Here is a 72,089-nt window from a genome sequence, read left to right as displayed (position 1 = left end):
AGAGTGAAGCGTTTTTTGCAGAAATCCTCTGCTGGCATGAAACCGCTTCACTCTCATTGAAATGCATTGGCGGAACGCGGATTCCACTCTCAGGGTGCCCTCATACCAAAATACCTATGAGAGTGGAATCCGCGTTCTGCCAATACATTTCAATGAGAGTGGAGCGGTTTTTGCAGAAATCCTCTACTGGCATGAAACCGCTCCATTCTCATTGAAATGCATTGGCGGAACGCGGATTCCACTCTCATAGGTATTTTGGTGTGAGGGCACCATCATAGGTATTTTGGTCTGAGGGCACCCTAACAGAGTAGGCTATTTCTATGTTGCAGTATTGATACTTTTACTCAAGTAAAAGATAAGAATACTTTTTCCACCACTGAGGTTTTGATAGCATAAAATTTATGCCCACCGTATGTTGCCAGAGGCTGGGCAAACGATTATGGGTTTTTAACTGTCTCTTTGAGGCAATGACATTTTACTGCTCTCCCTTGCAACATTATTGACTGACCGGTCCAAAATCAAATGTTTTTTCAAGGCCCTTATCTATCCTACACTGTGCTGAAGCCATATGCTCATCAAAGGTTAAATGGTCTGGCCTGTCTGCAAAATAACAGTCCTATATAAGATGTGTCCAATAAAGTTATATGGAGACTCTCAGCATTAATTGTACATCATGAATTGTATTTCACACCGGAATAAACTTGTCTCCTACACAGTCAAATCGTCAGTGTTAGCCTAATATACCCGTTAACCAAATGGACCCTTGTTGCGACCGTAGGTCCAAGTTTACTATGAAAACCGGCACATCTTGTCCGCATATATGTCTGTCTGTCTGTCTGTCTGTCTGTCTGTCTGTCTGTCTGTCTGTCTGAAGGTCACGCCTGACACTGTGGTTCCCCTGACACATCACTGTGACATCACAGGTGACATCACCTATGTAAAGGTCCATTTATGGGTATTACCTAGAACCCCTTTTATGCCCATATATGAAGATCCCTGCATGTCATCGATATACATCACTAGCCAGATGGCCAAGACATGGCCCATATCTGTGTGCTGGTTCAGATAGGGATCTCCATGTATGTGCATAAAAGGGATGTACTATATCCAGTGGATCTCCATATATATACCAGGGGTTTCCATATGGGTACTGGTCCGATATACATCACTGGCCAGATGGCCAAGAATTGCATGTCATGTCTTACTAGTTATGGGTCCACTGGTTCAATTTGTACATGTATCACTTATTGTAAAGGTGAATGAAACAGCTCTCATCTCAGCTCTGTGATGTATCAGCACACCCTCACTGTTAGCCTATTTTAATTATGTAGGCTATTTAGCAATAGCAACTTACACATGGTGGAAGAGAGACAATAATACACAGATACATAATATCATAGCCAAATAGAGCAAGAGAGACAAAAAAATCAGACACTCAAACATGCACAAATGCACATGAGTATGCGGGGGGGGGGGCACGCACACACACACACACACACACACACACACACACACACACACACACACACACACACAAGATGTGGTGCAGAAGCGGCCTCCGAGACCAAGCCTTTGTTCTGAATGAACAATTAAAATCCTCCCTATAGCCGCCGTAATGAGCTGGCCGGCTTCTGTCCACAGAGCCCCAGGGGAATAAAACCACACACGCACACGCACACTTTGAATGGTTAATGACCAGCCAAACCCTTCCTGCCATCACAGAGCAGTGTAAAATGTGTATGAAAGATATGGACTTTTCTTTGGTATTTTTGTAGTTTGCTTTTTATTATTTGCTAATGTTTTGTATTTCTGAGATCAGCACCGGAGGGCAAAACATTTGTAATCGCCAAGGAAGGATATATAAAGGCACAACTTATGATGAATCATTCCCAATATGGCCTCTCTCCAAAAGGCATGGAGCAATAAACTCTGGCTATCGCTCTTCACTGTGCATGACTTCCACCGTCTCAAACTAGAACAATAACACACAGCGTACAAAACGATCATGAGTTATATATCTTTTCTCAGTATCAAAGGCATGCAGTCAACAGTGCTGTAACTCGAAGGGTGTACAAATGGAACCAAAATGGAGACTAGTGCAAATAGCAGATTTACAAGCACACAACGCCTCGCGTTGCTAGGCATTTTGTGCTTGTAGATCGGCTATTTTCAAAATTTTAAATCATCTATCTATAAATGCGACAAATCTCTGTCTGTCTGCGTGTCTGTCTGTTTGTAATCCGCGTATCTCGAGAACCGTTCGTCCCACCGGCTTCAGATTCGGCACGCGCGTTCCCCGCCGCCGCGCGGAGTGCAGTGCCGGGCCTCGACCCGACCCGACTCGCGGTTTTCCGAAACCGGCGCAAAACGTTTGGAATCTCCTTATGCGGAGCTGATTGTTGACATCAGGCTGTGCCGGAGGAAATCGGCGCAAGCGCTGACTCATTGTGATATCACTTCATAAAAGGCTCTGAGATCACGTACACCACATGAGTCAACAAAAAATGCCATGGTTACGTATTCTGATGTTCCTATATGGGCATAAAATGACACAGGCAAACATATGGTCAAAACGGCTCTTATGACAACAGGTATAATGGGGTTTGCATTAAAGAGTGGGGCATTCATTCCCTATTTCAAATTAGGCACGCGCGTTCCCCGCCAAGGGCATAAAATGGATGCAAACAGACAGATACGGATATCTCCATATATGAGCATAAATGGACACAGGCAAACAGATGGTCAAAGATCTCCATATATGGGCATAAAATGGACGCAAAAAGACAGATACAGATATCTCCATATATGGGCATAAATGGACACAGGCAAACAGATGGTCAAAACGGGTCCTATGACAACAGGTATAATGGGGTTTGCATTAAAGGGGGAACCAGCACTGTGTCTGCAACACAGTCGGAGACACAGACAGATACAGAGATCTCCATAATGGGCATAAAGGGACACAGACAAACAGATACAGAGATCTCCATATATGGGCATGAAATGGATGCAGACAGACAGATACAGATATCTCCATATATGAGCATAAATGGACACAGGCAAACAGATGGTCAATACAGGTCCTACAGAGATCTCCATATATGGGCATAAAATGGACGCAGACAGACAGATAACTCCATGTATGGGCATAAATGGACACAGGCAAACAGATGGTCAAAACGGGTCCTACAGAGATCTCCATATATGGACATAAAATGGACGTGGACAGATAGATATCCCCATATATGGGCATAAATGGACACACGCAAACAGATGGTCAAAACAGATCCTATGACAACAGGTATAATGGGGTTTGCATTAAAGGGCGGGGCATTCATCCCCTATATACATTGTTCCCGAGTTGGCCAGGGCGCCGACTAGACGCTCGGGCGGCCGAGCTTCTAGTTTTTTAAAATGATAAGTAAGCCTACAAAACCAACGGTTTGGGCCCTTCAAGGTTTCCACCCGAGAACTGTATCATGCACCTTGTGTACTGTATGTATTTCTCACTGCTCATGATATCTGACCTGTTTTTCTGTTTCTTTCTCTATCTTTTCCACCTTGCTTTAAAGTTTAAACTAATGATGGATCTCTTGTACGACAAAGAATTTCAACCACATCTTTTTACCTGTGGATGTGACAATAAAGTTGGGTTGAGTTAAGATGGTAGGAATAGATTATCTTGCATCTTGAAAAGGAGCATTTTGCCAAACACGGTTGATTTATTCCGTACATAATCTTACACATATCCTCAGAACTCAAATGTATCAGACACTTAACACTTTGGGTGATAGGACTCCTAGGAGGGGGTGTTCTTAATTCTAATGAGCTGTAACGTATGTAATCCAACATGTGTTGCAGGGTAGCCCTGCATGAAGACAAGAAGCCTAATATCTCCCTTGGCTAAGAGGGGATTCTTCCTTGGAATGAGCGGTGGATGTCTGGGATCCCACGGGAGAGACCTAGGTTCAAATCCAGGCGGTTACACTGGGGATTTGGTTTCCCAGTGGGGTGAGGCCATAGGGAGGCAAATGTACTGTAGCAGTGCATCCCCAAATCCTAATATTTCCTAGGTTGGGATTCACTTTTGGGAAGCAATTGTGTTCGAATCCTGGTTACATTAGGAGTTCATACGGATTCAGTTTCCCAGTGTGAGAGGGATTAAATGGACGTGATGGATGTTGCAGTGTATCCCAGAAGCTTAATGTCTCCCAGGTTGGGATTACCCTTTGGGTGAGCAGTAGATGTTTTGGGTTTGAATCCTGGTTATCACAGGGCTTAGATATGCTTTCCCGTTTGAGGGGGGTCAAATGGGCGTGAATGTACCTGTGTAAACCAGAAATCTAATACAGTATCTCCCAGGTCCAGATTGGGTAGTAGATATTTTGGGTTTGAATCCAGATAGATGGCTGCACATGGTTAAAGTATCCTCCCTGTGCCATCATCATCACTACTGAGGCAAGTTCATCCTATATTCCTTTCTTTATGTACCATGTTGCACTCTTACAACATGTGAGTATTGATCAGTGCTATGAGCAACAAGGTAGTTGGTGCTCACTATAATTCTGTGGATAGAGCATGAGGTTCTAATGAGCTAACGTCTAATGAAAAATCTGTATATTGACTACAGTTAGTTGTCTGGAAGAATCAATTACACTGAAGGCCGGGACAAAAAAAGTTGCACTGACATGTTATAAGGGTGAAAAGTCCCTTTAAAGAAACAAGGAAAACGTTTTTGTGTGCAACAAACAACAGTTCATTATGCCTCTGCTCATAATGCAATCTCGCTAATTGCGACCTTGCCATTATGCCTCACACGCCACGGTTTCTGCCGTTCCTGATATGCTTCTTTAGTGATCGGATGTAATGTTGTATAAAGGTAACGCTCCCTGTGTTCTTTTGTTTACGTAGTGACCTACAAAAGAACAACCTCTCTCACAGTGCGAGGTGTGGTCAGTGATCGGTTAGGGCTTGTGTGAGTGACTCACAGAGTGGCATTGTTATTGTCAGCTGGGGCTCTCTGTTGTGCGACACCACCCTGGGTAAACCCTGTGGGTTTGCTGTGGTTACTGTGGTTTGTTTGGCGGCGGGGCAAACAGCCACCTTGAGTTTAGCCAAGCACTCTGGAAGACTTTGATCACGAGTCACAACAAAAAGTGCAAGAAGGATTCTGAATTGGATTATTTGTAATATTTTTTTGAGCGGTGCTCCTGGAAGGAGCTAAGCTCCAACATCTGGTTTTGTCTGTTTGTTGTACAGCCTAAAATATGTCCAGGCCCTAAAGTGTGGCCTACATCTGGCCTACGTCTTGGCACAAAGTGCTATTTTTTTTTGTAATCCCTGTGTTTAGAGGCAGCTACACACCCACAGTTGCACATGGTACCCCGGCCCTCACACACCTACCCCAATATTCATAAATAGGCTACAAAGTACACTGACACATGTCACCACATTGCATACTGTATTAACACTGTACAATACACACATAAAGGAGCTAAGTATACATTATATAGCGTATAGCCTATGTACATACTACAGTATGTACAGTATGCACATTCCGCACAGTGTGCACAAATACATGGATAATGCATTTGTGATGATGCAAAAATGATAATTTCAGTGTGTGTGAGTGTGTGCATGCGTGCGTGTGCATGCGTGCGTGTGCATGCGTGTGCGTGAATTTGTGTGTGTGTGTGTGTGCTTGTGCTTGTGTGTGTGTCGCTTGTTCAGTTTTTAGGACGTTAGATCACATTCAATTAGACAGGTGATTTTTCCTGCCTCCGGAGTAGTAGATAAGACTTTTGAATGAATATAAGATTATTTTCCTCTCTTTTTGTGTGTGTCCCTTTCTCTCTCTAGAGTTGCAGATTGGATGGTGTCTCCCCCCCCCCCTCTCTCTCTCTCTCTCTAGTGTTGCAGATTGGATGGTGTGCCGGGCTGGGCTCTCAGTGGCTGTGTGCAGGGGCGTCACTATGGGGGGGGAAGTGGGACTGAGTTACTAGGGCCCAAGGTGGAGGGGCCTGTCTTCTATTGAAAAATAGCAAGAGTGCCGCGCTGCGAGCTTGTAGATCTGCTATTTCTTTTAAAGTCGTGAAAATGTGTGCAAATCTTTGAATATATGTACTTTTTAAGCGTACATTTGTAACTCTAATTTTGCTTCTGGGGGGTCCCTGGAACTAAATATTTTGAGATGGGGGTCCGTGGCCAAATACATATCATTTTGTGGGTCCGTCATATGAAAATATTTGAGCACCACTGACATAGAAACGTAGGTTTTTCAAAAAACCTCAGAAGGATTTGAAACATTCAAATTTTCATGTTTTTTCAAAAATAGCAGATCTACAAGCTCGCAGCGCGGCACCGAGCTTGTATATCTGCTATTTTTTCAATAGTTAAAGCACAACATAATGTGTAATGATGCGTTCCCAGTCTAAGGGGGCCCGCAGTGAATCCTTGTACCCAGGGCCCAGAATTTGGTGCGACACCCCTGGCTGTGTGACTGCTACAGGGTGATTAATGCGTTCATTTCCCATTATTAAAGACTAGAGCAGCGCTGCAGGCTACAGATAGAGGGCCCTGTCATAAATCTTAGCCAAATGAACAGTCAAATAATCGCTCATCGGAAATGAAATCTGGGCTCATTAATACTGACACCCAGACTGGGAGAAAGCATACACACACATGCACATACACGCACACACACAAATACGGGAGTGTCTGGGGTGTCTCCTCCACAAACGTGTGTGTGTGTGTGTGTGTGTGTGTGCGTGTGTGTGTGTGTGTGTTTGCGTGAGTGCGTGCGTGGGTGCGTGCGTGCGTGCGTGCGTGCGTGCGTGCGTGCGTGCGTGCGTCCAATTGTGTGCACTAATATCCATGCCCATGTATGAGTCTTGAGGATCTCATCTACATGCAGAACACACAAATGTGTGTGTGTACACGCACACACTTGACAGCACACGCCCATCTATACACATACATGCATGAGTCTGGGGGTGTGTCAGCCACACACAGATAGATGCACTCACGCATGCAGAGAGCACAAGGCACGCGTGCACGCTCACACGCATGCACGCACGCACATGCACCAGAGGACGCGAAGAGACCCTGCCCTGCCAACCTCGGTGGACCATTCAGAACAATGACAGGCTAATCATTAGCGAGGAACACGCAGTGTCTCATTGTATCTTCCCTCACGCAGAGCTGAATGCAGCCAGCCAGCCGCACGCTAAAATCCTCAGTGTTCGTTTAAACCTGAGAGTTTACGGGTCCAGTTACAGATCTGTAAGGGTCCATTTGGTTCCATACACTCTCAGGATTTTACCGTGCAGAGTGCAGACACACAAGACAAAGCAGTCATCAGCGTCCGCCACCATGAAACTCAGTTTGTTTTTGCATGATACACATGGTGGAATTGTGTGGATTACACTTTCTGGGGGTGGAATTGTAGATAATCTGACATTTTCAAGGGTTCTAGATCTCTGGATTTATAGAGGGCCCCACATTGAGGAATTCAATGATGCTTTGACCATTCATCGATTTGCTCTCAAATTTCTAAATTGGAGCATGTTTTGATGCTTTAATTATCTTGGATGCTTTATGTGCATGTGCATAGGAGGCATTATTTCAATATCTAGAATTGGTAGTTCACCCCCAAAATGACTTTCTCACCCCATGGAGATTTTTGTAGGCCCATTGATTCCGCATTTGGGTCTCCATCCGGAATCAATGGGGTACATTTATTATAATCAAATTATTGGCTTATAGGAATGTGACAAAAACAAAATAATATTGAACTCAAGTCTCCATGGGGTGAGTAATTGATAGTAAAAAAAGTCATTTTGGGGGTGAACTACTCCTTTAATAACAACACTATCTGATTGATTGAAGATTGATTGATTGAAGACTTTATTAGAAGCATAGAAAAAGGTACAGTTTCATGACGGTACAGTTCACTGGTACAAGGTCTACTAAAAGGAGATCCTAGAAAAGACTACGCTTATTTCCACAGGAAACCATTAAAGTATCTCATATAACATTGAATGACAGACGAATAGAACACAGTACTATGCAGTAGATATAGTCAGTAAAGAAATGAAAGAACAAAAAAAACAGCAAGTTTATACAAACAGAAAGTATATGCAAAGCAGGGGCAGGGGGGTAGGTCTGGGCTGGGCTAGGTTTTTTTTTTTGTTGCGAACGGCTGCTGCCTGTAAGTGGTTTTTCAGGGCGATTTTAAAGGATGCTAGTGATCCACACGCACTGGGATCTAATGTGTGCTTTTGTGAAGGTCGGATAACACACACACACGCACGCACACACACACACACACACACACACACACACACACACACACACACACACACACACACACACACACACACACACACACACATGCACACGTACATAGCACTTCTGTTGCAATTGTATTACATTACATATTACACCATAGTCATTTCCTTGCATGTACATCTGAGACAAAGGCAATATGTAACTTATTCATCACATGGTCCAGTCAGGCTTTTGGTCCAGCAGGAGAAGTAGCAGCAGGGGTCCAGTGTCCTGATCAAGGACAGGGGATGGACGTACACTGGTCATGGTGGGATCAAAGTTGTGAGCCTTTGATGAGAAGAGAGAGTCTTTGTTAGCATGCAGCGTGGGTTCAGCATGGCTTTCTTTGTGTGTGTGTGTGTGTGTGTGTGTGTGTGTGTGTGTGTGTGTGTGTGTGTGTGTGTGTGTGTGTGTGTGTGTGTGTGTGTGTGTGTGTGTGTGTGTGTGCGCGCGCGCGTGCACGTGTAGAAGAGGCGGGGGTGCAGACAGAGTATGCAGCTCTGCTTAATGACTAAAAGCACGCATGGGATTGATTGCGAGGCTGATTAATGGCATGTATGAGTTGCATTAGCCGTGCGATTTATAATAGGTAAGCTTTGATTTATTGAAACCGTGAGAGCTACCTTCCCTTAGACCTCAGTGCTCGCTAATGCTTCAGACGTGAGAGGGACATTATAAGTGATGGCTTGTCTCCGCTGACTGATGCAAGAACAAAAGTATGGTTACATAAAAATCCATGTTTCTTTTCTTTATTTTGCTGGGGGCTTTTTTAGATTTTAATCCACTATATGGGTGCTTTTCTGTCCTCATAAGCCTCTGTTTGGGCATTCTGTCGTTTCCTGATGACAGCTGGATTCGTTGTGTTTTCATAGCGACCTGATTGATGATGATCATTAGGATTTGTCATCAGCAGCAGCACCACTAGACGGACAGGTGACCTCAGGGGTCAGGCTGAGTGCTCAGTTGCCAAAAAAGGTCACAGGTTTGACCTCTGTCTGCCAGAGAGTGTCTGCCATCCTCCTGGCTGCCGAACATGTTCTTGAGCGAGACACTTAAGTGTACCTGCTCTGCCATTGTTTGGGAGTCACTCCCTGGGTAAGAGTGTGAGATAAATGAAGGATCTAATTATTAATCTATGCCTCCAATGTCACAGTTATGCTCTCCCCTACTAGCTAGGTGCTTCTATCTTTCTATTTGAGAGTGAACTGACTCTTTCCTTTATCCAACTGAGCTCACATGAAGGTATCCAATCTAAAAGCTGCACAACACGTCACAATGCTATCTTTGATAATATTCATCTATAATGACTTGCCTAAAGTAGGGATGCAATTTACAAGCAGACACACTTATCCAGAGCGACTACTTACAATTACCATATCAGAATAAGCAGAGTAAGTTTGAACTCTAGTCAATAAACAAGATAAATAATCACCTATATAGAGTGCAGGAGTGCATCTCTCCACTCCGACATATCTCCTTTCCGACATGTCTCCATTCCGACACTAACCCTATCTCTAACCCTAACCCTAAACCGAACCCCCATGGGAGTGTCGCCACTCCGACAATAAGAAGTCAATTTCGGAGTGGCGACATGTCGGAATGGAGAGAGCCTCCCAGAGTGCAGAGAGAACAGTGCAGTGCCTCAAGGAATGCCAAGTTGAAAAGCAAAATGTAAAACTGATTCAATTTGGCTAATTCTGATTGTTACATACTGTATCTCTGCACTGTGGTCTCGTCTGTTGTCCTGCACAGTTCCTGAGCGTTAAACTCAAGGCCCTCTCCACTTTCGAAGTGCAAACATGTGCACTTGTTTCTGCGCCAGTGGCGAATTCCTGCACCATGTTTACAGAAATATCCTGTGTTAATTTAACTCCAGGAATGTACAAATGGAACCAAATGGAAATGGACCTATAACACAAGATGTTAGTTACTGTGTGGTGAATAAAATGGGTTTCAAATGTCCTGTCCTCTCCTCTCCTCTCCTCCTCTCCTCTCCTCTCCTCTCCTCTCCACTCCTCTCCTCTCCTCTCCTCACCTCTCCTCTCCTCTCCTCTCCTCTCCTCTCCTCTCCTCTCCTCTCCTCTCCTCTCCTCTCCTCTCCACTGTTCTGCTCAGTGCTGAGACCTGCCACATGCACATTGTTTACCATTCATCAAACACAGTCACCAGCTCTTGCACTCTTCCACCAGCATGCTGCTATTCCACTCATCCCCTCCACATCAAACACACACACACAAAGACATGCATAAATGCATACATAGATGCACGCACGTTTGTCTACTTGTAAGATGAAACAATATAAAAATAGAATCATGTGCATCTTGGCATCCACGCGTGAACTTCATGACTCCAATGTGGATCTTAGACGGGCCAGCCTGTGACATTGGCCATCAATGATATAAAGTATGACATTTGAAAATTGTTTCAGCTCCCCTTTGACTTCCATTATAAAATTAAAGTTAAATATTTCAAAAAGATATAAAAGATCGGCTTCGGACACATGTGCGCGCGCGCACACACACACACACACACACACACACACACACACACACACACACACACACCATGCAGGTCTTCGCTGGCCTCCTTCCCTGGCCAGTCCTGACAGCACTAATGATTGTCACTGGGTCATTGGATGATGGGTGACAGTGCGACCAGAGCAGGCCAGCACCGAGGATGACTGGGGGAGGGGTGCACAAGTTGTGTGTGTGCGTGGGTGGGTGGTGGATGGGAGCACGCGTGTGTGCATGTGTGCGCACATACAAAAGTGTTTCTTTCTGTGTAAGAATGTACAAGTGTGCATGTTTGTGTCTGTGTGTATACGAGAGCGTGATCATGTATAATGTATAATGTATGTGTGTGTGTGTGTGTGTGTGTGGGGGGGGGGCTTTGGAGGGTGGCGTTGTTGGTGGAGGCTTCAGACGGTCAAGGATGCCCCCCCCCTCCCCCCTCCCCTCCCCTCTCTCTCTCTGGTGATGCGTTGGAGGACAAGGAACGATGATGATGCTGATGCCTATACCGGCCGTGGCTGCATGTATATGGTAATTTATTACATTTAAGACCAAGCTGACACCCTGAATCAGTCCACATTCAGATCATTGGTTGGCCGAGGTGGTGGGAGGCAGGGGGGGTGGTGGGGGGAGGTGGGGGCGAGGAGGGAAGTAAACACAAAGGAGGAGAAGCGACTAGCAGAGTGAACCCGGAGAGGAGAGTCCACGGAAATAATATGCGATGGTTTGAAATTTCGCCTCAGGGCATGGTGCATGTTTTGGGCTGTTTCCATATAGTTAGTGTATTCATAATTCAAATATATGCCTTTAATAATTGACGAGTAGTACATATCAAAGGAAAGTGTGTAGCTTTTTATTTATTTATTTTTATCTGCATGGGAAAAAACATTCTATTTTCTAGTTTCTTCTTGAGAAAACGTTCCATGTTTTAATTTTTATTTGACATAGAATGCTGTGTCGATGAGAAAGAAAGTTGATGAATTTTACAGAGCACTGAAATGGAACTACTGGTTGAACAGCACAGGCTATGGTGTATAAGCCAACAAAATTGGCTTTTTCTGAACTTTCTTCTTTTTTAGGGGTACGAGAGTGTTGTGTATTTAACTTAAAGGAGTTCACCCCCAAAATGACTTTTTTTTCCCTATTGATTACTCACACCATGAAACATGAGTTCAATAATATTGTTTTGTTATTTATCACTCTAAGACAAACAAAAAATAAAATAAAAAAGAGGTGGTTGAGCTTGTGGATAACTACAAATTCCTCGGAGTACACCTGAATAGTTCACTGGACTGGTCGGACAATGCGCAGGCGATTCACAGCAAGGGAAAAAGCAGGCTGTTCCTCCTGAGAAGACTGAGATCGTTTGGTGTGTGCAAGAGGATGTTACAGATGTTTTACCAGTCTGTCATGGCAAGTGTCCTCTTTTTTGGTATAACATGCTGGGGAGGCAACAACAGAGCAGGTGACACGTTTAACCTGAACAGACTGGTGAGGAAAGCAGGCTCTGTTGTTGGGTCCTCTCTGCAGGGGGTGGAGGAAGTAACCAGAGTGCGTACAGCGAGGAAGCTAGATTCCATTTTGGAGAACTCCTCTCACCCCCTCCATCTGGAGATCACCAGTTACTGGAGTAAGAGAGGAAACGACCGCTTTGCCTACCCAGGACGGAGATGTGAGAGACTAGGAAAATCTTTTGTACCGGCCGCCCTTAAGCTGTACAACGAGACACATAACGGACAAGTGAAAAGGACTTCCTTCCTAACCTAGACTGACGGAACTATTGCTGTATTGACTTTGACCCCTAAGGACCTTCCAGGGAGAGTGCTCATGTGCGTCTTGCGGTGACACGCTCCCTAGTTTTTTTTCTTCTCTTTTTTTTGTTAGTTTTTTCGTACTGATTTTTGACTTTGCACTATTAGGTTGTGTTGGTAGTTTCTGAGTATTCTGCTTTGTTTAACAATGTCAGTGAGATACTTGTTGCACTAACTAGCATTGACTGTTGTTACGGTCTCTTTTTGTAAGTCTCTTTATACTTATATATTATTCGCCCCCTCTATTGATGCACCTTTTCTTTTTTGGTACTGTACTGCTCTTTTTTTTTTTTTTACTCTTATCTATCTTTTGTCTTACTTCTCTGTAACTTTGTAAATACTGTATACTGCTATGCTACAACTAGACAACTGAATTTCCCCCTTGGGATAATAAAGGTATCTATCTATCTAAAATGATTATAGTAACCCTTTACCCTGACAGTTTCCCCATCCAGTGCCTTGCATTTGGGTCCCCATCCAGGGCCATGCATTTGGGTCCCCATCCGGAATCAATGGGTGTAAATTTACTATAATCAAATTTTTTTCCTTAGGAATGTGACAAATCCAAAAGAAATATGATTTAACTCAAGTCTCCATGGCGTGAGTAATCAATAGGGGGAAAAAAGTCATTTTGGCGGTGAACTACTCCTTTAAGCCCTGTTTTATGCTCACGGTGCATCTATATGCATTGTGAGCTTGTAGAACTACTTTTCTATTTCTATTTTTGATCATTTGACATATACCTCAAATAGGCCTATTGCCATGACCAAAATAGAGACGTCAGGGTTTTTTATAAATTCAAACCTGCGAACCAAGAAGGCCTAAATATTCAGAACTCTTTGACGCTCTTGGAATGGGCTTGTAATTGTGGAAGCCACTAGATGGCAATGAAAGGCAGTCCATACTAGGACCAACACCAACTTGGCAACAAAAAAAAAACGTTTCAAACGTCAAGTTCACAATGTAGAGGCGTTCTTCCATTATCAAGGCGTGACTTTTACTCAACTATTGAACTGAGGCAATATGCCAACAGAAGGCTAATCGCTTTGCCAAGCCATGGCGTGACGTTATTCATAGCAATGTGATTCCATCCTGTTGAGCCTTTTGATATTGGAATAGTTGAGTGAAGAAGGTTTAATTTCTATCCTGGAAGTGGGGGTATTTTTACATTAGGGTATACATTCACCAAAGTTTAATATCTAAAGACTGTGTTGCACATTTCAATCAGTGTTCTTCAAATGACCAGCAGTGACGGTGAAGCAGGCGGGTGCTAAAGTAAAATTATTTTCAGCGATTTCATTTTTTAGGCTAAGTTATGAAGAGGTCAGTTAACTTCATATGAAATAGCCAGTCGTTTTATCACGCCCACTTTTGATTTCAGCATAAAGGCCTAGTCTAAAGGCACAAAGTCTAAAAGTGACCAGCTATAGGCCTAGGCCATATTCATATTGTTTAAGGGTTGGCCAGAATCAGAGAACATGTGTGGGCTATTAAAAACGCAGCTCTCTCTTTGGTTTGGCTGCTATATATAATTTCACATGTTTTCACGGAAAACTGTATTAAAATAGCCTTTAATATATTTGTGATGATGTTGTTGAAAACTATAGGCTAATAATAAACTTTATCCAAATAGATCTTTTAGGCTACATGGATTTTCCATGGCCAATTGAAGGAAACTTCATTAATTAGCGTCCGAGGAGGCTGGGAATAAGGTTGCGCCGTCCAGCTGAAGAGCGTCCAGACCCAACATAGCAAAACATTCCAAACGTAGGTCTAATAGGCTATGCAGTCACACGCACGCCCTTGGCTATATTCTATCAACTCGTCTGCATATAGGAGCTCACTCACTGGACCGTAAAATACTTGAAATTATGCTGTTATTCGAAGTTTGCTCTTGCTCACTGGTGCATGTGATATTGTGATTCCACGGGGGCTGAACTTAGTTTCTGTCAGGTTCCTAAAATAGGCCCAACCAAATGACCATGAAACAAAGGGACAGTTCAAACATACAAAGTCAACACACAGACACAGTTCGTGTGTTATTCGTGAATGTAATCTATTTTCATGCTAAAAAATGTCTCAACAATGTAGGCTTATATAGCCTCGATGAAAATATCAAACTCAATCAGCTTATATTAGTGGTGTGTGACGTGCACTGCACAAAAAAAGCCTTGATGTCAACTTGGAATTTAGTCAGTGCTATAGCCTACTTTTTATTATTATTTATTATTATTAGTACTACTAATATAGTAATAAGCCTTTACACTACATTGGTGGTGCAGTAATATGCGAGGCGGGTCTTAACTCAATCCTGGTGGGTTTAGGAATCACGCGTAATATAGCCTATAGCCAAACCCAAGCTAAGCGCTGACTTTCCCTAGCTCTGCGTCACCATGCACGCCCCTCATCCAATTAAAAGCATCCGTTTTCTGTGCCTGATCCCAATCATCCCATCACCGGGAATGATAGCGCTTTGATTGGTCAGTCGGTTGCTAGGCATACGCTATTGACAGATTATAGCAAACTGTCAATAGCTGAGAATTTGACAATAATGACATTGATGAATCCAAACATATTGGTATTAGGCTATAGTGGCAATTGTGACGACATTCAGATTTACAATGAAACATTAATTGGGATTTGTTTTGTTGTGTGCTCATGGCATATACTAAAACAATATAGCAATATAACTACACACATAACTCGCATAAACATAAATAAATGGTTAACTTTGAAAAGAGATGTTGGCTATGATCTTTTCAAGGTAAAATATTGTCAGGGCAACACATCAGTTATGACAGAATGTCCTTAATATTCTCATTTATTTATATTTTATTAGCCTATCATCATTACATTTTCCTCAGAGATCTTTTTGCCATCCAACTTCAAACGCTCTATACTTTAATGAAACTCACTACATAGTGAAACTTGTTAGACCCAACCAATCGCAGCGCGACCATGCACTGTGGCATAGGCTTCTACGGGCTATGGGATGTATACGGGGAGGAGGAGGAGGGGGGTGTGGGGGGATTGGCTCATCAGCACCTATCGCTGATCACAGCGAGGAGGAGGGAGGACCAGTCCTATAACCGCGCGCTCACACTCAACCTGATCATCATTCGCCGGGTCGGAGCGCGCGAGGAGGTGCGTCCATGGACACGAGAAGAAGCGACGGTTTTTAACTGATCGATTTTACCACCGCAGGACAAGACAGGACAGACAGGACAGGACAAGATAGACAGGACAGGACAGGACGGTAACTCAGCTCCACCCCCGGACCAACAAAGTTATTAGCCTATACTGTGACAAGCTCTTCTCCCTGCAAAGAGGACAATTAACGGCACGCAAGTTGTCAACGCGCTTTATTACTGGAACACAACTCAATTGCAGGTGACGTGACTTATTGTAGTGTCGCCTGCTGATTGATGCCACTTGGACTGCAGGGATTTTAAAGGCTGTTTCTCCACCAGTGGATGTAAAAAAGTATTCTTTGGGGCGACACGTCGCTGGCTGAACCGCACTGATCTCCCGTGTTATAGAGTGTTGGACATTCGTTGCGCACGGGGATGGCGCAAAGGGTACGTGGAGTTTGTCCCATTTGGGGTTTGTTTGTTTGTTTAACATTCCTATAGTTTTTTGCATTTTTTCTTTTTAATCGACAAGACCATGACATTAATATAAGGCTAAAGTTGAACATTCATGACAAATATGTAATGCCTCATGCCTTAAAAATATTGATTTATTTATGTATTGATATACGTATTTATATAATTATTTATTTGTTTATTTATTTAAACTTTATAGCAGTGGTTCTCAAATTGGATTTCAGGGACTCTCTAGGTTCCTTTATGGGGGTCTAAATTGACCCTTACAAGTCTGTAACTTTGACAGTGTACAAATGGAACCAAATGGACCCTAAACGGGTCCATTTGGTTCCATTTGCACACTGTCAAAGTTAAGGGGAGACCTGTGTCAAAGTTTGAGAACCACTGGTTTATATAATATTATAAAAACCTATAGGCCTAAATATAAACTCTCTCTGCACTTAAAAGTCACACGAGTTGTTGTTGTTGACTGTTTTGACTCCAGTATGACGAGCTGGCGCACTACGGCGGTGTGATGGACGGCGTGGGCTCCATGTACGGAGACCCGCACGCGCCGCGGCCCCAGGTGCACCACCTGAACCACGGGCCTCCGCCGCACCCCACCCAGCACTACGGCGCGCACGCCCCGCACAGCATCATGCCCAGCAGCATGGGCAGCGCGGTCAACGATGCACTGAAGAGGGACAAGGACCAGATCTACGGGTGTGTGCGTGTGAGAGACACTGTGTGTGTGTGTGTGTGTGTGTGTGTGTGTGTGTGTGTGTGTGTGTGTGTGTGTGTGTGTGTGTGTGTGTGTGTGTGTGTGTGTGTGTGTGTGTGTGTGTGTTCTCTCGACATGCAGTGAAACTGTTTTCATGTCAAGAGAATGTGTTAAAAAAGTAATATCAAAATTATTCAAAGTGTTTCAAAATCTTTTTTCAAGATGTTTCTTTTTTTATTTTTTAGCAGATCTAATAAGCTCGTATTTTGAAAAGTGAGCTTGCAAATGAACACTTTAAATGATTTTAATTCGTCTGGTTTTATGGCAATTTATGGCTTTATAAAATTATATTATATTAAACAAAAGGAATTTTGGTATCCTATTCATTCATCCTAATTATTGTCAATTGAAATTAAATAGAAATATGAAAATATTTAACACTGCTGCTCTTTCGCTACAGCCAAATCAACACACACACACACACACACACACACACACACACACACACACACACACACACACACACACACACACACACACACAATAATAATAATCCTGAGTGGCTATGTTAAATTTAAATTTGATTGACCGGTAACATCATATTCAGCATTAAATGAAGACTCAGTGCTTTCCTGTGTAAACACACTTAGTTTTAAATAAATGGCCACATGTTAAATAATGGTCTTATTTGGAGAATGTTATCTGATAGCCTCCAGGTTAATGTGTAGGCATTAACAATGGCCCGTATCACCTGTGCTTGCAGCCACCCATTATTCCCTCTGCTCGCCCTGGTGTTTGAGAAGTGCGAGCTGGCAACGTGCACGCCCCGGGAGCCCGGCGTGGCGGGGGGTGACGTGTGTTCATCGGACTCATTCAACGAAGACATAGCCGTTTTTGCAAAACAGGTTGGCATATGAATTTTAAGCCTATATTCATTTGTATAGCCTACCACTCATTGGTATGTCAGCATGGCCTATTAGGCCTATCTAGATTCTAGGCTATGCCGGAGTCGCTTGCCCAAAAGAGCTGAGTGAATTAAAATTAGGCCAAGCTTTATTTTTTATTCATAACTCTTTTTTGTATACAGGCTACAATATGGAATTGTCATGTAAAAACATTATTGTGCTTCTCTCTTTTAGATTCGCGCAGAAAAACCTTTATTTTCTTCAAATCCAGAGTTGGATAACTTGGTAAGCCGTTTCTTTGTTGAGTTGAATTGTTTGTTATAATTTTACATTTTCATATTATTTTGTCTTTGATTTAGCATAATAATGCCCCATATATGAACTGCAGAGACAGGGGGGAAAGTTAAAATGTGGAAGCCCGTTTTGGCCTCTCTGCGGTGGGATGCGACATGCACACTTTGCCCGCGGGGCTTATTCCCCAAAAGCTGGCTCCAATTCTGAAAACCGCATCCACATTTCAATAAGAAAAATATAATTATCTTTCATGGCGATAAATCACATCTATGGGACATGTGGTCATTATGCATTGTATTAAATGTGTGATCGAGGGGCAAATTAATTTCCGACTGACATCTCTTATCTCCTCTTCTTTTTAGATGATTCAAGCTATTCAAGTCCTACGATTTCATCTACTGGAATTAGAAAAGGTAAATATGATTTAAAAAATAAATAACCATAGTAGGCCTATTAGCCAGTCAATTATATATTTTATTGATGGCACGCCACTCTGTAAATCTCCAACCAATCATTGCTTGACATTTATTGCTGCGGGCTATAAACTTTAATAGATTTATAAACTTACATTTATATAGGCCTACTTAACTTGTCGGTGCTCAACAGGGCTCTGTTAATCACAGCTTATACTTGAATGTTTCTCAGGTGCACGAGCTCTGCGACAACTTCTGCCATCGATACATTAGTTGTTTGAAGGGCAAGATGCCCATCGACCTGGTCATAGACGACCGGGACGGATGCAAGTCAGACTTCGACGACCTCTCCGGCTCTTCCACCAACCTCGCAGAACACGTGAGTTGCCTTATAGCCTGTCGTGTCATGACGACCTTTCTGCCGTGGAAATTGTCAAGTAAAACGAACTGAGACAATCCCAACTTATCATATAGGCCTATAGATAGTCCGACAGCGGAAAGAGTTAGTAAAAATGTTATTACGGGACTTTTTTTATTTTTCTGTAGGCCTACCTTGATTGGGCGAAGACAATACGTTTTTATTTAGGCCTATTTTTTTTAAATAGGGAAATAATGTTGGGGAAATTCTTATTAGACTTGTAGCCTATGCCTACAGCTACAGAGCTATTTGGAAAACAGGCTTATCAAATTCAAAGGAGCTTTTTTGGGATGAGAAAACATACGTTTACATTGCCAAAGCAAGTATCACAAATAGGCCTACAATAAAAACAGTTGAAAATGGGGAACATATATACAGTTGGAGGGGTAACGCATTGTGTAAACATAGCTATGTCGCATTGCATATCAACAAAACATCAATTATCGGTCTATTAGGACACCTGCAGAGGCTTTCAAGGGCCTATCTCATAAATCTTGTCATATAGATTTTATTATTCCGAATGTTTGCATATGCCTATATGCATATAGCCTACACCTGTATTGCATATTCTACCCACACCATAAATAGCCTAATTCATTAGTCTAAATCAGACAGTAGTTCGTTCTTTTTGCAACATAGGCCTAGCAGCTTGCAAAAGTCTGGTGAAAGTTTGGTGAAAGTCCATTATTGATTTATGGCGACGTGTTGCTGTAGCCTCAGGCTAATTGTGTTTGCTGTTTGATGGCTGCATGGTGCGTCTTGCTGAGAGCCTGCGTGGACCACCGTATGAGACCCTTCATTATAGGCGCTATATGCTGGCTCTTTGTCTGAGAACAATCAAAAGATGGGCACCTCAGCATTGTATACATTATATTTTATATGGGGAAATAATACACAGAATATTTCGACCCATGCATGGTAAAGAAGAGTCTGTGGAATTGTTGATATATTGGCTATGCATTGTGATGTTTGAAGTGTTGAAGTGTGTGAAGGTGATGATGACAATGAACATGACAGACATTGTGGTAGTGATTATGATCTTGAGGATGGTGGTGGTGATGATGATGATGATGATGATGAGGAGGAGGAAGATTATGCTGAGGATGAGGTTGGGGACAAAAAATATTATGAAGTTCATGATGATGATGATGATGAAAAAGAAGCAGCTAACGGTAGACGGTGTGAAGTGCATGCAGCTGTCATTGTTGTGTTTGGCCTTATTTACACTTTGTTGTATGACGGCAGGCAAAAATAGCTGATCTAAGGCTTGCTGAGCGACTATTTTCTGTGAGCCAGAGTATAAAATTAAGCCCTAGATGAGGATGATTAATTTCAGTGGTGTGGGCTTGGTGTGTCAGGGCCTTAAAGTGCAGCTGCAGCTGTCACTGTTGTGTTTGACTCAACTGTTAAGCCAATAGGATTATTATTGCTTGTAAGGAGGGAGTCTTTGTCTGCTCTTTACCCCCTGCTGTGTCTTTTACATTATGCTCTTCCTTTTTTCTGCACCTCCACTCATTAACAAAGTAGCAAATTGAGATGCTGATTCATTGTTGCAGTGTATAAGTGCGAGGGTGGTTGTGTAAATATTAATACAGTGAGCTGCTGTCCATTTGGCAAGCCAGAACTCATAGATTGTTGAAACCTGTTGTGTTCAAATGGTATAATGTTATAATTGCAGACATTTGTTACCAAATAAGCTGTTAGAAAAAAAGACATAATGACAAAGGCATTCTTAAAACACAGTAATATGAGAACTTTTATTTTAGACTGGTGAATCTGGTCAACTAAATGTTCAAAATATACAGTATTTCCCAATTCCAGAACACATTCGGTATGTATAGGCCTATGTGAGCCTTATTGAAGTCAGTTTAACTGACCATACACTGTCCTGTACCAGTAAAATGGGTGTTAAGCCTGCTTGCACAGGGGGTGAATTGAATCTTGACCATGAGGTCAAAATCTGTGTCAGATCCTGTGGCTCGGTGACACATGGCCTTTGACACAATCTAAATGTCTCAATAGAAGAACAGTGAGACAAAATACAACCACCCCAATTGTATAAGTTATATTCTATTGACATACACAACTATACATATTATTGGACAAAATGTAATTTTATTCATTAAAAAAGTTACATAGTGCTGCTTTAACTCATTATGGACCTTATGGGTAAATTTCGAGTTAAAAATAACACTCCATTGTGCTGTGTGCTATTCTCCTGTGATGCTTTCGTCCTATACTTGCTGTGAATGCACTGCACTCTGCATAGTAAAAAGACATGACTGTTAGCGGCTGGCTGCATGTAGCTATGATTTGGATGTATAGCTCAGTGATTCTCAATCCTTTTAGGCTGTGGACCTCCCCATTTGATAGGATTTTTATCTTTGGGACACCAATCTACACGCTAATCCTCAGAGCATACAAATGGAACCGAATGGAACATAAGGATCCATTTGGTTCCATTTGTATACTCTCAGAGTCTCAGGCCTGTATGGGTCCATTTGGTTCCTAACTATCAATCATTTAGTTGGAACCCCCTCAAGGACCTCTGGGGGTCCCTGGACCATGACAACCAGTGTAATATAGGTGATGGGTTTTGTGGGGTCTAACAGCGGGTTAACAGAGAAGACTAGTCTCCTATAGCAATTCAATGTCTATGCCGACCTCTCAATGAAGCAAACATTCCAGTTATGTTAAGAAAAGAAAAAAATATTTGTAAAGTATTTTCTTGTTTGGCTCTTTTTTATGAACAATGATATATTATTCCCTCATTCATGACCTTGGATATTATCACAACATGGTTGGTCTAGTTCGGGGGTCAGCAACCCGCGGCTCTAGAGCCGCATGCGGCTCTTTAGCGTCACCCTAGTGGCTCCCTGGAGCTTTTTAAAAAATGTATGAAAAAGATAAAAAGATGGGGGGAAAAAAAAATATTTTTTGTTTTAACGTTTTTTTTTTTTATCATCACTGTCGTGCAGAAACCTTGTATCTCCAAGTTTCACATTTTTATGTTTTTTTTTTCGCAAAGTAAAGCCCTGCTTCATCATACAAGACTGACGCACAAAAGTAGTGAAAACAGCAGATCTACAAGCACACAACGCCTCGCACCGCGAGGCGTTGTGTGCTTGTAGATCGGCTGTTTTCACTAGTTTAGTTCATTTTTTAAATGATAAATACAAAACGAAGTTTTGGACTTAAAAGGTTTCCACCCAACAACAACGATTTATAAGGCTTTTATAATTTTTTGCGGCTCCAGACAGATTTGTTTTGGGGTTTTTTGGTCCAATATGGCTCTTTCAACATTTTGGGTTGCCGACCCCTGGTCTAGTTGGTTATTGACCATTCTCTAATTGCAAAGTCAGATATTCGATGGCCACAACTTACTGTACTGTACTGTCCATTAGCAGTCATGTGTCCACTAAAGTTTCCTTGAGCAAGACCCAGTCCTCGTACATTGCTCCTTATCTGCAACTGTCAGCTAAAGGTATAAATGTGACTGTAACAACACAATATCGTCTCATAATTTGCGCTTTCCCCTCCATAACAAAGTCTAGCTTCTTTCTTAAGCTGAATTCATTATACTCCATTGGACAGCAGTGTCACATGCAGACAATAACTGATGTTTTAGGCAAGGGACACTGTTGTTCTGTGGAATATAAATGAGACTTTATGGTCATCCCCTGTTGTATGGTACAGTAATTGGAACTCTAAATTGTTAATAGTGAATCTAGCGCCTAGCTTAGCTGAGGTAATGGTCCTCTTGCTGTGCCATTATAACATACCCCAGAGCTTAGAGTAATAAGAGCCGCTTTGATTTGATGGCACCCAAGGCATTCCCTTTTATTTAGGCTATTTGCTTTGTTATTGGAAATACGTGTTGTGCACATTTGAATAGCCATCGTTCCTTGGTGGTCTGCTGCAGCGGCGCCTGCATGTAATTTTAGTGATCCACAAATTAAAGCTTATTCCACTTTCATATAAAGTCACCAAGACACTAAGAGCATCAGCTAAATGCCCATATAATGTTACTAACCTAAGTCATTTTCTCAATTTCTTCACCTCCCCACACAAAATCTCCCATCTAGACCCACACAAATACAGTATACAGTGTCGACGATACACATACATTCCAGGTAATTGGATTCTAACAGATGGGGCGTTGGGTAATAAGACCTTCATTAGCTTGATAAACGCGGAAACACATGGCACCTCCTTGAATAGCCGTGCACTGTGCACACAGAGAAGTTGTAATTACTGTGTGCCCGGGCTGAAGAAAAGGAGGGACTGTGGTCGAGAGGCCTCCATTCACACTGTGCCATTGTCCCCTGTGCTTATTCCTGTCATTTGCCGAGCTCTTCATTTGATGACCATACGGCAAACAGCTGACGCAGGAGAGCTTGAAGAGGGAGAGATGCTTGTTTGGCTTGGGGCTTATGGCCGTTTGAGTGCCCTGGCCGATGATGGTACCGTTATATAGGGAGGGATGTCCACAATCCTTGGTCACAGAAACAGACAGGACATCGGACGGTTCACACAGCTTCTAAATCAGAACTGAACTTTTTGGCTTATCAAGCTTTAGCAACACTAAAATACTCTTTCGGTAATATTGGCTCGTCCTCAGAGAAAATGGTAATGCCGCTTTTTGTAAGTTATTTGTTAGATTATCAATTTTTGATATCCCTCTTGTGCTGTTACTGTGTTCTTCATTACCTTGTCCTGATTGTTTGGTATTTATGGTTTGTGGCTTTATGAAACTGTACAATGGATCTCTATATGGTTTTATGAAATCTATTATTGACTGTTGCTCATCACTACTCTCTCTCTTTGCCTCTCACTCATTTCTCTTCTCTTCTCTTCTCTTCTCTTCTCTTCTCTTCTCTTCTCTTCTCTTCTCTTCTCTTCTCTCTCCTCTGCCACGTTCTCTCTTCCTCTCACCTTCTCTTCCACTCTTGTTTCCTGTATCTGGTATCTCCTGGTGTGTGGACCTCTCCCTGACCCCCTAACCTCTGACCTCCCCCTCTCTCCCTCTCTCTCTCTCCCACAGAACCCTGCTTCCTGGCGGGATATGGATGACACTCACTCCACGCCCTCCGTGGGCACCCCGGGACCCTCCAGTGGGGGACACGTCTCCCAGAGTGGAGACAACAGCAGCGAACTCGGTAAGAGTGAAAAAGAGACAAACCCTGCGGTACCTCCTGTGTTCTCCCTGCTTCCATATCAAAGGTCTGACTTATGGGTGAACCCATCGCCACAGCAAAGAGCCATCCCATGACTTTTTTTAATCTCAGAGAGGGACCCCAATCTACATGAGTTTTTAAATTAAACTCAGAGTGTACAAATGGAACCCAATGGACCCAGGTTCTATTTGGTTTCATTTGTACACTCCGAGTTACAGACCCGTAAGGGTCCATTTGGTTCCTAACTATCAATCATTTAGCTGGAGACCCCCTGGAACCCCCCTAAGGACCCCTGGGGGTCCCCCTGGACCTCACATTGAGAACCTGCTGCCTCCTCCCATATCAAAGGTTTGACTTATGAGTGACCTTTTCTCCAAGGCAAAGAGGCATGCCTGGGGGTTTGGGGGGACCCTTTTTTCTCCTTCAGGAAAGTGCATGCAGTTATCTCACCTGATAGTTTATCTTGCAGTAATTATACTGATTAAGACGGTAATCTAAGGTCTGGTTAAGGAACCATTGAGAGTAGCTCCTCAAGGCAAAATAAATAAATACCTGAGGACCTGACTTGCTGGTGTTGAGGAGAAACGTCGTAAGGAATCTAGCATTTAATCTTTATTTCCCTGCTACACTGACATCTGTGTATTTCTTTAAAAAAATAATGAGCCTCAGCCCAATAGCCTTGTAGCTCTGTCAAGGCAAAAAGTTCAAATAAGGGGAAAAAAGAAGAAAAAAAACTTTTTTATGTGGCTTTTTAGACTGCAGTACCGTAGGAGCTCGTGGTTTTAGAGTAGGCATTCAGATGAGTAACATTGGCTTTACATTTGAGCTTCTTTGGTGACAGGTCAGTTAAAGGTAATTAAGAGATTTTCTGTGAGTTCATTCAAGTTGGCCTGATTGGTCAGTTATAAGTATCAGCTGCTGCTTTGTTTCTGTGATTGGGGCCCAGCCCATGGCTTTGTGTGCCGTCCCTGTGTTGTCCCACTCCCTGCAGGTTAAATGTGATTTCTGATGTGCTAATTGGAGCCTGTGAGGGTTTTATGACTTGTTTTTGTTTTTCTGTGCTATGAACCGCAGTAAAAATAGAATGGACTTTAAAGCAACTTTCCACCCTCTGCCCATCAGGCATCAATGGCCGGGGCGCTGCTGGGAACAATAGGAGGACGCTTTTAGCAAGACAAGAGAAACCCGAAGAAGGGATTAAAAGGGCAACAGTCAGAAAGAGATCAAGACTAGCTCTTCGCTTTGATTTTAACATTTTTTTCAAAGATCTGATCTCCACCCCAGTTCATTTTCATTGAAAGTGTTTTGTTTTGTTTTGTTTGGTCTTGCTGGTACACAGTAAATCCTCAGTGTTAAATGTATCCATTTGTAATTCAAAAGAACCCAAATGGACCTTTAACTCTGGGGTCCAAATGGACTTTACGAATCCATGTGGACCTGCAGTTAAAGGGGCTATAGGTTATTGTGTGTTAAATAGCTCCATATTCTGATAGCAATCATTGCCATGGAGTGTTTGTTCAGTAACAGAGGTCTCTCAAGCTCTTTAGTAAACAGAACATATAGGCCTACACATTATAACCAATCAGGAGAGAGCTGATAAATGATCATTCCTGATTGGATACAAATTGGTATCCCTATGTAATTTTCTGTGTACTAAAGAGCTGGAGAGACAAGGGGATCTCTGTTACTGAACAAACAAACGCTCCAAGCAATGATACTATCAGGATAATTATATAGCTTTTACTTTTCAACAAAACCGTTTTATTGTTTTACAATCACTTACAGCCCCTTTAAATGAGATTTGACTGCGTATGGTTTAAGAAGTCATCCTTGAGGACATGGTCCCCCTAAGTTGTATGCTGAGAGAGGCAGAGCCGAGAAAAGAGGGGCACAATGTGAATAGCTTCTTTCCTTTAGGCTTTTTTTAAACAACAGAGAGGGGAAAAACCCAAGGTCCCTGCCCTTTTGACCTGAGGAGAGAATGCATAGAGGACAGAGGGGGGGGGGTGAGTAGAAGACCTCCTGTGGGTACGGGGGGACAGAGCAGTTGATGTATTGAGAAACAAAGGAGAAGAGGAGGTCAGAATGATCACAGCTCAGCCTGGTGGGCTAGTAGGATACACCAGCATGCTACCTGCTGGCTTCTCCCTGGGTCTTCTCTGCTTCCCGCTTCCAGCCCATTCGCATTCTAGAGAGGCAAAACAGAGGATATGAATGGGAAGAATGGCGAGTCACTGGTTCAATCATGGTAATCTCCCTTTGGTATAGATACATGTCAGTGAAAATAGCAGTCTTCAAAGCAGGAATATTCAACTAAACTTGTGCCTAACCAAACATAGCTTTCATGACATTATCAACCCATTGTGGTAGCCATTTTAAACCCTATACAGTTGACCGAGGTCACGCGTGGTCCTCTGCTTCGGTCTACACACCAAATCTCAGACAAGAGCCGATGTACTACAATGTTTATTTGAACCGGGCTCTCCCTTTTAATTGACATCTAGATAACATTCAAGTTGAGAATGCTGTTTAGACATCATGTTCTTTCATGTTTAGTTGGTATTCTCTGAACCGATACAGTACATTTTTGTACCTTTACTCTGAATTTGCGCTTAAGTCACTCTGGATGAGAATATATGCTAAATGCCTAAATTGTTAAGTGATAAAAAAAAGAACATGCTTAACATAGCAGGGAAAGGACATGGCAGGTACAAACATTGTCAGTGGTGTCTTACGCTAGCAATAGCAGGCCTGGCTTTAGATATTCCTGGCTTAAGCTCTTCAAAGCACCTGCTACAGATCGTTGGAAGGCCTCTATTGTCTAAAGGTCATTAGTCATGCCTTCCTAGGCAGATAAAACCTTTCTAAATCCACTGCCCCATCTTATTGTGACCACAAAGTGGTGGCATTGTGGTTTCACTTCAAATATCCCCTCACATACTCTCACGAGATTGGAGGATACTTCCGGCATTGTGGTTTCAACCTATCGGCTGACCACAGCGCAATGTTGTTGCCACTTATGGTTATGGCCGCCCATTGGGGAGCTAACCAACAGGCTTATACCGTGTTTTGGCTTGCTGCCTTGTAATCTGTGTGATATGCAGATGGGCTGTCTTTGATACCTCAGCCCCCAGGAGGACTGTCGATTGGCCGTGGCTTAAGGGGCTGAGTTATCTAAGGAATGTTTGGGAGGGGGGAGGTTGGTTGGCTGGGGAATTTGGGGGTCGGAAGAAGGCTTTGAATACCCGTCACAGAGGCATGACATAAAACAAAAGAGAGCAGAGTGGGACTTGCAAAGAACCTGTTTACTTTGAGAAAAATGTTTTTGAAAAAAAAGGAATGTTGCAATCAGGATGTGTCGCATCTTTCCGTCACATCCGGAGGACGCAGGGGTGGGGCGGAATGCAGTTACCGAGATACGCCGACATACCAGTGACATCACAGCCCAGTGGCATTTCAGGCTAAATGGGCCTTTTAGAATAATGTCATCCCGCCTGGTGTGTCATCAGAAATAAGAAAGAAAGGGGAAGGGAGGAGAGAGGGGGGGTTGGTAGACAGATGGAAAGGTGGAGGTGGAGGGTGAGCGACAGAGCTGAGCAACACAAGTGAAAACATGGTCTGTGAGAGAGAGGGAAAGTGAGAGAGAGGGTGAGAGGAGAGAAACACAGAGCAATTACGATTACGAGAGTATGACAAACACAGAGAGCAGGGGGGGAAGAGACAGATTACATGAGAGAAAGAAAGCAAGAGTGCACGTTGTTAGATCGAGAAACCTAAACCACCACCGGTTCCAAATCAATAGGAACCGCTGCATATACAACCCAACTCCCATAATCTCCCCATCAGTCTCCTGGCACAGAGAGGACGTCATCGCGTGTCTGTCCTGGAGACATTCCAGGCTGCTCCTCTTAGCAGCCGTGTGCCTGGTGCGTAATGAGGGGAGGGGCTGGCAGGTGTCAGAAGTGATGGATCAGGGCCCATGCAGAGCTCATTAGACAGGCTGCGATGGCTTTGCATCACCGGTGCAGCCCGGGGTACGGCAATCAGTTCTGCTAGCCACTTTGCACCCGTCCCGCAGCCTCGCAGACCTCGCCATCCTCCGCCGGCGCTCGGCTCGGCTCAGTCTGGGGATCTGAAACCCTCCCCAACTCTCATGCCGTCGATGCTCCGTATCGTATCGTCCTCCCCTAAAGGCGTTCGGTGCCACCGTGCCACGCCATACCCAAGTTTGCCGTTGACTTCTAGATGACTAAATGGGGGGCTCAAGTTGAAAAAAGTAACTGACAGTTGAAAAAGAAAAAATATATATAAAGAAAAAGAAAAGGCACAAAAAAATGGAGGAAGAAAGGGATAAGCTTTATGAGAGACTCGTATTTCATATCTTTGGGTGCTGTTTTTTTTCCTGAGCCCCGAGGCGATACTCCAGCCCTCCCCGAGGCAGTAGACAACCCCCCCACTCTCACACATCTCCTTAACCAGCCCCCCCCCCCCCCCTCCTCTGTGTCACGCGTGCAGACACTGGGGCAGGCAGGCAAGCCAAGCAGAGAGAGGGGGGGGGGGGGAATTCTGACTTTGAGAGTCCATCGTCACACACTGGCTTAGATTGGGCCCGAGTTGCCAGGGAGCAGTCAGAAGCGATTAGCGTAGCACCGTATCTGCCCTGCGGCCTTCCCCTCTCTGGAGGAGAAGGAACAAGACGGGATGAGAGAGAGAGAGAGAGAGAGAGAGAGAGAGAGAGAGATAGAGAGGTGGACAGTCAGGGGTGGGCGAGGGTGAGCAGAGTGGCTGCCTTAGATATAATTAGGCAGAGTGGACGAGTAGTGTTTGTTCTTTCTTTCTTTCTTTCTTTCTTTCTTTCTTTCTTTCTGTGATTCTTTTGATCCCTTTTTATCACATTCCAAACCCATAGTTGTTTTTATAGGTCAAATGAGTTCTGCGTTCACATCAACATTTGTATTCATACATCAAACGAGTTCTGGGTTCACATCAACATTTTTATTCATATAACACAAGCATCTGGATCAATTCAATACCATTTAGAGCCTAGAAAATATCTTATATCGAGATTTTTACGTGAAATAACCTGACCTTGTGTAAAAGCATAACTGAATTACAATTACAGTTACAAGTGGCGCACACGGATAAAGCATTCTTGTGCTAAATGCACTGTGTCCACTGTGTATAAAAGAACACCAGTAAATACATAGTTTGGGTCGAGACATACGGCAGTCGAGAAGTAAACACGCCCTGACTTAAGGCGCAGAGACAACTTCAACCCGTTGCCCTGTCCTTGACTGGAACCTGGGCTCACCATCCGTCAAGACTCCCACCATAACCCCCCCACCGCCACCACCAAGCCCCCCCCTCCTCCTCCGACCCCGACGACGCATTGCGCATCCTTTCTAATGTCAATATTCATTAGCTGAAATATTTATGCATGAATATGGCGCCGTTTGATTGATGTATCCCCAAAAACAAAAAGACACGCCGGGGCAAATCTTAAGAAAAGTAGGGTTCCTGTCCCTCCCTGGGGGAGGAGTTTCTCAGATGCATTATTCACAGTGCCCTCCAGGCAGGCTTTCAAGGGTTCTCTGCCCTCGGGGCAAGAAAAATAACCACCACTGTTAAAAGTAAATCATCTTTGGCTGATGCACAATTAATGTGCAGCGAGGGACGGAGGGAGGGAGGGAGAGAATTAGAAAAGAGAGTGAGAGGGATACAGAGAGAGAGAGAGAGATACAGAGAGAAAGAGATACAGAGAGAGAGAGAGAGAGTGGAGTGCTCCTGGCCTGCTGAGTGAGAGATGGGGGGGGCGGGTGGAGAGGGAGAAAAAGGCAGAAAGAGAGAGAGACCAGCCTGGAGACTCAGCGGGAGAGAGAGACAGAGAGAGAGAGAGAGAGAGAGATGGAGAGAACACGAGGGGAGGAAATCTGTGTTTAAAGGGAAGGCTTTCTGCCTTGATGTGTGGAAGGCTTCCTGCAGGAATCAAACGAGGACACCATGCTAATGATAAGAGGAGAGAGAGAGGGAGCTCTCTGCATGATCCTGTGCCATATTAGGGTAGACGACAAGGTGTGTGTGTGTGTGTGCGTGCGTGTGTGCGTGCGTGCGTGCGTGTTTGTGCGTGCGTGCGTGCGTGCGTGCGTGCGTGCGTGTGTGTGTCTTGTACAGTGCCCTGGCCCGCTTTCAGCATCAAACACAGCAGGGTGTTTGTTGTTTCCACAGCGAGGTTTTTGAGTTTGTTATTGTGTTTGCCTTCTCTTCTCTTCTCTTCTCTTCTCTTCTCTTCTCTTCTCTTCTCCCTTTTTTTCTTTCATAATTTTCAGTTTTTCTCTCCCCCCCACCCCACCCTCTCCGGCCCTCATTTTCCCTATAAGGAAATCATTAGTCCTATTTCAAACAGTGGGGGCGGATAAATAAATAAGAGGGCTCGCAGAGGCTGCTATGCTCAAGCCCCCGAGTCCAGCCGGCCGTGGTTTTGAATGTTCATTATTTCCTGTCAGGGCCGCGTGGCGGCTAACCCCGCAAGTCATTACCTCATGTCAAACGCGGCGGCTCAGATTGAATTAATAGCTCTGGGTTTAAACTCCTCTTCATCATCCGACCGCGGTGGCCAACAACTGAGGAAGAGGTTGAGGTGAGAGAGGTGTAGGAGAAGAGCCTTGCTGACTTGTCACCTACAGTAGAAGCACATGCACGCGCACACATGTGCGTGTACACACACAAACAAAACAATTTGTCTTACCACACACACACACACACACACACACACACACACACACACACACACACACACACACACACACACACACACACACACACACACACACACACACACACACACACACAAACACACACACACACACACAAATACTACTGTGCGAGTTAAACACCCGACCTCACGCCGAGCTCCCTCCATTCGATATGTGTTTATGGGGGATGTAAGCACTTAGTAAATGTGATTTGATGTGACTAGACAGTAGAGTACCTTTGCCTCGTCTTCAGAAGACACGTTAGTGGGAAATGCTTACTGCGCAGTCTGAGACGTATGGCGTGATGTTAGAATGTCCCCCTGACTTTCCTATGTCCTTTATCTTCGCCCTAGAGTCAATGTAGCCCTAATATTGACCTATATACAGTAACTCATCCTGTGACCTTTCTGTTATATGATGTCGTCTGATGACTGAGCCTCCAATGTCAATGTCTTTTCTTCTCCTTCTTTTCCTTAATTTGCTTTGCTCAATCCCTCCCAGTTTGAACCTTCGGTTCTAAATGTCTTAAACTCTGAAGAAGACACTTGTGTCGAAACATCAGTGTTTGTTTAATATATTCCCATTGCATTGTGGCTACGCGTTTGTGCAACGTCTTCTTTTTCTGGGGCGCACTCTTTTCCTTTGTGTTATAGTACAGTGAAATACTTGTGCTCCAGATCTCTCTGCCTAACACGAAGAACAAAGAAAACATTACAGACCTAAATAGATTATATATCGTCGTTGTCTGGTGAAAACCTTGTATGTCCAAAACTGTTAATTTTGTATTTATCATTTTGAAAATGATTTAAACTTGTGAATACAGCCGATCTACAAGCACACAACGCCTCGCACCGCAAGGCGTTGTTTGCTTGTAGATCTACTTTTGTGCAACAGCCTTGTATGATGAAGCAGGGCTTTACTTTGCGAAAGAATGTACACATTTGAAACTTGGAGATACGAGGTTTCCACCCGACAACAACGATGTACAGTAATATCATGAAGTTGTGGTAGTTCTGTGCCAGTCATTTTGTCTCCCTCCCCTAACATGACTTTATCTCTCTCTCTTGTCCTCCTTTGATTCCCAGGAGACGGCCTTGACAACAGCCTAGCGTCGCCGGGCACGGGAGACGAGGACGACCAGGACAAAAAGAGACAGAAAAAGCGGGGAATCTTTCCCAAAGTGGCCACGAACATCATGAGAGCGTGGCTCTTCCAGCACCTCACGGTGAGGAAAATGTCCTCCGGCTGGGCCTCTCCATCAATGCAAACCGTTCGAAGCGATGCCTCTTGCCTCGCGCTGTGGTTTGCTCTGCCCCCCCAGAAAACAAAACATCTCGAGACGAAAGTTCGTCTTTGTTCCATTGTATGTGAATGGAGCAAAGAACAACTTGTGCCTGAAGACATTTTGGGGCTTTTTTTGTTTTGTTTTGTTTTGTTTTGTTTTTTGGGGAAACTCGACCCAGGATTTTACAAAAAGCCCTCTGTTCTGAATCGGGTGTGACCGATTCACACGTTTGAAAGTGGGAGGCCGAGGGAGTCCCCATACAGAGTTGAACCTTTTTCTTCAGAGGCCTTAAAGACACCGCCATTTCTATCTCCTTGCTTTTCCCTCCTTTCTCTCCTTCTCTCGCTCTTAGATGTATTATAACCCCTCGCTTGTTTGGTTTGTAAAAGGCCCACACAATGTCCTGCACAGGCAATAATCCTTTCCTCTGAAAAAAAAGAAAGAAAAACCAACCTTTTAGATTTTTTTTCCAGTCGGAAAAAAGGGAGGATAATTGAATTATCCTCTCTCTCCCTCCCCGTCTCCTTTTCAGGTCTAATTTGTTAAGCACAAGTGTTTTCTGGGGCAGGATGTGCCTGTGAGAAGTGAGTGAGAGGGGTGATGGTGAGGTGGGGGCTTTGGACCCTCTGAAAAGGCCCTATTGCAACACCCAAGCGATCAAGCATTCATCAGCGCCGCTGTGGGAGTGAAAGGAGCCTGGATTATGTTTTGTCAAACTTTTACGGCATTCTGTGGTGTGTGTGGGCGTGTGGGAGTGCGTGCGTGCGTGCGTGCGTGTCTGTCCGTGTGTGACTGTGCGTGCATGTTTGTGAATTATACAACACAGTTTTGATGCAAAGGCTTCACTAGTTAACTACTCAATCACTGAGCCACTAAAAACTCTCCATTATTTTGAAAATAGCCTTTCGACAAGCTCGAAAATAAATTGTAATTTTTATTTACAATGTCATGCCCAAAATGTGGATGCAAGGGTTAAAGTGCTATATGACAAAGCTTGTGTGCGCATGCCTTTGGGCCTGCGTGCGTGGGTGTGTGCGTGCGTGGGCGTGCACAAGCAGGCCCCTATGGTTGGAGGGAGAAAGAGGGCGCGAGTTGATACGCTATTGCTCTCCACCGCTAGCTTCAGCTTCTCTCATGCCTTTGTGGTCCTTCATTCTTGAAGGATCTCTCTGTAGCTCCTTCAAAAGGTCCCCTTCTGAGGGGAACGCTTTAGAGACGACAGCTGTGAGAAGTGTACATTCATTATATTATTCATTATCAGCTCATTTGCCTGGTCATAACTGTTGGTTTCCTTTCAACCCGAGGCCTTTATACTCATTCAAAGGTCTGTGTGGCAAACGTTCAGTTTGGCATGCCAAGAGAAAATGGCTTATTGCAGTGGATGTGATTTTATTTACGTGTTTTTTTTATGGTGAATGAGTTTCATGACCCTTTGCTACTTGAAATGTTATTGTATACTTTTTTATAAATCACAGGTCGATGACAGCAAAAGCATTCTAATCCCGATTCTGTTATTCCCGAAATAACAAACAAAAAAACATTTTGGTCCTTGTGCAGAAATGTCATCACCACTAAAAGACCATTTCATATTCCTTCAAATATAATACTGAATTGCTTAGATTGTAGCTCAAAACAATATGTGTGGGGAAAGTGGCAGCGTAAATGGTTCTTTAGTTCAAAGCGCAAAGACTTTGAACTAAACAATTGGGCTATGGTCAACCTGTGAAATACTATAGAGCAGTGGTTCCCAAACGCTGTGCTGAGACTTGTACCTTGAAGTCCAGGTGCGCCAACCGATTATGTGACAACAGCACATTGTGATTGCAACGGCTATACAAAAAAGTATTAATTTATAACATTTTAATTTCTATGCTATACATTTACATATATATTTATTTATTTATTTCTTTGTTCGTTGCACTTTATTTATACAAAATTTGACTTGCCCATTGCTGTGCCTTGGGCACAAAAATGTTGAAAGCCACCGCACTGCTACAGAGGACGTTGCTCTGTGCCAGTGTGAAACAGCGACGGTGACAATGGCATCATTCTGGAGGTGTGATTAGGAGGAGGAGCACGCAGTGATCCATCACTGCACTGTCAGACACCAAACTGGGACCTGAACTGGACGATTACTGGTGACCACAATGGCCTTTGTCCAGAAACACACCCTCTGTACACACACACAGTGTGTGTGTGCATGCGTGCGTACATGCATGCGTTTGTGTGTTCGCGTGCACACACATGTGTGTGCATATATGTGTGCATTTGTGTGCCTGCACGCACGTGCGTTTAATGAGCTTACATGTGTGGTCTTGTGAGGTTGTGTGTGTGCGTACGTACGGCACCAACCATGCTTGTCACCGCTTGCTTTTGTACAAGTGCGCGTGCGTGCGTGCGTGCGCGCGCGCGTGTGTGTGTGTGTGTGCGTGTTCGTGTTCGTGTGCGGGTCCGTGTGTGTGTGTGTGTGTGTGTGTGTGTGTGTGTGTGTGTGGTTACCCCTGGCTGAAAGGCCAGTTTAAAAATGAAGTGGTCGGGTAGCTCATCCCTCACCGATGACCACAGGAGGTGGCTGCCTGCCCTGACAGCAGCAAAATGGGGACGCGCCCACGACCCCGCACCCAGTACACAGGTCACCTCTGTCTACCATCTGCCACCACCCTCCTCCCTCTGTCACACAGCCAGCACAGAGACACCAGAGTCAGGGGGACATGGGGGTGGGGGTTGGAGGGGACATGGGAGAACATGGGGGTGGGGGGGACCGGGGGGCAGGCTCTCATTCAGAGCTTAAACAAAACCGCCATTGTGCGTCTTTGTATTCCGTCCGATCATTTGTCAAGTAATGTCAAATAATGTCAAATATTGTCACACAAAGCCACGCGCTTTTGGTCAGAAGTGCTCTGAGGAGGCGGCGCCAAGTCAGATGTGGCCAGTATAGATGGGTACCTTTTTCACTTGTGTGTGTGTGTGTGTGTGTGTGCGTGTGTGTGTGTGTGTGTGTGTGTGTGTGCGTGTGCGTGCGTGTGTCTCTGTGGCTAGAGGAGTTGGGTTTCTTAACGCGGTCACAATCATTGTCAACGTGTCAGCATGTGATTGCATTTCGTGGGTTCTTCCAAGTACACGAGACAGCACTTAACCACGTGAACCCTGGTGTCCCTTATTCAGGGGCGACCGTTCAATTCACAGGCTCACAACGCATTGCAATGCTCTGCGCTGTGAGCTTGTAGATCGGCTATTTTCTGCGAAGAGACTCGGTGCAGAAAGAGAAAAGGGCCCAGATGTTCTACATGACTGCTGCTTTTGGCTGAAGTGCTGACATTGTTTTTTCATGAGGTTTTGTTTTTGTCCCGACACAGCATCCGTACCCCTCGGAGGAACAGAAAAAGCAGCTGGCACAAGACACCGGCCTCACAATCCTTCAAGTGAACAACTGGTAAGCAGATCTAGAACGAGCCCTCTATTTGGGTGATGTCACAGAGCCTATTACCGGTGTCATGAGCACACATGCACGTGCATGTGGGTGCACGATACACATGCACATGCACATGCACATGCACATGCACATGCACATGCACCCAGTGGTGGTAAAAGTACTTACATTTTATACTTAAGTAAAAGTATCAATACTTCAATATGGAAATACTCTGTTAGGGTGCCCTCACACCAAAATACCAAGAGTGGAATCCGCCAATGTATTTCAATGAGAATGGAGCGTTTTTTTTTTGTTTTTTTCCCAGAAATCCTCTATCTGGCAAAAAACGGTCCATTCTCATTGAAATGCATTGGCAGATTCCACTCTAGGTATTTTGGTTTGAGGGCACCCTTACTAGTAAAAGTCCAGAATTCAATATGTGCTTGAGTAAAAGTACAAAAGTATTAGCATCAAAGTGTACTTAAAGTACCAAAAGTAAAAGTACAAAATGTTTGAAAATAGCCGATCTACAAGCTCACAGTTGCTTAGGTATAAAATAGGGCTGAAGTAGTTAATGTATGTTTTATAATATTATAATTTATATCTGCAAAGTAAATAGTAACTAAAGTGTTCAAATAATTTTAGTGGAGTAAAAGTACAATATTTGGATCCGAGATGTAGTGGAGTAGAAGTAAAAGTATTGGAAATTGGAAATACTCAAGTAAAGTACAAATACCTCAAAATTGTACTTAAGAACAGTACTTAAGTAAATGTACTTAGTTGCTTTTCACCACTGCATGCACCTTGCTTTTCTAAAGGTTCATGTGATTAATACTAGTGAAGGTTTTCTCTCCTCTGGATCTGTATTCACGCTACAACAAATATGTGTTGTATACAGGGGCGTCACAAGGGGTAGGAAAGTGGGACTGAGTTACTGGGGCCCAAGGTGGAGGGGCCCTAATAACGTTATCTATTGAAAAATAGCAGATATACAAGCTCACAGCGTGGCACCGAGTGCCGCGCTGCGAGCTTGTAGATCTGCTATTTTTGAAAAGTTGTGAAAATGTGTCAAAATCTTTGAATATATGTATTTTTTAAGCGAACATTTCTAACTCAAATTTTGCTTCTGGGGGTCCCTGGAACTAAATATTTTGAGATCGGGGTCCGTGGCCAAATACATATCATCTTGGGGGTCCTTGACATAGGTTTCTTTCTTGCACACATTTTCAAGATTTTTCAAAAATAGCAGATATACAAGCTCGCAGCGCGGCACTCGGTGCCGCGCTGTGAGCTTGTATATCTGCTATTTTTCAATAGTTAACATTCATGGGGGGCCCGCAGTGAATCCTTTGTCCCAGGGCCCATAATTTGGTGTGACGCCCCTGGTTGTATAATTCACATTATGAATGCATCTGACTCAAACAGAGAGGGCTTCACTGCAGACATGTTTTGGTGCAAATAGCAAAGAGGGTTGCAGCATATAAGATGGTTTCCTCTCTGCCGTCTGCTGGTCTGTCTGCTCTGCTCTGCATACACCATCTATCTTCTCTGTCCGTCTGAGACAATCAGAAACATTAAAGGAGAAGATAAACCACCCCCTCCTCTCCCCTCAGTTCCCCCCGACTCATTTTACATGTATGACATGATGGATTAAAACATATTCTGGCCTTAGCACCCAGAACCCCTTTTTATGGATGGCTCAGCCATTGGATAAGTGTGAGTCTGTGCATGGGTGCATGGTGCGTGTGTGTGTGTGTGTGTGTGTGTGTGTGTGTGTGTGTGTGTGTGTGTGTGTGTGTGTGTGTGTGTGTGTGTGTGTGTGTGCGTGAGTTAAAGGAGGCGCCTGCATCCAACTAAATGATCACACGAAAGCAGGTCCTATAGCTTCTAGCTTTGCTCTGCATCCAGTTTTGTATCATGGATATATCGCTGAAATATTATTTAATTTCATTGTACAAAGTACACTAATAATAATGTATTGATCCTTTGAGGTATTTTATGTCACTGTACATTTGCCACATACATGACACTTGTCCTATGCATTTACCCACCCTAACTATTCCAAGCAGGGAGTGCTATTAATACAGTGCTTAGGGGCAGTTAGGGGTTAACCACAGGAACCCTAGCATCCCTATTCTGAGATCGAACATTCCGTGGAAAATAGCAGATCTACAAGCTCACAAATGAACTTATAAATGGGTTATTTCCCACTAAGAGATTTGGTGTAGATGTAGAGGGTAAAAGTAGCATGATAGACCCCTGGGGGGACTCTAGTCAAACAAAGTTTAATAGGTTTTAAGTCAGTGGTTACCAAAATGTTTGGGAATACTTCTTTAGACATTTGTTTTCTGATTTATGTATTTTTTTTTTCTTTCATGCAATTACTGAAAAATAATCATTGAATTTATTTTACATTCACAAAAATGTTTGCTTTTTTGGGAATGTGTTTTTTTTTAATGTTTTGAAATAATAATTAATTAATTAATTAGGAGATGTATGCGACCCACAAATGTGTACGCGACCCACGACCCAGTGTTTGGGAAACAGTGGTTTAAGTGGTTAATAGTGTCTTTGCTCAGGGACACACAGACAGTTTGGAACCTATTGCAGTTGTATTGCTGTTATATGCATTGTTGTTGTTTAACAAGTCCAGTGCTGTGGAAATGGCCCTTTGTGGGACAGTACAGTCTCAAGTGTAAAGCTTTCAGACAGCTCCACAGGGTTTGGAATTGAGATGATACCGCCTTGCCACAATTGTAATCCTCTCATCAAATTCGATGAATGGGTGTCACATTGAAGTCTATCAGGTTCTTGCCGAGCAGTGCTAATTATATAGCTGCACAGCTCTAATCTGGTGGATTAATAAGATCACCAGCTCTCTCTTAACTAATACAGTTATCAAAGAGAGTGAATGTGCATTGCGGTCTGTCATCTGGGAGTATCAATAGTTAAAGAAACATTGACAGAGCAGTTAGCCTTATTACAGCCTGAGGCTATAGAGCTAAACCTAAATCAATAGATTTTTTTTAAAGCCTTCTGAGTACACCCCCACCCACCCCAATACCCGAGAGTATGTCAATAGGAATAGACTACATCATTAGTCTAATTCCCAGAGAGACTGAGTCGGACAGTGAGAGAAAACGGGGGAGTTTGGGCTGTGACGGCTCCAAAACCAAACACAAACTTGTCATGTTTTCAATTCGGCGTGTTTTAGTCGAAGCAGTGACATTTGGAGATGTCCTGAATATCTAGAGCACACGGATCATCTTGAAAACTTTCAATAACTTTTAATAAGTGCGAGTCAGGGACATTTCGACAGCGCAGTGACTTCTTCAGAGACATAATATATATTATACAACCTTTATGTAAACTTTTTGTAAATGTCTCAACAGGTTCATTTACAAGTGTCTGTCATTAGAAGATAATGCTATAACGTGCGTTGCTCTGTCCCTCCAGGTTCATCAATGCAAGGAGGAGAATAGTACAACCGATGATTGACCAGTCAAACAGAGCAGGTATAAAATTGTTTAAATCCATTCATAGCAAAAAAGAAGTGAAGGACCGCACACCGTCTCGAAGCTCCCCAAATATTTATTATAGTCAGCGGAATAAAACACAACGTTTCGGCCTGTGTTGGCCTTCTTCAGGTGTAAAACTGAAGAAGGCCAACACAGGCCGAAACGTTGTGTTTTATTCCGCTGACTATAATAAATATTTGGGGAGCTTCGAGACGGTGTGCGGTCCTTCACTTCTTTTTTGCTATACTTATTTTTTGGTCCAGCACCCGTCGTAGTCTCTTTGGATGTGCGTGTATCCACCGCCTTAAATCCATTCATCACACATAATATTACACACACAGTCAAATGGACACTTAAAGGAGATACACCATGAAAATGCACTTTTCCTATTTTAAAACCTTTTTTTGGGGTCCCACTGGCATCTTCTATCCTCACAAAGTCCCATTTCTGACCGTTGTGTATTTCTCTGGTTTTGGGAGGGCACAAGTTAAAAGCTTGTCACGGGTGCTCAAAACAGGCTGTCCTGATTTGCTGCCGAATGGGACGTCACGATCTGCAAAAGCATCCCACGGGTGCTCCATTTGCCCTCCCCTATGAAGCTCCAAACCAGACCTAATTTTAATAATCCAGCCCCTCTTCTGCTCATTTGCATAGCAGCCAGCGTGGCTCAAAAGTTAAACCAAGGTGAAAAAAATATATATATATATATATTAAATAACCTGAGCAGCCAAATTATCATGACAACGTATGCTCACACATATCCACGTGTGCACGTTGCAGAAACACAGCATTTCACAAGTACCACATCCATTGTAGCTGCTATCAAAGGAATTGGAAATATGGACTCACCAAGCTGGTATCTGCTGTATCTCGTTAAACAAAAAATAATCCATTTGCAGCGTCGCTAGGCAGATTAGCCTTGGCTACTGGCTAGCAGGCTAGCTCGGATCCAAACAATCCACCGTCTTTTATACTTCATCAGTTCACAACAGATGATCCTCTGATGATGTCCTCTGCTTGCTCTGATCGCGCTACCATGTTAAACTGTTAAACAACTATTCTAATCTGTAGTAGGCTATAGTCCAGTCTTGTTGTGGACAACGATGCTCCGAGTGAGTCTGACAGCTGCAACAACTTTCCCTTTCAGTTGGGTGAACTACTGAACTTTGCGTGACCCTGAGATTAACCCTTAAAAACCCATGGAGCTGCTCTCTAGATGCAGCCTAGATGGCTGGATAATAATATTCCGTTTATAATGGTTGCAATATGTTAAAAAGAAAACTATAACTATAATCGAAATGAAATATATATATATATATATATATATATATATATATATATATATATATATATATATATATATATATATATATTATTGTTATTATTTGCAAGACCTTTTGTGTAGTGTTTGGTTGGGGTGCATATCTGCACACACAACGGCAGAACTGCGCCACCCCCCCGCAGGCCAATTTTATACTGCAGCTGAAAATGCTCTGAGAGCCATTCAAAAATGAGAGAGGCTCTCTATTCAGGAGTGGTAATTTAGCCTCAAATCTTTTGAAAAACGTTTTTGGGACATAAACAATATGACATAAATACTTTTTAAATGCATGGTGTATCTCCTTTAAGGGTCAGAGAGTGCACAAATGGAACCAAATGGACAGTTATGCGTCCCTTTATTTCCATTTGTGCACTCTCAAAGTTAAACGAACATCCAGGATTTCACTTAGCACCTTCTATTTACATATTTGGTTATTTGGTGGACACTTTTAATATAATATACAAAGCAGGTTTAATTATCATAAGAGGACGGACGGTGGCCCCCATACGTGGTGTTCAACTCCTAATCTGGTGGTGCTAGCGCCTTGTTCTACTCACTGAGAAACATTGCACTCTGCTCTTTGTGTGAAATAGATGAATCTAGTGGATGTCACACACATCAAATAAAAGTTATGAAAGGGAGATGGAGATAACGTTTTGGACTTTGGCTGTTTCTTAACATCTGTTCTTACTTGTGTTCTTGTGAACTTGTCAAACATCATAACTTGCCCAATTCAAAAGTTTGCATCTAGTCAAGCCAAATAGGCAGATGTGAACTTGATCCCTTACTTTACAGACGGTATGTGGACTTTGAACAGCCTCAAGCAAACTTGAGAAAATGTTCTGTCCACTGTTTACTGTCTAACCATTGCCCCAGCATAATGAAAATGTGTATCTGACCTACAGTGGCTTTAAATTGTATGGCCCTGCATTGGTTGGTAAAATGTAACAAAGAAACTTGTTTTCTTCTCCTATAGTGAATCAGGGTTCAGCCTACAGTCCGGATGGCCAGCCAATGGGAGGCTTTGTTCTTGACGGACAGCAGCATATGGGCCTTCGACCTGGCGGTGAGAAATGTCACTCTTTTAGCTCACTTCCTGTTTATTGTTTGTTTTTTTTTTGTCTGGAGTTGAATTCCAAGACATCGTTCACTCTTGTGTCGACAAATAAAGGGCCATCCCCACCAAGCACAATACTATAACCAGGTTTGGATGTGCTGGGGGGTATCGGGTGGAAATCCATGCCTCTGCTTTTGATACCCCCCTTCTGGTCATTATGGCTGGTGAGGATATGTTTTATCCTTTTGGTCAGATTAAATGAATACATGCATTTCCTTTTGAGAATGGTAGACTGTCTGATATGTTTGATATTTACAGTTTGTTTAATAATATCACAATTTAATAATTCCATTAAAAGCATATGTCATCCACATTAACCCTGGCAACTCGAACCCTGGCTGTAAGGATAATGATGTGAGCATCCACACTGATGTTGTCATTATCATGCTTGGTGTGGACATACCCGTGACCCTCGTTAAAAGCACCGACGCACAGATCTACAATCTCGTTTCCTGTCTGTTTTCATATTCGTTATTGTTAGAATTCTTCATTTTGTTGAGTTTTTAACCAAATGAAAACCAAGGCAGTCTTTGCAAGTGCTAAATGGGGAAAAAAGCCTTTATTGAGTTCAGAGATAACGTGGTGGTTAAGCCTGTGCTCTGGAGTCTTGCGTGCCCCTGGCCTTACCTCCTGTGCTTGCAGTTAAATAAATAAATACATACCGGTATCTTTATCAAAGCGGCTAACCAAATAAAACCTTTCTCTTGAGCAAAAGTAGGTATTAGCTGTAGATGTAGTATGGTGTCCATTCACTGGATCTAATACTCATATTAGATAATCAATATCTCTGGTAATGTTCAATGCATTTGTAAAAATCTCTTTCTAAAGGATTAGTATGTGTAGGCCTATAATATAGGCTACTTGTGGGTATTTTATATTATATACAATATATATTTTTAGTAGACACATTAACCCAGTGTCCCTATTTTGGTCTACATGTCATTGGCTAATGACTAAAATAGGCTTAATTTGTACACATCGTACGCTGGTGCTGCACAGCAACAGTACCAGAAGCTGTGACAGTCAAGGCAAGACACAGAGGGACAAGTGTTTGTGACTTGCAGAATTTGAACCGCTGTCTTTAACAATGTCTGTTCTTACCCATCACAGGACCAATGGGTGGCATGGGGATGAACATGGGTATGGACGGCCAGTGGCACTACATGTAAACACCCCGCCCCCACTCCACTGAGGCAGGCCTGACGAACAGGGTGATGTAAGTACACTGCAAAGCCCTGAGTGAACGTTTTACATGAATAGGACTTTGCTGCGTAGTGCAGTTCCCCTCGTTACATCTCTTATTTCTTTCTCTCCTCTACTCCAGTCCCATCTTTCTCTCTCTCTCACACTACTTCTCCCTTTCCTTTCTTCATCAGTTCCCTTACTCTTCTCTGCATAGCATCACTTCACCTCCATTTCTCTCCATTCCGCTTTGTCTTTTCCTCTCTTATCGCAGTCTCTTTTCGTCGCTCCATATTCGTCACTTCCTCGCCGATGCCATTTCCACTGCTACTCTCCCCCCTCAATTCTGTCTCCTCTCTCCCCCATTCCTCTCCGTCATGCTGCCTCCCTCCCCGACCACTATGTTCCCTCTCCCCCTGCTTCTATGGCCCCCCGATCTGATTAAGAATCTGGGTAATGCTTCCCCCCCTCCAGCCCACGCCGGTCTCTCTTTCTCTCTACCTCCCACATCTCTGCTACCACCACCACCTCCACCCCCACCCAGCCCCCATCACGCTCCTCCACCGCCAACTGACAGTTCACAAATCAAGACGTATCGCCTGCCGGAGGCATCGGAGCACAGAGAATTTTATTTAACACCCACCCACCACTGCTCAATGAGCCACGCAGTAATGACACTTACCTTGATTAATAGAGCTCTTTATATGTAAATAGGGGGAGCTTGCATTGGTTTCGCTTTTTCACTGGGGCCAATTTTCGACCAACACCAGCGACCCCCCCCACCCCACGCCTTACCACCACCCACTTCTGGAGCCCCCCCACCCCTCCCTCTGATAATTCCCCTGGTTTTTGCTAATGAAATTTGAAGATAGCAGGTCTGCTGCATAAAGATATCGCACTCTAAATCTGAATAAATGCTGGCTATATAGTATATATTTTTCTGCAGGGAGCAACTGTTTAATCCAATTATTTCTCATTGAATGATCATTGACTAGTTACAGTAATAGCTCAATAGAGCCGCATGCTTTTTCGCCCTCCCCTAATTTGATCTGCTAGACCGTATGCTGACTGAGGCAGTAAATTTTAGCCGTGGACTGCATGAATGGCTGTTTGGAGTATAATATGAGAGAGTATGCCACGCGCCATAAAGTCACAGCCATAACATTTAGCCATTACAGAAAACATGACTGAATCTGCACTATTTAATTCTGATGTGGGAATTACCTGGCTGGAGCATATGGCTTTATCACCGTTGCACTGAAGTTTATATATTTGTTATTTCAACAACACTAGGAATGCAGTTAATGATCAATTAAAGAACATATGGAGAAGGGGGGCAACCACCAGCTTAAGCACTTACAACCTGTTATCCCTATCTTGGGTATATGCACGTGTCATTATAGGCGAAACATTTTCAAACCTTTTAAATTTCAAAACCTTTCAACATCTATACAATTTTCAGAAATAGTGAAAATAGCAGATCTACTTAGCTCACAAGGCATGACATCTTAACACTTTACGAGCTTATATCTGCTATTTTTGCTATTCATCCTAAGACCTACATGCAGTATATGTAGATTAAAAACTATCCTATGAAACGTTTTTGAAACAAATGTTTGCATAAGACTGCTGCTCTCTGTAGTGTAGCCTAATCATTTTTGTCTCGGCCTCCAAACCATTTTTGGTCTGTTGGTTTCAGATGTTTTTTCTTAAAATCATGTTTTGAACCATCATTGCATTTTACTGTATACTTGGTGTAAGAAAGTGCATTTGTATGCTATGTATGCGTTGATATAAAATGATATATGTTTTATAGCCCACCATTGTGTCTTGTTTTATAGATACTTAGTTGAGGTAGGCCTATACTATATACAAATGGGTGCAACTATTTATGACTGTTCCTCTACTTCTGGTTTCATAGGCCTCCATGGTTGGCTCAGGGAATACTTCTATCTGGCTGTGGAACCCAATAAGAAAAGTGATTACAACCACACATCATCATCATCACAACTGTGCCCACCTGACCACGCCCACTTCACTGTACCCGGCCAGGAGGGAACGCCCACTTCTGCACAGACCCCGCCCACAATACAAAACAACTATGGAGTGAGATTCAAGAGGACCTGAGCTGTCACTTTTCAAGGACTAAAAACAAAAACAAATCTTTTTTCCAAAAACAAACGAAAAGGACTTCCAAAAATGAACAGCGGAAGCCAAGTGTGACCTCAAAACTGCAGTTTGACACATCTTTTAGTTTTCATTTTAAATTATTTATTTATTTTTGTACAACTGTGGACCACGGGACAAGAACTTTTTTATATATATATATATAAAAAGGAGAAAAAGTAAACTTTCCCCAAAATGTATAATTCACCCCTAGAAATTGTACATTGGAACAATTTGGAGAGAAAAAAAAGGAAGCGACCCTGCGCGCCTGTACAGTTCTGCGTGCGCATCATCCCACAGAGACACACACACACACACACACACACACACACACACATACACACACACACACACACACACACACACACACACACACTAAAGACACTCATCCTTAAAAAGAAACACTGTGGAAATGGAATAATATCTTTTTAAAATCTCAATAAGAGTATTCTTAATTGTTGTGGTGTATAGACTTGTGCTCTTTATTTTTTGGCTGTTTGTGTCCATGTTTTGCGCTTGTGACCACTAGAGTTTTAGAGTGAGAGTTTGTCACTTTGTTCATTCCTGTATCGTTGCGTGGAAAGGCATTTGCTCGCCATCTTATTGCATGGCGACCAGCCAACCACCGACTAACTACACACAGAAGACCAAGACTTCTTCTGAAGCCAATTTTGTACCCAGAGTTTGTTATACTTTCTGTTGTCCATGCACTGCATCAATTTCGTATCATTTTTTACTCTACTTCCATCCAAAAGAAGAAGAAGAAAAAAAACATGTTGTTCTCCTTAAAAAAAGGAATATGCTGGGAGATAAAAGTTGTAAGAGACATCGGAGTGATTTTCTTTTTTTGACAATGTTTCAAATAGTTTTATAGCACCAAGAGAAGGGGAAATGATCTCTGCACTAAAACCAAAATAAAGACGGAATTAGAAAAAAAGGGAATGTTGGGAGAGTCTTTGTCGAGAGCCGCCACGCCAAAAGAAAAGGCTATATGGAAGGAATGATTCTTCCAGCATCCGATGGTGCTATTTTACTCGTTTTAAATTCCAAAACATTTGAGTGTGTGGAAACAGGGCATTTAAAAAACGGTCAGCCTCCTCCGTGTGCGGGGAAAAACAGTTTAAGCAAAAACATTAGTTTGTACACCAGGTCACGTATACGGAGGTTTTGGTCGATACGGGATGGAATTGCAGTTGTCTCGGCTTATTCGATTGATGGTGACAGGCATGATGGATGGCCTACTCGGAATTCAAGAAACTGGACGGAGAGGAGAGGAGAGAGCTACCTACCTTTTAACAAAACCTCGCTGGAACTTTGGATTGCATACACCGACCCCGTTATGATGATGGGGGTTTGTGTTGTGCGTGCCGTGCGTGCGTGCGTGCGTGCGTGAGAGAATAAATATCGTCGTTGTCGGGTCGGGTGGAAACCTTGTAGGCCAAAACCGTTGGTTTTGTATTTATCATTTTAAAAATTATTTAAACTAGTGAAAATAGCTGATCTACAAACACACAATGCGGCCCGCCTCGCATCGCCAGGCGTTGTGTGCTTGTAGATCTGCTATTTTCACTATAGGCTACTTTTGTGCAACACTCTTGTATGATGAAGCGGGGATTTAATTTATGAAAGAGCAAATATTTTGAAACTTGCAGATACGAGGTTTCTGCCTGACAGTGCACGATGTGATAGCCCAAATAATTGGTGGTAGGCCTGTGAATTGCGAGAGAAAGAAGGTGTGTTGGTTTCCCAATATCTAATAGGCCTAATTTCGTTCCGTTTCAATAAGTCTTGTTGATTTTTTTTAGCTTCTTCGATTGAGTGTTGTTTTCGTTTCAGCGGGCTTACTATCTGCATCTCCATGTTGTATATAGGCTTAATACACCCCACCACCACCACCGGCTGCACGGCTGCCGAGGGAGGGAGGGAGGAGGGGAGAAAAAAATAAAAAGCGAGCTTGGAGCTCATTTATCAATGTCAGCGACATAACGATTCAATGCGTGCTGTATTGATGAGGGAGGAGACTGCTGGAGCACTGCTGCCTCTAAATGTGCTGTTATGATCACTGATAAATATTCATTTAAATGGCTTGCAGCGAAAATTAAATTACTGTACGTATAAGTTAGAACTTATATTGTTTTCCCTGCCTCACCTCACTATTATTATTAATAATTAAGATGGGGTATTTCGTTTATTATTAATATTATTATTACCCTTATTAGTAGTAGTAGTAGTAGTAGTAGTAGTAGTAGTAGTAGTAGTAGTAGTAGTAGTAGGCCTATTATAAGAAGTAATGTAAGAGTAATAGTATGGGAGTAGTAGGCCTATTAGTATTTATTAGGCCTTAGCTTAATGCGGCCATTTGTTCATGTTGGGATAGGCTAAGATGCATTACAACCAGAATGACAGCTCTCTGTTCTACCTTCAAATAACACAGACAAAATAGTGTAATTTCCCCAACAATATTCACGTAAAAAAATGAGTGTTCGTTGTAGAGTAATTTATTTTCTTCATAAAACGCCACAAGGAACAAGTTGTTGAGAGGAGAGGAGTCAGAGGACTATATGTGATGCCACAGACAGCAGTTTACATTTTGCATAATGTGTACAAAACTATCACCCCCCCCCCCCCTCTTGATACTCGAATTAATTATATTCAAATTGTAATTTCATGTTAACTTATAAAACTGTGTCGAGCGAAAAATAATAGCAACTTCCATTCTATTTGACTTAATTTACATACCCATCATATTTTTGGGGACATTTCAAATAATACATTAATATAGCCTAGGCCTCAAAAACGAAATTAAGCGTAATATTTCCTGAAAATTCGCCTAAAGCCATGCAACCGTAGGCTTACAACCTTGAAGAGAGAGAGAGAGAGAGAGAAAAAACAGCCGTTTTCTTCTTTTATTATAAAATAATAATAACCTGAAGCCTTTTATGAAGAGTAATGCATGTGGTATTTCAGATATAAACAAAGAGTGTTTTGCTGTAGCCTTGCCTGCTATACCTCGTGCAGTCATTCGCTGCTCGCAGTGAAGATAAATGCGTTTTGATGGCTGCCGGAAACGAGCGCCTATCCAAATGAAATATGGGTCATCCCTCCTGCATGCAGAAAGCAGCCCCACCACGTGCTGCTAGATAGGCTTGCCTTGGACTGTTATTTCTCAGAAGCACATATATTTAGCTTTATCGTGAGGACAAGGACTATAACCAAATGTTCACACTGGAATAGTTATAAGTGCTTTCCGAGGTCGTCGTGTGTATAAAGCTAAGCATGCACAGCGCTGGCAACGCAACGGGCTGCTTGCTTCTGAAAAGAGTGATACATTTTTCATTTGAAATCTAAGTATTCGAGTGGGCCTACATAATGTGATTACAGTCAGAGCAAAGTAAAGAAATTGGTTTGGAAAGCCAAGTAAAAGTTCACTGGTCTTATATGGCCCATTAGCCCATATATGGGCTACCGGTATAGCCTACCTTTTATTAGCTATAACAATGTAACGAACATATTAAGATAAAACATAAATATGTCAGGCTGATTTAAAGCACAGCCAGTGTATGTAATTATTCATCTCAGTGTTTCCAGTCTTGACATTCCCTTCCCTCCCTGCAAAGATAAAATATTCATACAACCCAAGTTCTCTTTGGGGATAAGAAAGGTTTTCTCTTCTTTTCTTTTCTAAATTCTTTTCTTTTCTTTTACGATCTGTCGTATCTTATTTGATCTTATCTCGTGATCCAGTGTGTAGGCCTGCACCACTTTATATCTGAAGCATCTTCTATGTGGTTCTCAAAGTGCGGCCCGCGGGGATCCTTGAAGGGTTTCCAGGGGTCACCGGCAAATAAATCAGTTGAACCACAAAATATAGACTACTTTTGCTAAAGCATATAAAACTCAGAGTCACAACTTGTGACTCTGAGTTTTATATGCTTTAGCAAAAGTAGTCTATATTTTGTCAATCAATCAGTTGTGACTCACAACTGATTGATTGATTGATTGATTGATTGATTGATTTATTAAAAGTTTGCAATAGAAAAAAGTACAGTTTCATAACAGCACAAATAACTGGTACAAGGTCAACAAAAAGTAGATCCTAGTAGCTTATTTACACAGGAACCACTTTATGTATCTCATAACATTGAAAGACAGACGGATAGAACAGAGTAGGCCTACTTTGCATATAGGATAACATCAATTACAAAAGCAGAAAAAAGGGGGGGGGGGGGAAACTGAGCTTTGAGATCTGCTATTTTCTGATCTTGATTTAACAACACATGTTATGAGGTCCCTGCCACAAAATACTTTCAAACAGGGGTTCTTCTTGACATAAAAACGTTTGAGACTACTGACAAATCCATGCAGGCCTATACAGGATCCTCTCTCCTCCTCCTCTTTGACTGGGTGGACCGTGGAGGGTGGAGTGGGAGGTGGTGACGCGGGTGGCGGTGCATTTACAGCCGCCGGTAGAGGAATCATCCATCCTCCTCCTCATCACACAACCACCGCTCATCATCCTCATCATGTCTTCCTCCTGTCAAAGCGCACGCCAATGTCCCAGATAGTTCATGCTGACGTCATTTGTTCCACGCAGAGCACCCTAGCATGCAGCCACAACTTCACTCATAAGCTTCATTAGTCTATATACCAATGATGGTCATGGAAGAAGTAGGCTACTTTACTTTGGCAAAAGTATAGGCCTAAACTACTGAATAATAGTCTTTCACGTACACGTTCGCCTATTAAAAAAAAAGTATTGGCATCATACTGAAAGTACCAAAAGTATAGCTATTCAATATGCAGAATGTCAAGTACCTTTATAAACAGCAGATCTACAAGCTGCAATGCGTTGTGTGTGTGAGCTTAGATTTTCAAATTGACAAAGTGTGTGTAGGTCCGAAGTGTTTTTGTAATAATCTAAAAATCTAGGCCCACAGAATAGGCCCTAGAGTAGCCTAATGCCTCATTCACACTACAGATATATAGTTGAACGTTTTGCTTGGTAATTCAATGTAATCTCAATGGAAACCAGCTTTAAAGGCTGGATTCCAAGGACAGCCGACATGCCCAGCCTTTAAAGCTGGTTTCCATTGAGATTACACTGAATTACCAAGCAAAACGTTCAACTATATATCTGTAGTGTGAATGAGGCATAACAGTAGGCTAGAGTTTTCAAATGATTATAGTGGATATTTGCCTTTGAGATGATGTACTGGAGTAAGTAGTAAGCTATTGAAAATCGGAAATACCCGAGTAAAGTAAAAACCCAGTCACTCATGTGTTGCGTGCATTCCTCCCTGCTCAGGGTGTCTTCATGCTATCTGGATTTTGTTCATGTTCAGGAATGAACTTGTTAAAATGTCAAGTCCATCCATGGCCTTCGCGTTGCGACTAGTTTATGAACTCATGTCACACAGTGGAAAAGTCATAATTTATTTCTCTTTCTCATAAACATGTAGCCTGCCTATTCAATACAATAGGCTATAATTAGATTGTCTAGAATTTGATGATAGGAATTATGACCATTAACCACTTTCATAATTTCTCTGATAAACTTTTTAAAGTAGGCTATTTAAGGCTATATGACAATTAACCACTTTCAACCTCGCATCCCATCAGCTGAACATAAAAACCCCTAATCGATAAATAATCAAAAATAACGAATTGTCGATATTTTACCATCGTAAAACGAAGTATGAAATAGGGTTTAGGTCCTACTGCCGACGGGCTAATGAACGCAATCTATTAATCCCCAAAACGTTGAGGTTTAAACGCATCTTTGACACGCGCTCCCTCCCCACTTCAGGCCCATTTGATCCCAGGTGGAATGAGTTGTGTGTAATTGCTCCGGACGGCCGTGACAGAACCTGTAGATCGGGGCTGTCAAACACAATCTGACACGTGTACATCCTCTCCTGAACGGCGACATGTTCTCTTTGAGACTCCAGCGGCACGAACTACTTGTTTATTCTCAGGCTTTGGACCCGTGGCGGTACGGTAAGGTATACGTCTGCTGCTGTTTAAACGTGCGTTAAGGAAAGTCATGTGTTGGAGACTCCCTCGAGCCCCTCTCTCACAGTCTTATTTGCGGGGATTCATGTTCGGGGTCAGGGGGTGAGAGTTGAGAAAGTGGCCATGGCATCGTGGAGGCCGCCGAACGGTGGGTTTCTTGCTTGGGGAGCTGATGCTTGACGTTTGATGTGTCAGTTCTCCTCTGCACGCTCGCTACTCTCAACCTTGAAATGTCTTGTGGCGTTGAGCCGGCGTAGCCTATAGCATTGCATCACTCCATATCAAATGGCGACCTTTTGCGTCTCTCTTTTTTACATTTTGGAAAGTGCCCAGTGATATTTCAGCGCCACTGACTGGAAGGCAGTCAGATCATTATCGTCGTTACTCGTTACTATGGAAACATGGGTTGCTTGCAGTAGTTTTGACAAGAAATGAGCAAGTTGGAGATAAATTGCATATTTTCCTATATGCTGACATTTCCTTTTTTTTTTATAGCTATACAGATGTCCCAAGGTAAGGTTTAGGGGCTCCTGTCTGTCAATCTCAAACAATATTACCTGCAAGGTCAGGAGTGCAACCCTCTCCACTGGGACTACCAGGCTAACAGTTAATGGAGAATTGGAGATACTGTGCAGTCAGTTGTCTGTCCACCAATTTGTTATGATTGAACTGCTTTATTTACTTCCCTGTGGTTGTCCTATTGTCCTTTGGCAGTGCAGTCCTGATCAGATATGAATCATTCTTGAATTATGAAAGCCTTCTGAATGCTGTCACCATAATTGCAACATGATATGATAGGCTATAATAAAATCCTGTGATTAGAGGTTTGCCTGGCCCAGTTGTGATATTATTACTTGGATATGTAGACCAACAGCAACAATGTTTTTTCTTTTTTTTTTTAGATTAGTTTTTTGGGGGCTTTTTGCCTTTATTGGATCTGACAGGAAATGGGGGGAGAGACGGGGAGTGGCAAAGGTTGTCCGGATCGGGAATCGAACCGGCGATGCCGCCAGGCATCCATGCCTATGTGGCAATGCCTAAGTATGTGCCCGGAACAGTAGGCCAGCGGGCACCCGCAAAAAATGTGTTTAACATTGAAAAAGTCTGCGGTTCATCGATATGTACCCATTTAGTGCCTTAGACATGAAAGGGTTTCTTCCAAAAGCGGCCACTCTTATTTTGAAGGACCGGAAGGAGATTTCCTCATTTTACCTTTTTCAAGATTCACCCGGCACTAGTTCCGGGGCAGAGGGTAAACAAAAATGGAGGATCGATGTTATCATGCGAGTGATACTTTAGCATGCCAGCCTTGGCATCAAAAGTCTTTTTTCGAGTAAATGAAGTGCAAAAATGTCAAGATCCATTGTTTTCTATGGGAGTGGCGGCACTTTGCGTGCACGGGCGTGCGCGATGTAAACAAATCGCAGACTTCACCAGTGCCAGATGGATAGCCGGACCGAAGGTAAGCCCGTGCCAGCTTTACTGTATATACAGTATATATTGCGCGTATACGCGGGATCAGCACTCCGGACACCGTTTAATATTTCGTGAGTATACGCGTGATCAGCACTAAATGAGTTACATAGGCCACAGATCCTAGCCTGACACTCAGCCTGAATTGACATTTCGCTTCACTCCATTATTCAGTCTGAACTCGCTTCCACCGAAGGCGATTGCAGGGATGGGCGTTGCCAAAAAAGAGGCAGTCTTCAGCGATTGGTTCACCGTCTGACAACACATGAATTGTGTTGTTATGTGTGGCTGGCTAGTGGCTAGCCTGTTGCTTGCTAGTGCTACTTGCTAACCAAAGAAACAGGCAGAATAGGAGCACTGCAAACTAGTAATCAAACACAACATATTATGCCTGCTACTGGTGTTTCATAGCGAGATCGATGCGATCGCATTTTACCGCATTTTACCGCGATGCGCGGTACGGTCCGGCGGCGGCGCTGGTTTACTTGGAAACGCACATGAGTTCTGGGAAACCCCCACCCACGCTGATCACAAGACGCTGATTCACAACGCTGATTCGCCGTACAGATTTTCAAACGAGGAAGGCCTCTTCAATGAGAGCACTTCTAGACCCCTGAATCGCCAAAACAAAAACTTTAAGGGGTGTGGCTAGCGATTCAGGGTCTGGAACTAGGCTACACAGATCCCCCATTAGAATGTTTGATTTCTATGATATGACTGCCTATTTGCCTATACTGTAGGTGCATGGGGAGATATCTCTTTTAGATGATGAAATAATGGTGATAACTTTTGCTGTATGCATTCCTGGCATTCCCTCAAATCAAGGACAGACTTTGAGATCACTGTTTTAGAGGGCCACATGTATTTTGTCTGATTCACAATTTACTTTTAGGCATTCAGCAGACGCTCTTATCCAGAGTGACCTGCGAGTGGTCTGATGGACAGCGTTCCATTTGTTCCAACCGTTCCAAACGTTCCATTTGTCTACAACCACTTTATCCCCATGATGTCTGTCCTACAGGCCTGATGAGTTTCATTTACTCATAGTTGAGCTCATTTGTCCTAGTTAGAACCTAGTTTACTCAGTTGTCTCCTTTGGTTTGACCCTTTCCCACTCTAAACATGGGACGAAATGTCAATTTATTGTCAACACTGGCGCTTAATAGTCTACTTCCAACATCCTTCATATGAAGTTGGTTGACAAGGCCATTAAACACATTAACCCTGGTGTCCCCTGTTTTGGAATGTAAGTATAGGGCTTATTATAAGTGCAGGTTAAAAAGAGCATACAAAAATGGTGGCTCTTAAGAGGTTCTTCGGCGGTTCTTTGGAGTGGTTGAAGTGCTGTATAGCTATAGCTGCCTTACAAAGAAAATGTTCAGGCCCTTTATGGCTCTTTAGTGCAGTGGTTCTCAACCTTTTCAGGCCGCGGCCCCCAAAATAATCATATTTTAACTGGGAACGAGCACTAAGAGTTGAGGCATTACATTTTGTACAACACGTACCACCATTTGACAAAGGTGCTATAGCCCAATCAGGTGTGTGTGTATGGAACCAAAATGTGAGCCAAATAAACACTTTTGGTGCTGTTACCACTATTGTTTAGTGTGAGAAAAAAAAGTTCTCTCTCCAAAAGTTTTTAGATTGTTGTGTGTGTACAATGTAGAGATGAAAAGCTGGAAGAGAGAAAAACAACAAACGTATACTATTCTTGTTCATGTTTTCAAGTTCACGCTTACAGTATGTTAATTTTAGGATCACAAGATTGAATATTTTCATGAACACTGCCCTGATCTTTGCAATCCAGTCCTTACTAATGGTTGCTTATAAGATTTAAATATGGCAATGGATATTTGCACACTAATGATGGTGATTTGTGTGAAGAAAACATGGTTTTCCTAACAGTCCTTGCAAATGACATGGTTAGTCTTGTACATGCATATGTGGCTGTGCTGAGTGTGAATGTGTGTGTTGGAGGGGTGTTGTGAATAATCCCACAATATCAACTTTTCAGTGCTACAACCTCCAAGGACCCCCGGAGTTCCAGGGACCCCCAGGTCCCTGGGGGACCCCCAGGTGTAAAAAAAATACCAAATGTGCAAAAATGACCAAATGACCACCCCCACGGGGCTGCTCACGGGGAATTCCCGGGGACCACCCACTCCTGCTACTCCAGAACGGATGCAAAAGTGGTGGCGCCCCCAGTGGAGGACCCCCTCCACTGCAGCTCACATAAAATGCCCTAACTCGGCCTAGGAGCGTCCGGGAGAGCCGGGGCCGGTACCTATTCGTCCGCCAAGGCAACGCGGAGACCCCACCCCTCATTTCTCACATGGCCCTCTTCTAGCGAGACCTACGGTCGCTTATCTCCCGATTAGGGAGTCTTACTGGTTATTGGTCTGTGTATAGGTCTATATAACTGCATGTTTATTGTTTGAAATGTTACTAATATCACCATCAGTATGGCATTATTCTTTCACATCACTTAACATCATATCATATCTTTAACTTTCTAAACATTCTATTCTAAAATGACGCTGATTAGTTTTCTAAGAGCAGCACTGTCCCCAGCACCAGATATTATTGTCTCTCTTAACCCAGACTGCCACTGTCCACTCCTTTCAGTTTTTTACCGTAAATTTCAGAATTTTGTGTCACCGGAGCTGTTCTCCGCCTCAAGCCCTGTCCATGTCCATCTGCCTGCTCCTCTGAATATGTGTGTTGAATGAGTGTTTTCACTGGGACAACAAGACCCAGAGAGAGAGACACAGGGTGATTTGGACAGGCACGCCGGACAGTGAACAGCGAACACTGACCATCGCTTCAGAATCAAAGTGACACATGTCGTCCCAGGTTCTTCACCTGACATTTTTGTTTGCGCCGATGTCCAGTCTGTGTGACAGGCATCTCACACTATGTTAGCACGTCTCCAACACCCACTTTCACGTGCAGAGACTCATTGTTTGTTTTTTATCATTACTTAAAGGACAACTTCGCCCATTTTCAACCTATCTTCGTATAATTGGTCCTTTTCATTTTGTTTGGTCTGTGTGTCAGAGGAGGGCATGTGGACAGTTCAGAAACCTGCCTACCAGTGATATCATTGATGGGGAATCCAAGCTAATCCACATCCCTCATATGAGACACAGACAGAGTAGAAAACATTGGTACTCATGAGTATTAGTGAGGATCAATTATATGAAAATAGGTTGAAAATGGGTGAAGTCGTCCTTTAAAGGGCATGAAAAACTGGGCCTATTTTGCCATTTGTTTCCCTGAACAGGTAAAATATTGCACAAGGGTAAAAATATGGCAGGCTAATATACAATGCAGCTGCAGCTAATACAATGTACTGTATATGGGTGTGTTAGATATGGTAGTACACAGATGGGTGTGCCAGTGTAGACAGTAGTCAACCTTATTGTCAGTACTCATTCACACATTTGTACACCTAAATCTACCACACCCATTATCAATTTGATTTAGCTGCAGCTGTGTTGCTTACATCAGTGGTTCTCAAAAATTTCAGGCTGCGACCCCCCAAAATAATCATATTTGAACTGGGGACCCCCCAGGCCCCACCCTGACAAGCACTTGGAATCGAAGGAGTTAAGGCATTACGCTTTATAAATATTGTGAAAATAGCCCATGTACAAGCTCACAATGCGAGCTTGTAGATCAGCTATTTTCATAGTTTTTTATATGAAGTGGAAAACAAACAGCCATGACTCTTTAAAAATAAGTCTGTGATCTATTTTGTTTATCTGTTTACTCTATATTTACCCTTTACTTGATCAGATCTGTCAAACTGACAAACTGAGCTCTGACATCTAGCTCTGTCTGTACTGTATGTATGTCTTGTCCCGCAAAGCTGCATGGCCAAGCTTTGCGGTTTAATGAAATGAACAAAAAAAAGGCACTGCTCACTTCACAGAGGGTGTGATTTCGGGAGAAAAAAGGAGAGAGAGATAGAGAGAGAGAGAGAGAGAGAGAGAGAGAGAGAGAGAGAGAGAGAGAGAGAGAGGAATAGTACACCGACAATGAGACTGTGATTGTGAGAGAGAAAAATTGCAGTTGTATATTGGTCAGGAACAAAAGGGTGCCAACATGGTTACAGGTCTGAAGAAGAGCCACCAGGCTCGAAACGTCACCTGAGTAAAAACTAAAGTATTGGGAACATCAAATTTGGTGTGCGGACTCTTTCTTTCTTTTATTGCCAACATGGTTAAACATTAAATTGGATCTGTTGTATTTTAACCACATTAACCCTATTGATGTCCCAAATTAGGGCACATTTTCAAAAGATTTAAAAATGTGTTTTACATTTCCAAAAATGATACAAATGGCAGATCAACAAGCTTACAATACATCACATTGTGGGGGTGGGGCGCCCGCTGGCCTAGCGGTCCAGGTGCATACAGGCTCTAATGCCTGACAGCGTGGCGCGGGTTCGAGCTCCGTTCCCGACGACCTTTGCTGCGTGTCTCTCCCCATCTCTCTCTCCCTAGCTCTTTCCTGTCAATCTTTACTTGAACTATCAAAAAGGCAAAGAAAAAAAATGAAAAAAATCACATTGAGCTTGCAGATCGCCTATTTTCGATATTTGATTTACTATTTCTTGTACAACAAGTATATAGAAGCTTATGTCATTCAGTAAAGGTATTGAATGACAACTCGCATCAAAATCAACTCACCCCCCTTTCAAACGGGAAGTAATACATTTCTCAATAGAAGTCTTTATACACTTCATATTGTGTCAAAAGCTGATCTTACCAAGTTGCAACAATATAGCCTAACAGTTAAAGTGCAATTACTGAAGTTAATTTAAGGAGAAAATACTTAATGATGGGTTCACATTAGTTCAAATAGGTTAGTGGCTTCTAGCATGTAACCTAATTACTCACACATGTGGAATGGTCCGGCTTCAGAGCGAGCGTTGACAAATGAGATATTCTATGTCAGCACAAATTAATGAGAAATTAAAGGTCAGAGGTCAAAACCCCAACCCCTCAGAACGCACATACGATTTTGATTAGCAGGCCATTCTGTTTGGCTGTAACTGTCACAAACATTCAAGCCGTCGGGGCAATCACTGTGAGCCTGAGAGACCGGGAGGTGAGGTTTGTTTAGGCACAGTGTCGCAGGGCATGATGATGAAAAGACAAATGAATATTTCAGGGAGGGTGTTTTGTTTTCATGGTTCACGACCCGTGGGTTCACAAGGGTTGAAAATTCATTTGAATTCCTCTTTTTAAATGGCTGTGATAACATTGAAGCAGTGGTTCTCATTCTCAAACCTTTTGTATTTATTTGAAGGACTCTCATAACTCTGAGAGTGTACAAATGGAACTAAATGAAGGTGCGTGTGTGTGTGCGCACGTTTTACATAAGGTTACAAATTGAAGGTTTTGTTATTGTTGCTATGCATCATGTGTGCAGGTACATTAGAGTACAATGATCTTATTTAATTTCATCTATTTCTGTCCTCATACATTTTGGCAGCAGTAATAATTAACATATGACAAGGAAATAAGAAAGAAAGAGCATAATCAAGAATATATTAAAACAGTTTGTACTCTAGTGCACTTGAGGTGCTTGAAGGTGTTTTGTGTTTAAAACAAATCTATTCACGTGTATGTCTGTGGGAATATAGAAGCTGTTGAGTGAACTCAGACAGTTTTACACACAGGCTGAGGCTGCCACCTCAGACAGGCAGTTGAGGGGATTAGCATCTCCAGAGATTAATATTCTTTCCCTTGGCTTGTACGCTCACAAACCTGATTGCTCGGGGGAAGTAGTTGTTCAATGAAGAACAGTACAACAAGTACAGTCAAAACAAAAACATGTACAGTCAAGCACCCTGTTTTGGAACACCCCAAAAAAGCCCTTGCGGTCTTGTTTCCGTTGGGGGTCCTTGGTATTCAATTCATCAACATATAAAGTAGCTGATGAGGATGAGGATGAGGATCTTTGATAAGCCTCTGAGTTTTGCTCACACAACAACCATTGTTTGTCCTGGATGGAAGGATGCATCGCATCCACTGATGCACTCGGCTGTGTACATGACTTTCTGCATGTACCTGCATGACCTTTGCTTTGCGGATGAGGCTCACAGTAGGATCTTTGGCCCCATACCAAACTTCAACGATGCTGTGCCTTTCTCATCAGTTGGCCCGCGTTTACGTCCCCAGTGAGTTTCTCAGTGTTGTGGACCCAGAGGAATTTGAAGTTTTCCAAGGGCTTGTGATCTCATCCAGATGGCATAAAGTTATGGATTTTGTGTGTGGCTCTAGGATACTTGAATAATAAAAAGACAATATAGATCTTTATTATACAGTAGTACTTCCCATTTCTTAGAATATAGCAGCAAGTGCTACAATATTGACAGTATTTCAGTCAAAGCATTTTTTTACTTTTACTGATGGATAACCATTATTGTTGTGGTAATAAAGCATGTAACCTTTTAGCTAATTCCTTGAGCAGTTCTCCATTGTGGAGGATGCCACTCTGATATTTCTCCTGCAGACAACACAACATGGAGCAAGTAATTACTTCCTACACTTATAAATGCACGATCAAGACACTTGAACTTAGCCAAGACGTACACTCCCACCCCCTATACTTCAGAGAGAGATCAGAGCCAGAGAGGGAAGATGGAGGTAGAGAATACGCGAGAGAGAATACTATAGATAGAGGGATAAATATAGGTGGACAAACAGAAATAGTCTACAGCAGTGGTTCTCAACGTGGATTTCAGGGACTCTGTGGGTTCCTTTAGGGGGGTCTAAATTGACCTATACAAGTCTGTAACTCTGACAGTGTACAAATAGAACCAAATGAACCCGTTCCATTTGTATACTGTCAGAGTTAAGGGGTGACCTTGAAATTTGAAAGTCTGAGAAACACTGGTCTACATAAGAACGAGACACCAACATAGAGACAAGGTTCAGCAGCACCAGGGACTTTGGTTTGGCCTGAGCTCATCTGGTTCTGTGTTACGACAACAAAGTCCGGGCCTGATGGATGGTGAGGGCAGACAGAGGGAACGCGGAGGGCCTCCTCGGGGGGGAGCCACGGTGGGGTTGAGGTAGGGGACACGGCTCGGGAGAAATCACTGAATCAGGCCATGTTTATAAACAGAGAAGCAGTCGTCTGAACTATGCTTTCAGTCGTAGGAGGAGGGTGTATTGATGGCATGTCTGTTTTCATGTTTTTTTTCTGCAGTTATGTTACATACGTGTCCGCATTATGGGTGAGTGAGGAAAGAGACGATGAAGTGAGAAGTTATCCTATCACTCACACAACATTGCCGTAATATGGTCAATACGGTTGAGACACCCAAAGTTCCTCATGATGACACCCTTTCGTTAACGCTTAAAGTTGCTGTAAATGTATGACGAGCTGGAACAGATTTGACTGGGGCACCCTACTGTGGCACAAAAACGGAGCAATCTTGCTAACCAGTATTAGCCAATTAGGATGGAATATGAAATATCAGGCAGATTGGTCTTGATCACATGACTATAGAGACTATAGAGATACTGTGTTCTGATTTGCGTGATTTTTGGATAAAATATCAAATATCAAATATCAAAGAATGTGTTTTACATAAGTTGGCCACATGGTGGCGCTAAAATAAAACAAATGTGAAAAATCCAGGGCAAAGGCTTTTCCTTGGCCTCTAGGGAGTGCAACGTTTTCCACTAATGATTGTTGGAGTTAAAGGTAAAATCACACAGATGGGCCTGTTATAGCGCCACCATGAGGCTGATTTGCACCAAGATTGCAGGCTGTGTTCTTGATTTGAGGTATTTTGTTCAAAACGGACCAATCCTGCGTTGCCTGATTTAGCCAATCAGGATGGAATATGGAAAATTGGACAGATCCATGTTGATCACATGACTGTGACTGGGCCTGGGATTGATGACATCAGAAATCTCCATATATGGGCATAGAAGGGATTTTGTTTCTGGGAATTACCATATATGGACTTTTTATTTTATTTTATCCTTTATTAATAATAACTAGAAGCGTCTAGTCAGCGACCTGGCCAACTCAGGAACAATGTAAATAGGGAATGAATGCCCCGCCCTTTAATGCAAACCTGTTTGCGTTTGTCCATTTACAGTTTACAGTTTACAGTTTAGGCATTTAGCAGACGCTAATCCAAAGCGACTTACAATAAGCAGATACAACATCGCAATAATAAACAAGATAATAGGTCAGTACATTAACAGCAATATAACAATGTAAATGGATATCTATCTAGAGAAAAACACAATATAATCAAGTTCTAAAGAAACCTAACAAACAAATGTTAACTAGCTTCATGTATGGTCATTGATTTTACTGTAGTGCTAAGGGTTTAGGTGGAGTCTGAACAGGTGAGTCTTCAGTCCACGGCGAAAGGTAGCGAGTGAGTCCGTTGTTCTAAGTGCGACAGGGAGTTTATTCCACAACTTGGGAGCCAAGAGGGCAAACTGTCTCGGACGAGTGGATTTTTGCCCTGGAGTTTTTAGCGAGGGTTCGGTCAGCATCCCTGTGTTGGCTGATCTAAGTGAACGAGTGGGGGTGTAGGGGTTGATCAGCTTTTGGAGGTATGGAGGAGCCATACCTTTGGCTGCTTTGAAGGTCAGCATCAGTGTTTTGTATTCCATGCGGGCCGCAACCGGGAGCCAGTGGAGGCTGCGGAGAAGGGGAGAGACATGTGAGAACTTAGGCTGGTTGAAGACCAGTCGTGCCGCGGCATTTTGGATCAGTTGGAGAGGTTTAAGTGCACATGCCGGGAGACCAGTGAGGAGAGAGTTACAATAGTCGAGTTTTGATATGACAGATGTCTGAATGAGGAGCTGCGCTGCCTCCTGGGTGAGGAACGGTCTGATTTTACGGATGTTATAGAGTGTGAACCTACAGGACCGGGTGACTGATGCAATATGTGCCTTAAATGATAGCTGGGTGTCCAGGACCACACCAAGGTTTCTAGCAGTCGGAACTGAAGTCACCAATGCATTATCTATGGAAATAGTGAGATCTTGCCTGGGGCAAGACTTAGCTGGGAAGAAGAGTAGCTCCGTCTTGTCCGGGTTCAGCTTGAGGTGGTGGGCTGACATCCACTGTGAGATGTCGGCCAGACATGCAGCAATGCGCTCTTCCACCTGGGTGGCAGAAGGGGGGAAGGACAAAAACAGTTGAGTGTCATCAGCGTAGCAGTGATATGATAGATTGTGAGCAGAGATTACAGCACCAAGGGATTTGGTGTACAGGGAGAACAGCAGAGGGCCAAGTACGGATCCCTGGGGGACTCCCGTTTGGAGGGTTCGGGGGGATGAAAGCAAACCTTTCCATGAGACCTGGTAGGTCCGGTCCGACAGGTAGGAGGAGAACCACTTTAGTGCCGTCCCGGTGATGCCTAGGTCAGCAAGGGTGTCCAGGAGCAGCTGGTGATTCACTGTGTCGAATGCCGCTGATAGATCCAGAAGAATCAGGACTGCAGAGTGGGATGCAGCCTGGGCAGCATGGAGTGCTTCTGTGACTGCTAGGAGTGCCGTTTCTGTGGAATGGGCCGGTTTAAAACCTGACTGGTTGGGGTCCAGCAGGTTGTTCTGTGAGAGATGGAGAGAAAGCTGGTTAGAGACCACACGTTCAAGGGTTTTTGAAAGAAATGAGAGGAGGGATACCGGTCTGTAGTTCTTGACGTCCGAGGCTTCAAGAGTTGGTTTCTTGAGGAGTGGTGATACTCTGGCTGTCTTGAAGGCAGCTGGGACACAGCCTGAAGTTACAGAACTGTTGATGATGGCGGTTATGAAGGGGAGGGGAGGTGCGATCGTCTGGAAGAGTGGAGAAGGGATTGGATCCAGGGCACAGGTGGTAGGTCTAGAGGAAGTCACTAGTTTTATGACGTCATCTGCAGAGAGAGGGGAGAAGGAGGATAGACATGTTATGTTAGGGATACAATTGCGTGTTTTCGACACTGTATTCTGGGGGAGATGGGAGAATGAACTACTGATATCATCAACCTTCTTTTCAAAGTAGGTGACAAAATCGTCCGCTGAGAGGGATGAAGGAGGGGGGGGGAGGGGGGGGGTTGAGGAGGGTTGAGAATGTGCTAAACAGTTTCCTAGGGTTTGAGGTACATGATTGGATCTTTGTGTGGTAGAATGATGATTTTGCAGTGGAGAGTGCGAGATTTTATGCCCATATATGGAGATATCTGCCTGTCTACGTCCATTTTATGCCCATATATGGAGATCTCTGTAGGACCTGTTTTGACCATCTGTTTGCCTGTGTCCATTTATGCCCATATATGGAGTTATCTGTCTCTAAGCGTCCATTTTATGCCCATATATGGAGATCTCTGTAGGACCTGTATTGACCATCTGTTTGCCTGTGTCCATTTATGCTCATATATGGAGATATCTGTATCTGTCTGTCTGCATCCATTTTATGCCCATATATGGAGATCGCTGTATCTGTTTGTCTGTGTCCCTTTATTCCCATTATGGAGATATCTGTATCTGTCTGTGCCTCCGACTGTGTTGCAGACACAGTGCCGGTTCCCCCTTTAATGCAAACCCCATTATACCTGTTGTCATATATGGACACAGGCCATATGTTTGCCTGTGTCCATTTAAGCCCATATATGAACATCAGAACAAGTCATACTGATGACATTCAATACGTAACCATGGCATTTTGTGTTGACCCATGTAGCGTACGTGATGTCAGAGCCTTTTATGAAGTGATGTCACAATGAGTCAGCACTCATATATGGAGATATCTGTATCTGTCTGTCTGCATCCATTTTATGCCCATGTATGGAGATCTCTGTATCTGTTTGCTGTGTCCCTTTATTCCCATTATGGAGATATCTGTATCTGTCTGTGCCTCCGACTGTGTTGCAGACACAGTGCCGGTTCCCCCTTTAATGCAAACCCCATTATACCTGTTGTCATATATGGACACAGGCCATTATGTTTGCCTGTGTCCATTTAAGCCCATATTATGAACATCAGGACACGTCATACTGATGACATTCAATACGTAACCATGGCATTTTGTGTTGACTCATGTAGCGTACGTGATGTCAGAGCCTTTTATGAAGTGATGTCACAATGAGTCAGCACTTGCGCCGATTTCCTCCAGAACAGCCTGATGTCAACAATCAGCTCCGCATAAGGAGATTCCGAACGTTTCGCGCCGGTTCGGGAAAACCGCACATCGGGTCGGGTCGAGGCCCGGCACTGCACTCCGCGCCGCAGCGTGGAACGCGCGTGCCGAATCTGAAGCCGGTGGGACGAACGGTTCTCGAGATACATACTCACATACGCACATACTCACAGAGATTTGTCGCATTTATAGGTAGATATGTATCCATATATACAATATATTTTATGCCCATACATGGAAATCCCTATCTGAACCAGCCACACAGATATGGGCCATGCCAGTGATATATATATCGATGACTTCATATATGGGCATAAAAGGGATACCCATACATGGACTTTTACATAGGTGATGTCACCTGTGATGTCACAGTGACGAGGGAACCAATAGACTGTACAAATGTGTACTGACTGACGGACGGACGGACGGACGGACGGACGGACGGACGGACAAGCTGCAACATTTCTCATGGTATACTGCGACCTTCGGTCGCAACTAGGAGGATGTTTTTTTCCAAAAAAGTGTAGAGAAAGTGTTACAATTATGTTTTTATGTGGCTACACCCACCAGTTCATTAATGGTACGTTCGGAAATGTGCACTCAACGCACTGGTGTGCCCTCTTGTCGTTTGTTTCGGTTGTCGTTCGAAAATCCAGTGCGCTTTGACCCCGGAGTGCACACACTGAACGACTCTACTCAGAAGTTGGGGTCAATGCAGTCTTTTGATTGGTTGGTTTTCATGGCGGTGTCTCCATGGCCGTAGGAACCACGGGGGACACCGGGGACGTCTCCCCTGTGGGCCGCGAACCACCAGTTGGGCCGCCGTGAGATTCCACAGGGAAAAAGGGAGAGGAAAAAGAAAAAGAGTCTCAAATGTGGCCGGCACTAGGACCACGCGGTCGCTGGAAGCGAGGCTGTGTGTTACAGAGTTGGAGAGGAAGTAACTCTACACGTGTGTTGTTGTTTATTTTATACCGGTGTTGGATTATAATAAAGCAGCATTTCTACCTCGGGTTATTGGAATTGTTACAGTTACAATATTGAATTTGTGAAGAGGCTGGGCAGGCCGGAAGGCAGGCGTGAGGGGATCATCACAAATGCTTTGTTTTTGGTTCCTACACATCCGTCAGGTAAGGTTTTTTAAAGAAAGTATTATCTGTTGTCAGTATGGAAGTGTGTTATATTTGCTGATGCCGCAGTGCAAAGCATTTGTAATTGGCTTATGTGTGGCTTTATGGTGTTTTAAAATGTATGTATGGGAACGTCTAGCTGCTGCTACTGTGTCTGTGCTGCTGTGTTGTTGCTATTAAGTTCCAATACAAACAGCCTGTAAAATCTGTAAAATCCAACACACACTGTTGGTGTTATAGAACACTGTCCTGGTTTGTGTGTGTGTGTGTGTGTGTGTGTGTGTGTGTGTGTGTGTAATTATAACAAAATCCACTATTTGCGGCGTAATTAGTCCTTTAGGCTTTATTGTATCAACTAACAGCAGGTAGGCTAATGTTATTGATTAAATTACCTTTCAATAGCAACGTTACGTTAGCAACTACTGCTTTTCAGAAAGTTTTCCTTCAGGAATCAGACTGAAAAAGCACACAGCTGCCCCTTAACTAGTCGTTCGTAAATAAGCCACACTGAATGCACTCTACAACAACACTGCACTGCACTCACTAAAACCGAGCACACACCCGGTGTGCATTTCCGAACGCACCCTACTGTAAGTATGTCTGGTTGTCAGGTGGGTGGTGACCCAGCTGAAGTTAGCCACACCCACGGTTTTGGGTGTATTGTAAAAGGGGAGGGGATATGATGTCATTAAATATGTGTATTTCAATCGTTTTGACTCGGAGGCTTTCAGCTTTCAGGACGAAACCAAAAATACACAGGGAAGGCAAATTTGCACATTATAACCACACCTGGGAGTCAATTAGAGTAATGTTTACTCCATAGACACATATAAAACAGAAAAAGTACAAAACTATGGCACCATCTCTTTAATATTAACTAATGAATGAGGTTATTATGAATTCTAAAACGGCTAATTCCATTCCTTGATTCTGATTGGCTGGTTTCCCTTTAATTGCTGTGGTATGTGAGACTATAACCCACACCTTTAATCAGTTTATATCAAACCCAGGTGTGTTATTTCTTTCCACAGTGTTGTGAAGCTAGACTAGAGAACTTGATTGCAAATAACAAGTGTGTTGTTTCTGCAGCCTGGCCAGAAACTACTTTCTTGTAGCTGGGGACTACTTTATTGCAGAGCAGACCTTATAGTGAATTATTAGTGACATAGAACAGTTTTAATTGGTACATGTCTATGATTTTTCATGTTGCCATATTGTAACTGTTTTAGAAAAGCAATAAGCCATGCAAGGCTTGTGGTTACCTGTATTTTACGCCTCTCAGCCGGTGTAAAATACCAGGTAACCACTCGCCTCTTGTGGCTTATTGCTTCATTATATCTTACATCCAGCATTTGGTATTTTGAATTGTTGTGAGCAAGCGAGTGGCATGTCATGATTTCTTTCTATACGTTGACGCTCATTTCACTGGGTGAGGAGTTAGTAGTGAACATTTGGGTGCCATGAAGATAAGTCTTCTATTTTAGGTTGATGAAATGAGATTCCTCCGTGAGAATCTCTCACTGCACACCTGGCATGGGAGTGTGCACGCACCACTTGCGCTGGGCTGGATTTGCTGTGGAAACGCAGGACAATTGTACCCTACAGGCCTACTGACTCCCTCCCTCTTGTAGCAAATTAGAATGTCATCAAAGGCCATATTGTCTGTTTGATTTATTTTTGGTGTATTTTAGTTTCCGTGTCACCTTTGTGCGCCAAGCAGTGTTAAGTTGGCAACATTTTCTTTTCTTTCACTTTGTTAAACAAAGTGCCTGTCGTGAGTAGGCCTATAAGTGAAAAAAGGTTCTCACACAGGTGGCCAAGTAAGTCGACCTTGAAATGTAGTTCAACAGTTCAACTCTCCATTTCTCCCAAATGGGAACATTTAAAACCTTTAGTTGCGACATGGTATAAAACTCAATAAAAATAGACAGAAAAAATGAAACACATGAGCTAAGACATATCAAATGAACAATTTAAACCGTGGGACAACTGAAGTCTTATGATGAAAAATGGACTTTCCGCCTGCACCTTTTGCTGAAAGCTGAAACGGAAAGCAAAACAAACCGTTGGTCTTAATGGGGTTCCTCCAAAGTGCACGTGCTGTATATTTGCTCTTGTCAGGTGAGGTCGTTTGATGCTGATTGCATCCATCACATTGAGCCGCGCGCAATTACTCTGAAAAATAAACATGCCTGCGGGTCCTTGCTCCCTGGCGTTATTGGCTGCCAGTGCATTTGATCCCAACTATTGATAATTCATCACCAGAACATCTAGTTTCATTGTAGGTTCTGTACGTTAAATAGGAGGTGAGAAAGGGCAATACCGGCGCGCGCAAACCTGTTCACGGTTCCGACGTGAATTTGATTTTGGCGGGTTTATGGGCCGGGGGACCCATTTTAATTGAAACTAATCAAAAACCACTGAAACAGTTCAAATGTCTAAAAAACGAGACACACACACAAATACAAGTCATGGTCAGGTGATGAATGAGCCAGCCGCGGCCCGGGTCATCCATCACCTTCCACTGGTCGTGCCTTGGCAGCGCCAACGTGACAGGAACGGTCAAATAGCGTTTAGCACGCGGGGGGACTGGCCTGTTTGGGGGGAGATTATTACTGTCAGAGCCGTAATGGATTAGCTTGGACCCGCGTGGTCCAGCCAATGGCGCGCGGGCACGGCATATTAGCATAGCTATCAGGAGTGGCCCGGCCGCGCGGCTGCAGCAGCAGGTTGGGCTGATTGACAGATGGAGGTGGCTGGGCACCAGAGCAGACACCCAGCCAGGCAGCAAGTCTGAGGGGCCAAACAGCGAGGAGCCAATTATGTGGGGAGAAGCAGGGACATTCATCATTCAGTTAGACACCTGTCCAGCCACACAAAGGGAGAGAGAGGAGAGTCGGGAGGCTCCTCGGCTCGCATCCCCAAGACAGAGATGATGCTCATTAGATTGGACTGGAGGGGAAATAAAGCGAGGCTCACAGGTTCTTCTCATTCAGAGCACAACACAAAGGCAATGCGCAGCGAGGAAATGGAAGGTGAGTGTGGTGGTTGCGTGGCCTATACTTGTTGAAGGAATGGAGGCCCCACATGGCTTTAACCACATGAACCCTGTGCATTCAAATTCTGGGCATGTTATGATAGGAAAACATTCTGCAAAAATAGACACACATTCGGTGGAAATAGCAGATTTACAAGATCTCGATGAAGTGGGTTTAAGTGTTAATGGAGAGAGGTCATAATATAGATCTACACACAGTAACATCCTGAGGGTGTACAAATGGACATGTGGTCCCTTCCATATAACAGTAGTTATAATAACGACTTTCGGGACTTGGGACTGGCCAGTGACCAGGGGCCCTTGTTGACTACCAGGGGTCCTTGGGGGTCCCTGGGCTGTGAGGACAATCAGTTTACTAAAATGTATATAGTAGGTTAAAGCTCAAATATGTGCCCCCCTCAGCCATACAGTATAGGCCCCTCCTTTATGACTATTTGACTAACCTAACTAATATCTGAAATATCTGTTCTGTATCTTTTCTTTCTTTTTTTCTTTTTTTTTACATACAAATGAATATCATGCAAATACTGTAGGTTATAGATCGTAAATCCTGTAGGATGAAATGTCTACAGGTGCTTTCCTGACCCACACATGCATTCAACTTGAGTAAACCTATAGTGCATTTGTGTGCTCACCTGACTAACAACCCCTAATCCTAACCCAAATCCTAACCTCACAAAAACTAAATCTAACCTCAACCCCAAGCCTAACCTCACACAAGGTTTCAGAAGATGGCATGCCCGTTTCCTGATTGGCTCATGCGGCAGGTTTGAACTGGACACAAAAAACACCTTCAATTGTGTTTCCAGTTCAAATCTGCAGCAGAGCCAATCAAACTATAGCTATAGTGAGGACCTCAAAGTTACTACAGGGGGTCCTCCAAATCTTTGAGTGATATGCATTTGTTTTCTCCTTTTTTTATATTAACCACTTGAACCCTAGCATTCACATTGGGAGAACTTATAGACCAAAAATAGCAGATCTACAAGCTCACAACGCCTCACAGCACGCGGCGTTGTGAGCTTGTAGATTGTCTATTTTCGGCAAAGGGCTTTGGTGTAGAGGGTGAAAAGAACAGACTTAAGTACAGAGTGAAAGGTCAATATGAACTATTGACAGTTCAAGTGGTTAAATATTTCAAAACACAAATTGACATGAATCCAAAATACACTGATGATTGGGGTCCCAGCTTAATCTCTCTCTCAACTAAGGGGAACCCCTGCACTATATAGTCTTATAGTTCATTATCCCAGATGTTTTGATACTTATTACCTCCCTTTTAACAAGCAGAAAGCCAAAGCCTTCACATTTTAACAGCATGGGTGTGTGTTCCTCCTGCAGCTCCTCTCGCCCGTCAACTGCTTTGCGGTCACGCCTCATCGGCCCCCGGCCCCTTAGCCACACTCCCTTCACTGATCACGCGCCATAAACCCCCTCCTCTCCGGCACGCAGCGCTGAAATTAACAAACGCTTGACATTTGCACCACGTCCAATTACTCAATATCCAAGGCTGAGCACATGTTTAATCAACATTTATATCCCCAAGGGGTGGTGAAGACCCACACTGCATCGCCAACCCCGGCCACATTAGAGCCCGTTCCCTTGGGTCTGCAGCCTGGCAAGGGGCTGCACTGTTTACATTCTTCCAAAACCCCAGCGGAGAAAGTGTCATCCTCCTCGCTGGCCCTTGCGTTGCACATGGCAGAGTCCAAGTCAACCTCACCGCGGGGGGTGGGGGGTGTCTCTGTCTGGGAGGCTGAGCAATCGATCCATCTACCACAGAGGGGTCAAGAATACGAACCAAGATCCCCATTACCACCAGAGACCCCCGTAGTACATGCATCACCACACACGCACGCACACACACACACACACACACACACACACACACACACACACACACACGCACACGCACCAGCAGCAGCAGCAGCAGCAGCCAGGGGTGTCGCACCAAATTGTGGGCCCTGGGTACTTTAACTATTGAAAAATAGCAGATATACAAGCTCAAAGCGTGGCACCGAGTGCCGCGCTGCGAGCTTGTAGATCGTGAAAATCTTTGCAAGTCTTTGAATATTTCAAATCCTTCTAAGGTTTTTTGAAAAACCTATGTTTTTATGTCATTGGTGCTCGAACCTTTTCATGTGAAGGACCCCCAAAATGATATGTATTTGGCCACGGACCCCCATCTCAAAATATTTTGATCCAGGAACCCCCCAGAATTCAAATCTGAGTTACAAATGTTCACTTAAAAAATACATAATATTTTACGATTTGCACACATTTTCACGACTTTTCTAAAATAGCAGATCTACAAGCTCGCAGCTTGAGCTGTGAGCTTGTATATCTGCTATTTTTCAATAGCTAAAGTATAAAATAATTAAGGCCCCTCCACCTTGGGCCCTAGTAACTCAGTCCCACTTTCCCCCTCCTTGTGACGCCTCTGCACACACACACACACACGCACGCAGCAGCAGCAGCGTATATCCCTCCTCAACCGTCCCAGGGTTGGGGTCAAGAACAAGGTGGTGCACACAGCAGGAGTGGTGCAGTTCTGCTCCATAAACCCACGGATAGTGACAGATCAAGTGAAGTGGAGTCGAGTGTAAAGCCTGCATGCGTTTTTTCTTTTTTTTATCAGCGCTTTAGCATAATCGTAAAGAAAGCAAGGGTGGAAGAGATAGAAATGAGACAGAACAACAGTGTCACGGGGTCAGATTGTGTGTGTGTGTGCGCGCGGGTATAGGCACACGCACGTCTATGTTTGTGCATCTGTGCGTCTCGGCTTGTGTTCATCCGTGCGCGTGTGTGTGTGTGTGTGTGTGTGTGTGTGTGTGTGTGTGTGTGTGTGTGTGTGTGTGTGTGTGTGTGTGTGTGTGTGTGTGTGTGTGTGTGTGTGTGTGTGTGTGTGTGTGTGTGTGTGTGTGTGTTTCACGGGCACGCGTGTGTGCGTGTGACAGCAGTGTGGAGACTGATTTCCCTTCACAGCAGGGGAGGCATGGAGGGCAGATGACTCCACGGCATCTGGGATGTGCTGGAGAAATGCATGAGAGACTTAACAAACATGCACGGATGATAATGAGCTCCTTCTTCATACAGAGCTGTCACTGGCTACCGTTTATTACCATGGCTGGGAGTTAAAATAGTCATAGCATGCAGCTACCACGGGTGTTAAATTTGTGGATTTATTCACCTACTTATCGGGGGTCCCTCGCTCAGCGAGGCAGCAACTGTGCGCGGATTTATTGCACGTTGGCTAATGTTGCGTGAAAAAGTCAACATTGTTCTTTAATGTTATATATGCGTCGTAATTTCATCCATTGGTTTAACATCTTTAATTTCTTCTAAGGCACACACCGACTGAGTAAGCAGGAGACGGTGAACAAGGGAGAGCGGGATGAATGGAGAGAAAGAAAGAGATCGAGAGAGACAGATGGACAGAGTTGAGTCTGAGAAAAAGTGAGATGAAGGAAAGAGAGACAGATGAAAGATAAGACAGAACAACGCTGAGGAGAGAAAGAGAGAGAGAGACAGACAGGCACTGGCAGACAGACACATACTGTAGATAGAAACAGAGGCACATCCAAACAGATGGACAGAGAGGCAACAGAGAGAAGGAGAGCAACCAGGCCAGAACGTGTGCTGTGTAGGAAAAGCCCCCCGACTTCTGATCAAACAGCGGATTACATCTGTATGTGCGCCGCGGATATAAGTGGATGTGTCAGCGAATGATGGATGACCAGGGGAATGCGCCGGATCCCTGAAGTCTTATACAAGCGGCCCAATCCCCCATCCATCTGAGCCTGCCCCGCTACCTCATCTGTCAGGGAAAAAACATTTTCTGTGCACTGGTGCATGGTGCTTAAGGTTATTCTGTTTCTTTATTACAAACCAGGATGCAGTCCTCCCAATATCCCATACAGCAAGCCAGTAGGGATGCCATCGAAACGAATTCCGTTTTGTCGATTGCTATGAGTTTTTTTAATTAAGGGAATTGTACGGGGCAAATATTCAGTTAATGGATTCCAGAGCTGACATTTCACCGATTAATTCATTATTTAACTGTGTTATCAAAGGATGCGACGCCATACAGGACATAACATTTACATAACCTACTATTGTGCATGTTAGGCCCCAATCTGTGTGGGGTTTAAATATGATACAGGTCATGTTTCGGGGAGATTGTGCTGTGGCACGGATCGAGGCAAGCCACGCAGGGAGACAAAGACGGGGACACCGTCATCATTAATCTTAGTCAGTGGGCAAGGCTATAGCCCAATCTGCATGACCAGGGCAGTGACAAATGCCACTATTGGACTGGGGCGTCGCATCTCCCCGG

At 43.5% G+C, this 72,089-nt stretch overlaps 1 protein-coding gene across 3 annotated transcripts; it reads left to right on the top strand.

The window, feature by feature from the left end:
• Positions 1–16,215: 16,215 nt before the first annotated feature.
• On the top strand, positions 16,216–42,735 carry meis2b (Meis homeobox 2b; the record flags this gene model as incomplete). 3 transcript variants are annotated; one of them, XM_080743948.1, is made up of 12 exons in its annotated part: positions 16,216–16,227; positions 16,739–16,956; positions 17,718–17,859; positions 18,094–18,144; positions 18,516–18,566; positions 18,799–18,936; positions 24,029–24,143; positions 31,999–32,138; positions 35,555–35,631; positions 39,067–39,125; positions 41,426–41,515; positions 42,677–42,735. In XM_080743948.1, 12 exons carry the CDS (start codon positions 16,216–16,218, stop codon positions 42,733–42,735), a joined length of 1,152 nt encoding a protein of 383 aa, XP_080600074.1. The 3 variants fall into 3 exon arrangements, with proteins under 3 accessions (XP_080600074.1, XP_080600073.1, XP_080600072.1); XM_080743947.1 differs by having other exon boundaries at positions 18,799–18,942; XM_080743946.1 differs by having other exon boundaries at positions 18,799–18,945.
• Between the last annotated feature and the right edge of the window lie 29,354 nt (positions 42,736–72,089).

Source organism: Nannobrachium achirus (genome assembly GCF_963921795.1).
Source record: "Nannobrachium achirus genome assembly, chromosome: 16".
Taxonomy (NCBI): domain Eukaryota; kingdom Metazoa; phylum Chordata; class Actinopteri; order Myctophiformes; family Myctophidae; genus Nannobrachium; species Nannobrachium achirus.
Note: the sequence above shows the minus strand (reverse complement) of the source record. Positions and strands in the feature narration are given on the sequence as shown.